At 46.9% G+C, this 69,958-nt stretch overlaps 5 protein-coding genes across 5 annotated transcripts in view; 1 reads left to right on the forward strand and 4 right to left on the reverse strand.

Moving 5' to 3' along the window:
• Positions 1 to 16,951: 16,951 nt before the first annotated feature.
• PCSK1N (proprotein convertase subtilisin/kexin type 1 inhibitor) lies at positions 16,952 to 21,799 on the forward strand. The gene is made up of 3 exons (XM_054566369.1): positions 16,952 to 17,084; positions 20,576 to 21,048; positions 21,383 to 21,799. The coding sequence occupies exons 1-3, from the start codon at positions 16,971 to 16,973 to the stop codon at positions 21,573 to 21,575; spliced, it is 780 nt and encodes a 259-aa protein (XP_054422344.1). The 5' UTR covers positions 16,952 to 16,970; the 3' UTR covers positions 21,576 to 21,799.
• A 1,147-nt stretch (positions 21,800 to 22,946) lies between these two features.
• ERAS (ES cell expressed Ras) lies at positions 22,947 to 23,639 on the reverse strand. Its single transcript, XM_054566370.1, has one exon. The coding sequence runs from the start codon at positions 23,637 to 23,639 to the stop codon at positions 22,947 to 22,949; it is 693 nt and encodes a 230-aa protein (XP_054422345.1).
• A 4,085-nt stretch (positions 23,640 to 27,724) lies between these two features.
• Positions 27,725 to 46,378, reverse strand: HDAC6 (histone deacetylase 6). Its single transcript, XM_054566464.1, has 29 exons — positions 46,306 to 46,378; positions 45,159 to 45,281; positions 44,946 to 45,074; positions 44,723 to 44,811; positions 42,202 to 42,286; positions 42,065 to 42,105; positions 41,244 to 41,340; positions 41,002 to 41,099; positions 39,934 to 40,038; positions 39,743 to 39,811; positions 36,113 to 36,239; positions 35,935 to 36,000; positions 35,782 to 35,841; positions 35,616 to 35,705; positions 35,175 to 35,281; positions 35,018 to 35,085; positions 34,609 to 34,774; positions 34,391 to 34,519; positions 34,091 to 34,259; positions 33,662 to 33,795; positions 33,099 to 33,167; positions 32,793 to 32,985; positions 31,200 to 31,349; positions 29,610 to 29,784; positions 28,998 to 29,512; positions 28,810 to 28,914; positions 28,533 to 28,679; positions 28,308 to 28,436; positions 27,725 to 28,101 (listed from the first exon to the last, which is right to left on the reverse strand). The coding sequence occupies exons 2-29, from the start codon at positions 45,249 to 45,251 to the stop codon at positions 28,033 to 28,035; spliced, it is 3,474 nt and encodes a 1,157-aa protein (XP_054422439.1). The 5' UTR covers positions 45,252 to 45,281; positions 46,306 to 46,378; the 3' UTR covers positions 27,725 to 28,032.
• Positions 46,379 to 51,999: 5,621 nt separating this feature from the next.
• On the reverse strand, positions 52,000 to 54,860 carry GATA1 (GATA binding protein 1). Its single transcript, XM_054566371.1, has 5 exons — positions 54,641 to 54,860; positions 53,765 to 54,142; positions 53,510 to 53,655; positions 52,867 to 52,992; positions 52,000 to 52,371 (listed from the first exon to the last, which is right to left on the reverse strand). The coding sequence occupies exons 1-5, from the start codon at positions 54,858 to 54,860 to the stop codon at positions 52,000 to 52,002; spliced, it is 1,242 nt and encodes a 413-aa protein (XP_054422346.1).
• Positions 54,861 to 66,802: 11,942 nt separating this feature from the next.
• The window catches only part of GLOD5 (glyoxalase domain containing 5), a 7,480-nt gene continuing 4,324 nt past the window's right edge, over positions 66,803 to 69,958 (reverse strand). The window contains exons 3-4 of the mRNA XM_054566372.1: positions 68,362 to 68,517; positions 66,803 to 67,113 (exon numbers count right to left, since the gene is read on the reverse strand). Of these exons, the coding sequence (XP_054422347.1) occupies positions 66,988 to 67,113; positions 68,362 to 68,517 (282 nt within the window). The 3' untranslated portion in view covers positions 66,803 to 66,987. The remainder of the gene's footprint in view (positions 67,114 to 68,361; positions 68,518 to 69,958) is intronic.

The raw sequence follows: 69,958 nt of genomic DNA on the forward strand, positions 1-69,958 counted from the left end.
TGGTACCATCTCCAGGTATATACCTAACAGAAATGTGTACAAATATTAACCAAAGACATGCACAAGACTGTTTATAGCAGCTTTATTCATAATAGCCCCAAACTGGAAACTACCAACATGCATATTAACCAAAGAATGGATAAATAAATTGTGGCGTATTCACAATACTGTAGAGCAGTGTGTTGGAGACAAGTCTCTATGTATATCTTATGTTCCCGTGTGGCCTGGGCCTTCTGAGCAAAAGGGCATATTTCAAAAGCAGTTTTGAAAATTAGAGATAGTGTATCCCTCTGGAGAGAATTAGAGACAATTTAGGATGATAAACCTAGAAATACCTCTCCTACCCCCAACCAGAAGATTGTTTATATTCCAGGGTAACAAGTAATCTCCATCTATGGAGAGGAGGACAGCCCAATGGGTCAGCAACTTCATAAAAAGCTCAGTCTTCTAAGCTCAAGTTCCTCTCCTGCAGTGCAACCTACTGCATAGGAGGGAAACATCTGGCCTCATGCAAACTGGACCATGAGAGACCAATACAAAGTATTGTTCTGGCTACTGCTTTTTGCTGTAAATAATAAACGATCTATTTTTATGGGACACGTGTGTGTGTGTAAAACTGCAGCAGGCTAACTTCTTAGCTTGCACATGGGATAAAACCTCAGGTTCTGACTCACCATGAATATAAACAATTGCCCTGACTGGTGTGTCTCAGTGGGTTGGGCATCATCCCACAAACTGAAGGGCCACAAGTGTGGTTCCCGGTTGGGGCACGTGCCTGGGTTGCGGGCCAGGTCCCCGGTTGAGTGCGTGTGAGAGGCAACAGATCAATGTTTCTCTCCCTTTCTTTCTACTTCCCTTCTCCTCTCTCTACAAATAAATAAATAAAATCTTTTAAAAAATTTAAAAAGAAAAACAACAAGTATAATTCTATATGTGTAACATGGACAAATCTCCCAATGTTGAGCAAAAGAAGCTGCTAGACATAAAAGAATGCCCACCATATGATTGTCTTTATACAAAGTTTAAGGATCAGGCTAAATTCAACCATGCTATTATAAGCCAGGCTCATGGGTACCGTGTGGAGGTCAGTGACTGGAAGTGGGCAAGAGGTAGGCACATGAGGTGAGGTACTGGTCATGTTCTGTTTCTTTATCTGGTTGCCAGTTACATGTATATTCAGTTTGTGGAATTTTATCAGACTGTACCCTTCTGACATGCACTTTTCTGTGTGTATAACATATCTCACTAAAGAGTTAAAAAAATATGTACTAGAGCCAAGTGTATCAACATGGATAATTCTCAAACCTACAATGTTAAGACAGAAGAAAGTTGAAGACTGCTATATATAATATAATATTTGTTTTAAACAGGTTTTTTAAAAACATGCAAATAACCTATGCTGTTTATGGATCCCTAATTACATAATAAAATAATAAAAAGATGCAAGGGAATGATAGATAATAAATTCAAATGCAGTTACCTCAGAGGAAGGTGGGAGAGATACAGAATTGGATAGGGAAACCTGTTGGGTAAATTTCAGCTAGAGCTGAAATACTTTGTTTCTTAAAGAAAAAGGCTTGAGGCAAATTACAAAATGTTGAGATCTGTTGGGAGAAGAGCTCCCAGGTGTTCATTATATTACTCTCTTCCACAGACTATTGTGCGTTTGAAATATTTCATAATTTAGAAGATTAAAATGAATCCTGCTGGTGTTAAGTTGATTTCATAGGTTAAATTGGGGACACATTTATCCAATGTTGATTCTTCATGTCCAGAACATTATATGTCCCCCCATTTATCCAGGTCACTTTTTATTTTATTGTACTTTTTTTGCCCAATGTATTCACAGGAAATTGATGGATTTTGTTATCATGATGAACAATATCTTTCTATTATGTTTTCTAAATTTACATCTAAAAGGAAAGCTATTCAATTTCTTTTTTGACCTTATTTCTGGTCACCTTGCTCACTTGCTTCTTTTATTATTAGATTTAATCATTTTTTCTTTTTAAAAAGATTTTATTTATAGTTTTTCATATAATTTTCTAAGCAGATAACATCAGTGGGCTTCAGCCTAAGGTCAGCTGGTGAATGAAGTAGGGTTTATCAACTTATCACAACAAGGAAGAAAGCACATCATGGAGCACTCTGGGGCATCTCAGTAAGAGGGAGTTCAGAAAAGACGCGATAGGACGTGGGTTTGTGTTAGATGATCTCAGGGAGGGTTAAAGAAGCAGAACTTTGCTCTGGATTTGGCTGCCATCAGGAAGTAGGGATAATTCTGCCCTGGCTGACGTGGCTCAGTCGGTTGAGCATCATTTGGCAAAGCAAAAGGTCGCCGGTTAGATTTCCCATCAGGGCACATGCCTGGTTTGTGGCCTGGTCCCTGGTTGGGGTGCATATGGGAGGCAGCCCATTGATGTTTCTCTCACACGTCAACGCTTCTCTCCCTCTCTTTCTCCCTCCCTTCCCCTCTCTCTAAAAATAAATAAATAAAATCTTTTAAAAAATTAGGAGTAATTCTATGATGGAGTTTCTCAGTAATCCATATCTAGAAGCAAAAAGAATGAAGCAATAACTAGTAATGAAACAGCAGTCACTCATATTAGACAGAGTGATGTTTGGTCATTTTGTGTCTTGGACAATGTACATGTTCTTGTCTGTGCCCAGAGCTGATTACAGAACGGTCTGTTTTTTGTCTTGATCCATTACGGTCACAGAATGACCTTGACTGATGTTGGTATTTTGTGGACTTGTTCATGTTCAACAGAACACGAGGCCTAGATATGAGTGCCAAGCCAGCCCCTCCTAACCCCACGACCTAGGTGATACCATCAGGCCAGCACCTGTATGTCAGGGGCTGCATTTCTCTTTTTCAGTATCCCTTTTGCCCAAGTTAGTGCTGCGGTCACCCTGCGGAGGCAGGATGGACATCCCCACACGCACCCAAAATTTACTTTGGATATTAAGCCTGATGATGCCACAGAGGCACCAAGAAGATATGAAAAGGTTTATTACTCACATAATGAGACTCTCTGGAGAGAGCGGAGAAGGGAGACTAGTTTGGGATTTTATTGTGGTTAGTGGGTGGGGCCAGGGCGAGGGGTCCCACACACAGCTGGAGCTTTGGGTGGTTTGAACTTTCTGCCAGTGTCAAAGAAATGAGCACCCAGAGTTTCTTTTTCTTTTTTTTTTAGTGTTTTAACCCTCACCCAAAGATATTTCTATTGATTTTTAGAGAGAGAGGAAGGGGAAGAGTGAGATATCAATCAGTTGCCTCTTGTACACGCCCTGACTAGGGACCAAACCTGCAACTAGGTATGCAACCTGACCAGGAATTAAACCTGAAACCTTTCGGTGTATGGGATGACGCTCCAAGCAACTGAGCCACACTGATTGGAGATCTTAAAAAAAAGAAAAAAATTATTTATTTAGTCCTGGCCAGCTGGCTCAGTTGGTTGGAGCAACGTCCCGTAAGTACACCAGAAGGCTGGGGATTCGATTCCTGGTCAGGGCACATGCCTGGGTTGCAGGTTCAATCCCCAGTCGGAGAGCATGTGGGAGGCTGCCGATCGATGTTTCTCTCTCACATGAATGTTTCTCTCTCTCTCCCTTCCTCTCTTTAAAATCAATAAACTTATTTTTTAAAAATATTTATTTAGCCCTGGTTGGTGTGGCTCAGTGGATTGAGCTCTGGCCTGCTAGCCAAAGGGTCGCCGGTTCAATTCCCAGTCAGGACACATACCTGGGTTTTGGGCCAGGTCCCCAGTGCAGGGCGCATGAGAAGCAACCACACACTGATGTTCCTCTCCCTTTCTTTCTCCTTCCCTTCTCCTCTCTCTAAGAATAAATAAATAAAATCTTTAAAAAATATTTTATTTATTTATTCTTAGAGAAGGAGGAAGGGAGGGAGGAAGAGAGGGAGAGAAACATGTATGTATGAGAGACACATCAATCAGTTGCCTCTCACATGCACCCAACTGGGGACCTGGCCCGAAATCCAGGCATGTGCCCTGACTGGGAATTGAATCAGTGATCTTTCAGTTTGCAGGATAATGCCTAACCCTCTGAGCCACACCAGTCAGGGGAAGAGGGGCATATTTCTTGAATGAATTTAAAGAGTAGCAGCAAAACAAGTTGGAGTGTCTCTGAAAAGAACAATCTGGCCTAGTGTTAGCTCCCATTTCTGAAAGGCTAGGTCATGCTGATTTAGGTGTGCTGATCTTAGCAGAAATAGTCTGTGAGGCGAATGGCCAATTTTTATGAGATCAAAGTTTGAGATTAAATTTTGAGGGAAATGTTAAGTACCAGGAGGGACCTATAGAAAGAATGCTCCCTTCTGAGGTATTCAAAAGGACAGTTATAACCCTGGCTGGGTGGCTCACTTGGTTGGAGCATCGTCCCTGTACACCAAAGGGTTGTGGGTTCAATTCCCGGTCAGGGCACATGCCTAGGTTGTGGGGTCGAGCCCCGGTTTGGGGCGCATACAAGAGGCAGCCTGATCGATGTATGTTTCTCTGGCTCTCTCTCCCTTCCTCTCTCTCTAAAATCAATGAACATATCCTCAGATGAGGATTTTAAAATAATAATAAATAAAAGAACAGCTATATTAAAATTTTTGTCAGTTTCAGGTTTGAGAGAGAGAGAGAGAGAGAGAGAGAGAGAGAGAGAGAGAGAGAGATTGATTTAGCAATCAAATTCAGAGTTGTAGCCAGTCTGAGAAAACACACAGGAAGAGTTTTGGTCTTTGTCTTAAGTGACAGAGGAGACTATAGGAGATCAAAGGTAGAGAATAAGGGAGATGATACTGAAAGATACTTTATTTGGTTACTAGAGAGTATCAAGGTACAATAAGTTAAAATTAATAGTGTAATCAACAAAGAAAAAAGTGCTGAAGAATCACAAAATTAATTTTTTGAAATTTATTTTCTAATTACAGTTAATATACAATATTATATAGTTTCAGGTGTACAACACCGCAATTAGACACTTATATACCTTATAAAGGGACCACCTAGATAAGTCTAGTTACCTATCTGACAACATACACAGTTATTTCAATACTATTGGCTACATCAGAAAATTAATCCTGTTCGGTGGTCTTGGACAAAAGCTGTCCACTTCTGCAGTCATCAGCTTCTGGATAATTCCTAACAATCCTCAGTTTGAAGCCTATTAGTAAGGTTTTTTCCATTGCTTTTCCAGGGTGGTTTTCCCTTTGATCACGCAGGCAGGCTTTGTTTAGATGGATACATCAGAAATGCAAACAACTGGAGGCAGTCATCCGAGTCTCAAGTAGAATTAAATCACATTGTCCTGTAACAGGGTGGACTCTATGGTTCCAAGTGAAATTACAAAACACTACAGGGAGTCTGTTATTAACTCAGAAGTAACTAACTAGAGGTGGTCTCCAGAGGGATTAGGTCTAATTGCTATGAAGGCTAATGACAATGCTTTAGTCTCTGTAAATTTCAGAGATTATGGATGATAATGGCTATAGAATTTCTGATGGTTAAAACTATACAAAGTTTTTAGCTTTGGCGAGGTGGCTTAGCTGGCCAGAGCATCGCCCCCTGCACCAAAGTGTCCTGGGGTCAACCCTGGTCTGAGTATGTATGGGAAGCAACAGATTGATGTTTTTCTCTCCCTCTCTCTCTCTCTCTCTTTCTCTCTCTCTCTAAAAACATTAATAAACATATCCTCGGGTGAGGGTTTTTGTTTTTAAACTACACAACAGATTTTTAAATAACAGAGTTATTTAAATAAATGCAACGCGTGTCTTCGTTACTGGAAAAATCAGTTGATATACCCCTAGTCAGAAACAGAAAAGCAAGCAATTTCCCCTACTATTTCAGGAGAAGCTCAACTCACCTGGAAAAGAAACCCCAATAAGAACATGCTCATGGCCCCTTTGGAAATGTTCAAAAGTGTCTCGAGGCTTTGGTTCCTTTCCATGTCCTGCCTTTACAGTCTTCTCCATGATTATGTATTTATCTCTGCTATCGTGGCTAACATCATGAAGCAGTTTTGCTAACCTCCATTCTTATCATGGCTATCTCAAGCCATGGCAAGCTATATGGAAATTCCTTAATTTGTTGTCCATTTTGATAAAGACTCCTATAGTGGCTTCAGATGAATATGAAATTATCACTGTAAAAGTCTAGTTATGTTTCCTCCGAAAAGAGAGGGGAAGACTTGTGGCTGCAGGACAACACAATTTGACATAAACATACTCAAAAGAGATCTATTACAGCTGACTTAAATAGTAATTCAGGCCCTCAGCAATTTCATCAAGGCATGCTATTAAAGCGTCAGCTCTGCCCTGGCTCGCGTGGCTCGGTGGGTTGAGCAGCAGCCTGCAAAACAAAAGGTTGCTGGTTTGGTCCCCAGTCAGGGCACATACCTAAGGTTGCGGGCCAGGTCCCCAGTTGAGGGTGTGCAGGAGGCAAATGATCCATGTGTGAACATCAATGTTTCTCTCCCTCCTTTCCCCTCTCTCTAAAGAATAAAAATAAAAAAAATTTTAAAGTCAGCACTTCTTAATCCCCAAAAACAGCGATGAAGAGAAAGAAGTCTCCTTTGTTAAACAAAATGATCTCTCTGTTTTAAATAGATAAAACAGGCAATTTGTTACAAACTCAAGGGGTTAACCCCTCGGGGTGTTCTATTCAAGAAGAAGATGTGGTTTTCATTAGGTCGTTTTATTTACTTGCAGCAAGTAAAGGAGATAGAAGATTCACAACCAAAGCTGTCTCTCCAAAGGGAGGCTTAGCCAATGCTTATATACACTGATTAATTATATTTTCTTTTCTTCTTTGCGGTGAGTTACACGTATCCCATTGGGTTCCTGGTCAAGCTCATCCTGCTGTTACAGCTCATCCTGTTACCAAATACTGTGCTACACTGTACCATTTAGCAAGAATAACCTTTAGTAAGAACGATCTAGACTTTGAAAACCCTTCTAACATCTTCATGTGGATTTCCGCCCTTTTTGTTCTAAGGCATCTCTCAAATGAACCATCTTGTTCTTGGCAAAAGTATTCCAAAGAGGTTACTTCAATTCCAGAATTTCCCTGATGAAATTATACCAGTTAGAGAGATAAACATATGGGTAGACATTACAGTGAGAAAACATGAAGGAAGCAGGCACTTGGCCTGCAAGAGGCACAGTTTTAGACTGAGAGAATCCCATGAGTATTGCAGTGTTCCCTAAAGGTGATGCTTGTGTAACTGCATTACCAGATTTTGGCCAAAGACTAACTTTCACCAATCATGGGCCAGGAATAAAAACCCTCCTGGTGCTGGCCCGGGCCCTGGCCCTGGCCAATGTGGCTCAGTTGGCTGGAGCATCGTCCCATAAACCAAAAGGGCTCAGGTTTGATTACTCGTCAGGGCACAAGCCTGGGTTGCAGGTTTGGTTTCTGGTCCAGGCATATAAGGTGGCAACTGATCCATGTTTCTCTCTCACATTGATGTTTCTCTCCTTCCCTTCCCCTCTCTCTAAAATCAATAAGCACGTCCTCTGGTGAAGATTTAAAAAAAAAAAACCCTCCTGATTTTGGGCACATGATATAAAACATAGCAATTCTCAGGGACACAAAGACAAGACTGAAGAAGAAATCCACATAAAACTTTTTTCCCTATTTATTTTTATTGTGGTGAAATACACATAACATAAAATTTACCAACTTAGCCATTTGTAAATGTACAGTTCAGTGGTATTAAATACATTCCTAATACACCAACATGCATAATTCTTTTCATCTTGTAAAACAAACTCCGTATTCATTTAACAGCTCCCCATCCTCCCCTCCCTCCAGACCCTGGCACCTACCATTCTACTTTCTAGCTCTTTGAATTTGACTACTCTAAGTACCTCATATAAATGGACTAATACAGTACAGTTGACCTTAAACAACAGGAAGATTAGCAGAACTGATCCCCCCACACACTTGAACATCTGCCTGTAACTTTTGACTCCCCCAAAACTTAACTACTAATAGCCTGCTTTTGACCCTCACTGTTAACATAGTCAATTTAACAAATATTTTGTATGTTATATGTATTATATACTGTATTATTATATTAAAGTAAGCTAGAGAAAATAAAATTATAAGGAAGAAAATATATTTATAGTATTGTACATATTTATTGAAAAACATCTGCATCTAAGTGGTCCTGCACAGTATAAATACATGCTATTCAAGGGCCAACTCTTTATTTCTTTTTGTAACTTGTTTATTCCACTTTGTATAGGTTTCAAAGTTTATTCATGATGTGGCATGTGTCAGAATTTCCTTCCTTTTAAAGCTGAATAATATTTCATTGTATATATACATCACATTTTGCTTATCCGTCATCCACTGATGGGCACTTGGATTGCTTCCACATTATAATTCCTGTAACCAATGCTGCTATCAGCACAGTGTACAAATATTTCTTTGAGATCCTGGTTTCAAATAAGATTTTCTAATAGTGATCCAAGGTGTGTTTGCCCAAACGACCTGTCTGAGGGGAACTTGTGAACTCTTCAGCCCCCAGGGCCAGGTCCTAACAGAGGTATCCTGCTCTCCCTATAGCTTTTTCTTTTTGTTGCAAAATAACACTCAACTTTGTAACTAAATACAAAGGTGGGCAAAAGTAGGCTTACAGTTGTGAGTATTCGAATCAGGTCTTTTGTTGTTGTTGTTGTTACATAAATTAACCCATTTATTATCCGCAATGCTTCAAATTGTGGAGCTTCTACTAGTCTTTTAATTCCTTCAGTCTTCTGATAGCTGACTTTACTGTGAAAGCGTAAGTGGTGTTGTAGGCCCAGGCACCACCAGCGACCGTTTTCATGCAGGAGCCACAGTGCCAGATCTCCACCGCTCGCCTCTTCATCTTGGTTTTGCCACAGAAGGAGCAAGTGTACTTGGCGTGCTGGCTGATCTCAATTTTCTTCACTCTTTTCCTGAGGGAGGCGCTATAATGGGTGGTGTATTTACCAATGATTGAGACTTTCTTGATGCGCCTAGCCATTTTGCCGCAAAGTAGGTCGGACCCCAAGAGGTCATTAGTTGTTTTTTTTTTTTTAATGTGGAAGATCTATCTATCTATCTATCTATCTATCTATCTATCTAGATACAAAATCGTCATTCCAGGTAATGTTTTTAAATTTTTTTTAATTGTTCAATTACAGTTGTCCCCGTTCTCCCCCCCCCCTTTACTCTCCCCTGCCCTACCCTCCAGGTAATGTTTTTATTGCTGAGAGAGAGAAATGTTGATTGGTTGCCTCCTGTACGTGTCCCATTTGTACCCTGACTAGGATTCGAACCCACAACCTTTTGGCTTTTGGTGTACTGGATGATGACACTCCAACCAACTAAGCTACCAGAACAGAGCAAACTATACATATCTTATCAGATGACCAAAGTCCAGGGGATCCTTATTCCCAGGAAAACAAACAAAACAAATAAATCCAATGCAGAAGGGCCTCAGTGAAATGTCTACATTCAATTCACTGTGAAATTACTCCCAGGCATGGGCAGGGAAGAGACTCAATTATCTGGAGACACAAGGGGTTTCAGACATGTACACTATTACTGAGTTGAAGGTTACATCCAGGGCTTCAGCTGAATCTCAAGAAAACCTCCATTTGTATTAATGCCTATTAGTCAAAGACCCTCAGGAACGCAGCTGTAGTCAAACTAGGTTGGGTTTATTGGCCTGCTGCAGTGACCTATAGCACCTCTGAAAAAGGAGTGCTAGAAAGAAGTTACTATTGGATTTGAGCTCATGTTAGGTGGTTTTGTAGTTTTCAGTGTACAACTCTTGTACTTATTAAACTTATTTGTGCCATGGCTGGTGTGGCTCTGGATTGAGTATCGGCCTGCAAACCAAAGAGTCACTGGTTTGATTCCCAGTCAGGGCATGTGCCTGGGTTGCAGGCCAGGTCCCCAGTAGGGGGCAGACGAGAGGCAACCACACACTGATGTTTCTCTCCCTCCCTTTCCCTCTCTCTAAAAATTAATAAATTAAATCTTAAAAAAAACTTCTTTGTAATGTTTTTATTCTTTTTGATGCTATTGCAAATGGAATATTTTCTTAATTTCATTTTTGGGCTATTCATTACTACTGTATAAAAATATAATTGAATTTTGTAATGTTGTTTTTGTCTCCTGAAACTTTGTTGGTCTCATTAGTTATAATGGTTTTGTTGTGGATTCTTTAAGGTTATCCATGTACAAGATCATGTCATTTGCATATTGAAATAATTTCACTCTGTCTTTCCACTATGTATACCTTTGTTTCTTGCCTAATTGCCCTGGCTAGAACATTCCATACAATGTTGCATAGAAGTGGTGAGAGGGGGCATTCTTGTCTTGTCCTTGATCCTTGGGGGAAAAGCTTTCAGTCTTTTACCATTAAGCATGATGTTAGCTGTGGGGTTTTTGTCCTTTATCAGGTTAAAGAAGTTCTCTTCTATTCCTAGTTCTTTGAGGATATGTTGATTCATGATAAAAAACATATGAAGGGGTCAAATTTTTTCAAATGCTTTTTATGCGTCTATTGAGATGATCATGTGGTTCTTGTCCTTTGTTCTACTGATATGGTCCATTACATTAATAGATTTCAGATGTTAAGCCAGCCTTACCTTCCCAGGATAAATCTCACTTGGTCACGGTGCATAATCCTTTTTATATGTTGCTGGGTTTGGTTTGCTAGGATTTTATAGAGGATTTTTGAGTCTATATTCATAAGAGACATTGGTCTATTTTTCTAGTGATGCCTTTGTCCGGTTTTGCTTTTGGCCTCATAGAACTGGAAAACAGAGTTAGAAAATGTTCTCTTCAATTTTTTGAAAGAGTTTGTGAAGCATTGTTATTAATTCTTTAAATCCTTGGTAGAATTCATCAGTGAAGCCATCTCATCCTGGGCCTCTCTGTGGGAAGTTTTTAAATGAATAAATAAATAAATAAATGATAATTATGAATTAATTTCAGCAGTTTACAGAAACTGCTCCAATATAGGTCTGTTGCTTCTCTCCTCCTTTGTCTTATTATTGTCAGGAAAATCATATCTTTATACACTATAAGTCCATCAACACAGTTTTGTAGCTATTGCTTCATGCAACTGTCTTTTAAATCAGAAAAATGAAGAGTTACAGAATATGTTTTTATACTGTTTTATATGTATGTATGTAGTTACCTTTACCAGCATTCTTTATTTCTTCATGTGGATTTGAGTTACCATCTACTCTCCTTTCAATTCAGTTTGAAAGACTCCCTTTAGCATTTTTAATTTATTTCATAAAAAAATTTATTTATTTTTTAGAGAGAGGGGAAGGGAAGGGAAAGAGAGGAAGAGAAACATCGAAACAGGGGAGAAATTATTGGCTGCCTAAGCACCCCAACCTGGACTGAACTGGCAACCCAGGCAGGTGCCCTTACCAGGAATCAAACTGGCAACCTTTTGCTTTGTGGAACAAAGCCCAGCTGAGCGACACTAGTCAGGGCACACTTCAGGATTTCTTGTGGGTCAAGTCTGTTGGTGATGTTTCTGATTTCCTGGGAATGTCTTTAATTCTCCCTCATTACAATTTTTTAAAAATTTTACTTGAGGTAAAATACACATAACAAAATTTCTCCTACTTTTTTCAAGGATGTTTTTGCTGCATTAGAATTTGTAATTGACATTTTTTTAAAACACTTTGTATATGCCATCTCTTTGCCTCCTGGCCTCTGTGTTTTTTTTCCACAAGTCAGCTGTTAATCTTGTGGTGGTATCCCTTGTACATAGTACGTAATTTTTCTTATGTTACTTCCAATATTTTCTCTTTGTCTTTAGATTTCAAAAGACTGACTATGATGTGTATAGGTATACGTCTCCTGTAGCTTATTCTACCTGGCATTTGTTGAACTGCTGGATGTGTCGATTACTGTTTTTCACCAAATTTGGGAAGGATCTTTATTTTTGCCCTCATACTTGAATACAAGGTTGATTGAATACAGAGTTTTAGCTTAAAAATTCCCCCTCATAGCTTTTAAGGCATTACATCATTGTGTTCTAGTATCTGGGTTGACCAAGAAAACTCTGATGCTCCTTTATTTTTTAAAAGATTTTATTTATTTATTTTTAGAGAGAGGGGAATGGAGGGAGAAAGAGAGGGAGAGAAACATCGATGTATGACAGAAACATCAATCAGCTGCCTCTCATACTCACCCAACCAGGGACTGGACTCGCAACCTAGGCACGTGCCCTGACCAGAATCAAACTGGTGGCGCTTCACTTCATGGGATGACATGCAACCAACTGAGCCACACCAAGTCGGGGCTGGGTGGTAGATCTTCTTAACCGCTGTGTACTTGACAACTCTGGTGTAAGGTTTACTGGTTAACTACTGCTAAGTAACTGTCCAGAACGGCTGTTCAAGCCCAGACCCTCATCCACAGTACATGAGGGTTCCTATTATCTCCACATACCCACCAATGCTTGGTGTGATTCAGTTTTCTAATTATTGCCTATATGATAGGCGTAAAGTAATATTTCACTGTTTAAAATTTTTTTTAACTTCTCTAATCATTAACAAAATTGAGCATGTCTTAAGATGTCTGATAACCTCATGGATTTCCTCTTCTGTGACTTGTCTGTTTCTTTTCTGTGTCCATTGAGGGGAGGTCCTCTTTTTCCTAATTTCCTAAAGTCCCCTTTGTATTCTGGATGTTCCACATCTCATCATTTCAGGCATGGCAAATATTTCCCAGCTTGTCATCTCTGTTAACTTTGTGGATGTGATCTTTCATTAAATAGAAATTGTATGTTTTGATGTGTACATTGTCATCAACATTCTTCCTTGTGGCTTGTGCTTTTGAAGTCTTGTCCAAGAAGTCTTTCTGCATCCTTAGGTCACATAGTATATTTTATCCTGTAAATTTACATGATTTCCTTTTACATTAAGGTCTTTAACCTGCTTGGAATTATTTATATATGGTGTGAGGTAGGGCTCCAGCTTATTTTCCTCCTGTTTTCCTAACACCATTTACCTTTTGGGCCTTATAACACAACCTAATATCTGGCAGGTAAAGTCCATCTTCTTAACTCCACTTCTACAGAATTTTTTTAGCTGTTTATATTCTTTTTAATTTTATTTTTTGATTATATTTGCCATTCAATGTTATATTATGCATAGTTTCAAGTTTACTACATAATGATTAGGCATTTATATAACTTACAAAGTGATCCCTCTAATAAATCTAGCACCCACCTGGCACCACGTATAGTTATTACAATATTATTGACTATATTCCCTATGCTGTACATCCCTGTGAATATTTTGTAACTGCCTATTTGTACTTCTTAATCATTTCACCCCCTTCACCCAGCCTCCCAAACTCCCTCCTATCCAGCAACCATCATTTTTCTATCTATGAGAATGTTTCTATTTTGTTTGTTCACTTATTTTGTTTTGTAGATCCCACAAATATATGGTATTTGTTTTTCTCTGTCTGACTTCCATCACTTGACATAATATCCTCTAGGTCCAACCATGTTGTCTCAAATGGTAACATTTCATTCTTTTTATGGCTGAATAATAGTCCACTGTTTATATGTACCACATCTTCTTTATCCAGTCTATTGATGAACATTTAGGTTGCTTCCATATCTTGGTTATTGTAAATAATGCTGCAATAAACATAGGGATGAACATATGTTTTCAAATTAGTGTTTTGGATCTCTTTCGATAAATACACAGAAGTGGAATTGCTAGGTCTTAAGGTAATTTTACTTTTAATTTTTTCAATAATCTCCATACTGTTTTCCAGAGTGGCTGTACCAATCTGCATTCCCACCAACAGTGTACGAGGGTTCCTTTTTCTTCACATCCTCATCAACAGTTGTTTGTTGATTTATTGATTATAGTTATTCTGACAGCTGTGATGTGATATTTCCCCCTCTGAAGAATTGATTTAGCTATTCACAGACCTTTATTCTTTTATAGAGATGTTTATTTATGGAGATATAATTGACATTCTATAAAGTTTATCATTTTTTAAAAGATTTTATTTATTTTTAGAGAGAAGGGAAGGGAGGGAGAAAGAGAGGGAGAGAACTACCGATGTGAGAGAGATACACTGATCAGTTGCCTCTTGCACACCCCGCAACTGGGGAGCCAGCCCGCAACCCAGGCCTGTGCCCTGACTGGGAATCAAACCGGCAGGCAACCTTTTGGTTCACAGGCTGGCACCCAATCCACTGAGCCACACCAGCTAGAGCAAAGTTTAGCATTTTTTAAAAAGATTTTATTCATTTATTTTTAGAGAGAGGGGTTAGGAAGGAGAAAGAGAGGGTGAGAAACATCGATGTGAGAGAAAAACATAGATTGGTTGCCTCTTGCACGGCCCCCCGCTAGGTACCAGGCCCTCAACCCAGGCATGTGCCCTGACCAGAAATCAAACCAGCAGGCAACCTTTCGCATTGCCGGAGGACACTCAACCAACTGAGCTACACTAGTCAGGGCTAAAGTTCACCATTTTAAAGTGAACAATTCAACGGTTTTTAGTATGTTTGCTAAGTTGTACAACCATCACCACTATTTTAATACCAGAACATTTTCATTTCCTCAAAGAGAAACCCTGTACCCATTAGCAATCACTGCCCTTCTCCCTCAAGGGTCTGGCAACCATTCAATCAGCTTTCTATTGTTATGGATTTGCCTAGTCTGAACATTTCACATGCAGTATGTGGCTTTTGGTGTCTCGCTTCTTGCACTTAGCGTATTTTCAAGTTTAATTCATATTACAGCATGTATCAGTACTACATTTCTTTTTATAGATGAGTAACGTTCCATTGTATGGATATATGCCTCATTTTGTCTATCCATTTATCAGTTGATGGACATTTGGGTTGTTTCTACTTAATGGTTACTATGAAAAATGTTGCTTTTAACATTCATGTCCAAGTTTTTGTGTAGACTCTTTATACACATTTTAAAAAGTTTTATTGATTTTCCTTAACATATTCAGCTGAGATTTAAATTGACATTATATTGACATCATATATTAATTTGGATATCATTGAAATCTTTAGAATATGACATCGTCTCATCCAAGAGCATAAAATGTGTCTTCATTTACTCAGATCATCTTTTGTACCTTTTAATGAAGTTTTAACATTTTCTCTGTAGAGGTCTTATGTAGCTCACTTATACTAATTTTCTACTGCAGTGTAACAATATTACCACAAACTTGTCAGCTTAAAACAACATAGAACAACATTGTCTTACTGTTTCTGTTGGTCAGGAGTCACAGTGTTGCTTAACTGGGTTGGTTCTCTGGGTCTCACAAAACTGAAATGAAGGTGTTGTTTAGGGCTTCAGTTTCACCTGAGGTCTGAATAGGGAAGGAAAGATCTGCTTCCAAGCTCAGGTTGTGGGAGGAATTTAGGTTTTGTGGTTGTAGGACTGAGGGCTTCAATTTCTTGCTGGCTGTCCACCCTTTGTTCCTTGCTGCATGAGGTTCCACAAAGTGGCCACTTGCTTCATCAAAGCCAGCAAGGGAGTGAAAGTCTCTTTCTTTGAAATGACAAAATATTTGTCTCAAATTCATTTTTAACAGAATTACATTCATGTATTCATGTATCTCTGGTCACTTTTAGTTATGCACGCACTTAAGGATATGAATGCCAGAAGGCAAGGATCATGGGAGTCACTTTACACATGTGTCCATCACACTATCCTTGGTTATATAATCTTCACGTCCATAAGGGATGCATATAAGGATTTTCATTATAAAGTTGTTTGTAATACTCAGGAGATGGAGGCAGTTTGAGTCAGTGGATTAGATACACTCACAGCAATATAAATGGATCTCTTTTTTCTTCATTTTAATTTATGCCATGTTACCGTACTTCATTTTAACTCCAAAATAAAAATATCTTTATTTTTATCTGATACAATAGTAATACATACTCATTGCAACATTTTTTCAGACAACAAAGAAAGTGTAAAGGAGAAAGTGACAAATCATTAGTTATCTCCCCACCCATGCATAACCACTAACATTTCCTTCCCAACGTTTTTTTGCCCCTATGGATACACAAATTTTACCAGTTTTTTCCCCTTTAATGTATCATTTTAAGTTGCTTGAAATCATTTCTGGAACAATGTGTGGGTAAAACCTACCTATCTATGTATCTGTGGAAAAGCAAGTAGATACAAACAGTAAAATAAGGACAGGGATAGTAGGAGGGTTGTAGAGATAAAGGGAGAGAAAGAGTCAGAGGCAGGGAGAGAGGGATGGGAGAGGAAGACAGAGAGTTGTGGGCACAGGACAAAGAACCACGGAGAGTCATGGAGAGATGAAGATACTAGCAAAGAGACAAGGGCAGGATGAAAAGGAGCATTTATTGAGCTCCTACTGAATGCCATTCTTATTAAACCTCCAAAGTCAGGATGAGAGGCAGTTACTAGTAACCCCTTTATGCAGGTGAGGAGCTGAGCCTCTAGAATGGTGAACTGACCTGTCCATGGTCACATCACCTGAATTGAACCCATGGACCTGTAAATGGCCTATTCCATAGAGTGACCGGAAACTGTTTATCCAGTGAGCAAAGTCATTTATCTATTCCTCAAGGCAGAAGAGGTAGGCACCAGATCCCCATTTCACTCAGCTGAGTCAATTCGTCCTGTCTGCGAAGGCGACAGCAAGGTCTGTTGCCCGGACAACTGCCCTCCAAGTGCCATGGCAACCGCCACCACAGTCTCCAGCTCTCCACCTTGCCCCTTGGGCATCTCCAGGGCGACCGGCAGAATTAAGGGCAGCGGGAGCTCCTAGGATGCGCCTGCGTCGAGTGGCGGGAGGGGGTGGGCAAGGGATGACAGGGGGCCCGGGCGTGCGCAGCCGCAGAGCACCGCAGCCTGGTCCACTAGCCCAGGCTCTGCGCATTTGCCAGCCAGTCCGCCTGTCCGGAGCCCGGCTCGCTGGGGCAGCATGGCGGGGTCGCCGCTGCTCGGCGGGCCGCGGGCCGGGGGCGTCGGCCTTTTGGTGCTGCTCCTGTTGGGCTTACTTCGGCCGCCCGCTGCTGTCTGCGCACGGCCGGTAAAGGTGCGACCCCGGTAGGGCAAGAGGTGGGGGGCGGCGGGGAGGATGCCACTTCAGCCTCGCCTGCCCCAGCTCCCCGGAGGTGAGGAGACTTTGGCTAGGATGACCCGGGACCCAGCCGCCAGTCCGCGCCCAGGCCATGCCAGCGCCCCCGGGGCTGGGCTGGGTCTCTGGATGTGCTGGTGGTGGTATCTTGGGCTTGGCCAAAAACCGCGCCCTGCTCATTCCTACCGCCCCGTGCCCGCGGAGCTGTCCATGGGACTAACGCGAATTAAGGCAGGGGGTACGCGCATCGATTTGTGTGTGGGCATGATGTGATGCCGACGTGGGGGAGAAGGTGTGGTGTCCTTGTAAATGTGTGTCCTTTGATGTGAGCGCTTCCGAGCGTCCGTCCATACAAAACTGCCATTATAGGTCTGGGTGTCCAGTGTGGGTGATGCTAGGGTTGCTTCCGTGTGTCTTTTCTCAGTAACACCGTGTGCATGTTTGTGAATTCTATAGCGATGACGTGACCTTTGGGTGTGTCTGTGTTTGTGTGTGTGTACACGCGTGCGCGTGTGATTTAATTTTTGTTTGGGAGGGCGTGATCTTTGCATCCTTGTGTGCACATCCCATTTTGGTTCTGTTGAACTGAGTGACTAGGATTTTTTACGTGTGTTCATGAGGCTATTTCTTATTCTCCCTGTTTCTTTGTGGAGCTATGTCATTGTGCGAAGAGGAGCCATGATATTTCTGTGCTGCATTGTGTCTTTAAGAGGTGGTACATGTCCTTGCATCTGGATAGCTTGGCAATTGTAACTGCATGAGCAGCCGTGCGTGAACGTGTGCACTGATCGGTTGCCTGTGTGCGCTGATCGGTTGCCTATGTGACATCTCAAGGCCTGTCAATCCATGTCAGTGTGTGTGTGAGGCTGTGATTGCTGGTGAGTGTGATTCCATGAGGGCTGAGGGGTGGTGTGTGCCAAGGGCACTTGGAGCACATCCTCCTCAACTCTTCAGAGTTGGAGGATTTAAAAAATTATTAAATATTATATATGACATAATATAATTAACATACATGTGCAATAATGATAAAATAATCCCCATAGGTATCTACCACTCCGTTTAAGAAACAGAACATGACCAATATTTAGGAGCCCATGGTGCCCCTCCCCACATGAGCCCTTCTCCTCCATAATCATTATCCTGTATTTTCTGTTCATTGATCCTTTATTTTTGTTTGTACATTATGACATATACAATACCTTGTTTAGTTTTTCCCCATAGAAATGGAATCATATTGGTGTCTGGCCTCTGGTCGTCACTAGGGGTCACTAGGAAGTCATCAGGTGACTGTTAGTCGCAGGCAGTCTGCAGTGGAATTCTGCAACCTGCTTTTCTTTTCTTTTTCCTCTCTATGCTGGTTGTAAGATACCTCAACATTGAAAAGGTGTGTGGCTATAATTCATTTTATATTGCTGCACAATATTTTATCCTATGAGTATATCATTAGTATAGAGTATATCATGGTTTATGGATGCACCCTCAATATGTCGGTAGACATTTGGGTTGTTTCCAGGCTTTTCTTTCTCTTTTTATTTTCTTCCTCCACTTTTACACTATTACAAAGAGTGCTGCTTTACACAAATAGTGTAAATTTTAATGAACTTGTGTCCAGCACCATATGCACAAAAGCTACACTGGACAGTAACACCCCAGGAATGGGTCATAGGAGATGTGAATTTTTTTAGACATTGCTAAAATGTCCTTCAAATTTATTTTGCGATTGATTGCCAACCAGCAATGTGTAAGCATTTCCATTTTTTTCCATATCCATGTAAACATTGAGCATTATTAGTGTTTTTAATTTTTTAGCAATCTTTTGGCTACATTATGCATAGCATCTCACTGACATTTTAATTAGTATTTTCCCGATTACTAATGAGGTTCACTATGTATCATATATTTAGTAACTGCTTTTGTTTTCTTTTTGTGAAATATTTGATCATGAATTTTGCCTGTTTTATTGCTTTTTAGACATTCTTTGCGTATTGGATACTAATTCTTTATTGATGGTGTGTAATGCAGGCATCTTCCCTCACTCTGGTTTACTTTTCATACTTTTTATGGTGTCTTCAGACAAAAATAAATTCTTAATTTTAATGTCACTTTTTAAAAAACAATCCTCACCTGAGGATATAGTTTTATTGATTTTAGAGAGAGAGGAAGGGGGGGAGAGGGAGAGAGAGAGAGAGAGAGAGAGAGAGAGACATCAATGTGATAGAGAAACATTGATCGGTTGCCTCCCATATGTGCCCAGACTGGGGATTGAATCTGCAGCCCAGGTATGTGCCCTAACCTGGAATCGAATCCGCAACCTTTTGGTGTACGGACCATGCTCCAACCTACTGAGCAACACGGCCAGGGCTAATGTAGTTAAATTTATTTGTCTTTTCTTTTTCATTTTCTCAAATTTGGATCAGTTGTTCCTGCATGATTTATTGAAGGAGTTCAACTTGTCCCCATTGCTCTGCAGTGCCACATCCGTCATGTAGCAAGTGTCAGTATGTGTGGATATGTTTCTAACCTTTGTTCAATCCTGTTCTTTCCTGTGCTGTGTCTAATCTTCTGTTTAACTTGCCCTTTTAGTTTTTAATTGGATTTAAAATATATCTCTAAATATTTCTTTTTCAAATCTTCATTCATGGTCAGTTTTATGTCCTGGCTCATACTTTGGATACCCACTTTTATTTATTTAAACTTATTGAAATTGTTTCAAATTGAAACTGAGCTTCAAATTAGTTATTGGGTAATTTATTCTACAGATAGACTTGCATGCCAAATGATATATAACATCGTTATTCATTCTAACATTATTTATAAGATAGCAAAAGATTAGAAACATCTTAAATGTTCATCAGTTGAAGACTGGTTAAATAACTCTTGTACATCCACACAAAATGGATTCAATGCAGAAGAAAGACTAAAGAAAAAGAGAAAAAAAGAAAGTTGGCTTTTTAGGAACTGGTGTAGCTATAGATTCCAACAAGCAAGGTGCGAACAGTCTGGTACCTTTTAGGTAAAACAAGTGGACGATAGGCACCTATAAAATGCATATATATATATATATATATATATATATATATAGTATATGTATACACACAAACACACATATATGTATATATATGTATACATAGTCCTATTGCCCACAATATTACCATAGAAAAATTTATACTTGACATATCTACCACTGCCGCTGCTATAAAGAAACCTGATCTCCAGAAGCTCTGGGGCAAGTTCTGAGTCACGAGGAAATTGTGTGTGTGGTGGAGCTGGGCCGGGAGGGATGGGGATCTTTCGTGGTCTTAAGTGTGTCTGGAGATATTTGGGGGTCTCCAGTGGCCTTAAGGGTGCCTGGGTATATTTGAGGGGCCACAGTGCCTTTGGAGACCCCCGGGTTGGGGGAGTCCCTGGCCTGACTGGAGCTGTCTTCCCCTCACTTTGTCTTTCCACAGGAGCCCCGCAACCTGAGTGCAGCCTCGCCGCCCTTGGGCGAGGCTGGTGCTCCCCGCCGCTTTCGGCGGGCAGCGGCCAGGGGCGAGGCAGTGGAGGTTGTGCAGGAGCTGGCGCGGGCGCTGGCGCACCTGCTGGAGGCTGAAAGGCAGGAGCGGGCGCGGGCCGAGGCGCAGGAGGCCGAGGATCAGCAGGCACGAGTCCTGGCGCAGCTCTTGCGCGTCTGGGGCGCTCCTCGCACCACCGACCCGGCCCCGGGCCTGGAGGACGATCCTGACGCGCCTGCGGCGCAGTTGGCCCGCGCCCTGCTCCGTACCCGCCTGGATCCTGCGGCCCTCGCAGCGCAGCTAGTCCCTGCCCCTGCTCCCGCCACTGCACTCCGACCCAGACCCCCAATATATGACGATGGTCCAGTGGGCTCCGAGGCCGAGGACGCCGGTGAAGACACACCAGATGTGGACCCCGAATTGCTGAGGTAGTTGGCACGGGGTGGAATGGGCGGGCGCCTGCATGCCAGGGTGGAGGTGAGAACACCTCTGTTGTAAGGCAGTTAGGCCCCGGACCCAGGGTGTGGGTGTAGAGATGCCTGGGTGCTGGGATATTGGAGAAAGTGCACTCACGGGCCCAGGCATAGGGACTCCCAAGCCCGGTTTCTGGGCAGGACCGGGAGGCGGGGACATTTTCTCAAAGCCGTGGGCTAGGAAAGGCGGGTCCCCAGACAATATGGGGTTGTAGGGCCACCTGGGTCCTAGGCCCCGGGCGTTAACAGACCCATATATCCTCATTGCATCGGTTCTGCTCCCCTGTAGGTACTTGTTGGGGCGGATCCTCGCGGGAAGCGCGGATTCTGAGGCCGTGGTTGCCCAGCGTCGCCGCCTCCGCCGCGCCGCTGACCAGGATCTAGGCCCTGATATACCCCCTGAGGGTGTGCTGGGGGCCTTGCTGCGCGTAAAACGCCTGGAGACCCCCGCACCCCCAGCACGCCGCCTCCTGCCTCCCTGAGCACGTCCAGGATCCTGGGCGCCCTTGGGTCCAGAGCCGCCCCTTCCCCGACATCCCGGCTGCTCCTCGCCGGCATGGCTGTTCCCCGCGCCGGCGAGGGCCCATTGCTGCCCCTCTCCTGACACCCCTGCTGCTCTCGGCCGGCAAATCCCCATCAGCCTCGGTTGCTGCCCTCGGAACTCCCCAAGGTCCTCACCCCTGGCCCCACAATAAACACGTTCTGAAGCAGCTATGCACTTGACTGTGAGTGGCAGTTTCTATGGGGCCGGTGGGCTTGATGGTGATGGCAGTCCTTAAAACTAGGAAGAGTAGCCCCTGACCTCGGTCCAGCTCTTTAGAGACCACTCCGTAGTCTGTGCCTCAGTGGCAGTGCCCACCCAGGTCCTGTACCCCCACTTCTAGGCTTCACTCAGGTATGGGGAGCCCCATTCAAGGGCCTGCAGCAGCGTCTTCCAGGGTTCACCTTCCTGAGGACCAAGAGGTAGCTGTTAATGAAGTGTGAATAGAGCCTGCCACTTCCACCTGCACCAGAGCACCTTCTTATAGGGGGAGGGGCTACCAGGGTGAGAAAGGGAGTGGACTGCAAAGCCAGGTATCAGCCTTCCCAACCCACTCACATCCTGGCATGAAACCCTGAGTAACTCCAGGTTCAGAAATTAGAAACTCGGCCTCCAGGTCATTAAGAGAATAAAGTATTATTTGTCAAGGCAGGAGACTACACCATATCTTTCTTTACACTTGTTAGCGTGATTTGTACATTTAAATATTTATTTCTATTGTATAGAGGACACTCTATCTGTACTCCTACATAGTCCTGAAGATATTGGAAGTTGAAGTGTTGGTAGCTGGTTTGTGGTCAGTCTTTGCACTTGCTATTTGCAAGTTTTTGCTCAAATGCTGCCTACTCAATAAGGCTTCCCTTCACCCACCTTTAATACATAGTCTTATGTCCTATGTACAAGTGTAGGGATTTTCTTGTTTGTCTTGTGTGACCCTACATCCTTTGCACCCAAAGCAGGACCTGGCATATTACAGGCTTCCCCACATTTCTTGAATGAAAGAGTTCTCACAATTCAAGTAACATTCTCACCAGTTTCACACCCACCCACATAATGCTGGGCTCGGAGGCAGCTTTGAAACCTGAGAACATTTATTTTGTTTTGCACAAAATCTCTGAACCTGACAGAACATAATCAACAGTATGTTCCACATTAACAAAAAAGCCCATCACCGAATGAAAACCTCCCCAGAAGAGGGGTCCATCTATCCCAAGTACACCCAGTGTCTCACACAGCTAGTTGCTCAGGGTTGTCATATCAAGGAAGCATCACCCTGGCCTGGGGGATGGTCCACGTTTCTTTACCAAGACCTTCAGGCCACAGAGCAGCCACAGTGGCACATGGTCTTCTGGTGCCGGGACTTAGCCCCACCTGCAGCGGCTGCTGCCTCAGCCTCCCGGACCCTTTGGATCTCATGGATGAGCAGGGAAAAGGCCTCCTCTACACCTTGCCGTGTTTTAGCTGAGGTCTCCACGAAAGGGGCCCCCCAGCTCTTCGCGAGGGCTATAGCAGCAGCATGAGCATCTCCGTTGGTGGTCACAAGGTCGCACTTGTTGCCCACAAGGACGAGGGGCCGGGTATAGTGAGGGCCCCACGTGGCCCGCATCTGCTGCAGCTGGGTTAGAGATGAGGGGTCATCGAGGGCAAAGACACCCAGCACACCATCCCCAACAGCCAAGCACTGGTCACGCAGGGCCTTATGAGTGGCCTGGCCAGCCGTATCCAGCACATTCAGGATGCAGCCTCCTTGGTCCAGGGTCACCTCCTTCCAGTAGGAATCCTGGATCGTGGGGTCATGGTCTTCCACAAAGCACTCATGGTTCAGCTGGATGGTGAGCGCGCTCTTTCCCACACCACTTGCACCGACAACCACCGCCTTGTACTCTGGCAGCTGCTTGCCAACACCTCTGGAAGGTGCCTGGGCACTGTGGCTCTCCTCTTGGGCACTTGCATTCCATGTACCCAGGCCCAGATCAAACACATTTGACTTTTTTGGTGGTGCCATGCTCAAGGAAGAGATGTGGACAGCAGGCCCTGCCAAGTGGGAAGAGAAGAAAGACGATGGCCGGGGGAAGGGAGGCAGTAGGTTCAGCTAGGCGAGGGGACTGCGTGGGCAAGGGGGCAGCTGGTGGCATGGAGCCAACATCTCCTGAGTGACCAGTGTATGCTAATCGCCTTCTAATATGCTATATACGTTATTTGTGTTGTTAATTCTCTTTCCTTCTCTCATTCCCTTGTACGACATAAACTCTGTGAAGGCAGGAAGTTTAAAAACAGCTTTGATAACATACCATAAAGTTAACCTAGTTCAAGTGTACAATTCAATGACTTTTAGTATATTAACAGAGTTGTGCAACCACCACCATAATCTAATTTGAGTATATTTTCTTCACCTCAAAAAGGAACCCCCTACCCATTATCTCTCCCGCCCCATTCTGGAGGGATGGCACAGATTTTATCAGTAACCCCAGTCCAGTACAATGCCTACCATACAGTAAATGCTAAGCAAATTCCTGCCCCCAGGGAGTATATATTCTAAAAGGTGGGGACAATGAACCAAATAAATAAGCGAATTATGAGGTCTGTGAGCCATTATCTAAAAGTCAATCTTTATTACTTATTCAACATACTGCTGCAGGGAACCTACTGTGTGGCAAGGTGGGTGAAAATAGAAAACCCTGGCTCTCAAGAATGTGCCGATGCAGTCAGGAAGACTGACAACAAAGATATTTCAGCAACAGGTGATAAGCATGCAGAAGATGCTTGGTTAATGTTAGCATTTTCATTATGATTTAATTTTCATTCATTACTTCAAGAAGCTTCCGGTATGCCAGGCATTGTGATGGTTGTGGGAATAGGGGGTTGGGAGGGGTGGGGGTGGGGATGTGGCAGTAAACAAAATAAAGTCCCTGCCCTTGGGAGAATTAGATTCTACAAGTGAGAAAGAGACAATAAACAAGATAAGCAAGTAAATCACCAAGCAATTAGAAGAGGATGGGCACACAGCAGGCGCTCAATGAGTGTTAAGCTATTAATAGCAAGTCACCATTAACTCATTCAATACACATCTTGATCTTACTTCAGTGTGTGGCCTCAGGAAATGCATCTTAATGGCTGCTACCAGTCTCCCTGGAAACCTGGGGGCAATGGCAGTTTGGGGGTAGATGGTGGGGGTTCAGGTGTCCCTGTGGATTTCTGTTGAGTTTGGGACCTGGAGGTCAGAATGGAGGGGGACAAGGTCCAGTTGTGAGGTCCTCAGCCCAGAGAGATTCCTGAAAACAGTTATTGGACGTGCTTGTTTAGAAAGAAGGGGGCCATGATAAGGAAAGAGGTAAAAAGGACAGAGTTCTGGGGGCCCCCAATATTGAGAAGACAGAAAGAGAGAGATCTAGCTATGGGAACAAACTGAGAGGAGGGGGGTGAGGGCGGAAGCAGTGAGGAGACCGCTGCAGTAGTTAAGGCGAGCTACAGCGGTGGATGTGGAAAGGGTAGGTCAGATTCTGGAATATCCTGAAGGTAGAATTAGCTGGCAGGATTTACTGAGAGTTTAAGAGGTAGGAGAGGAGGTCAAGGATGACTCCAGTTTGGGTCTGGGCAGATGGAAATCTGAGGGTGCCATTATCTGAGGGTGGGGACTTGTAAGATGGGCTCTTCCCTCTTGGCAAACCGCTGTACCTGTGACTACGATCCTAAAAGCACTAGGTATTATTTACAGAGAACTTAGCTCATGCCAGGTGACTCTCCTGCCATGCTCACACTCAGTCCCCCTAACACTCTGGTGGACTGAGTATGGACTATCATCACCACAGCCACTCTATCAATGAGGAACAGCTAGCAAGATTCAGAGAACTGAGGGGACGGCCACTGGCCTGAGGTCCGGCAGTCCATGAGAGACCAACAGGAGAGAGGTCTCACCCGTCGCAAGTAACATAGAACCACTCGTTGTGCCAAGTGCTACCGGAGTGTCATTAAGAGGTCCTTAGGACCCCGAGACGCCCCTCTTTACCTCAAGCCACTGCATGCCATCCCCATCCCAATCCCTGCTGCTTGGACCACATCCATTGTGTGTCCTTTGTGTTAGCGTAACTACCTGAGGGGGCAGGGGGAGCGGTTGGAGGTGGCACAGCTTCAGGGAGAGTGGAGAGACCAGCCTAATGTGAACCTTCACAACCCCCCTTTCAGGGCTAGCCCAGGACGACCTCAACTACGTTTCCCGCAACTAAGTCAGGTGCTGTGGAAAGGTTGGGGCAGGGAGGAGCGACCCCCAAATCTCACCCTAAAACCCTTACCCTATGGTCAGTCTGAACCATTTCGGCCAGTTTTTCTTTAGCGGGGACTGTGTAAGGGCGTGGGAAGGGACCCCCGACCAGAAGGCTGGGTCCGCGCGTCCGCAGTCCCGCTTCCGGCCCAGCACGGCCCCTGGCCCAGCTCGGTCTCCACAAAGCCGGCAACCGAAGGGGCCGGCATGTGGTGGCTGGCCCCCCAAAGAAAAGTGGCAAAAGGAGAAAGGTACCCGCAAACCCCACCATGGTCGTGCCCTTATAGCCCCAGGTGGAGAGCCCTCCCAGGCCAGGGCTGGTCTGAGGGCCCCTCCGTCTGGCTCACCTCAGCCGCGGGAGAGAAGGTTGCGCTGAGACCCGAACTCACCGAAGTTCTGACAGGGCCGACAGGGGGAGAGGTGCACCAGCCCCAGAGGAGGGGGCGGGGGCTAGGGCGGGGGTACGCATGCGCTAGTGGTCGCCCTAAGGCCCCTCCACTGGCACACCTCCTCCCCTCGTCCCCCACCCCCTCCCGTCCCACGGTGAGCGCGGGTCTCATCCCTGCCTGCTGGTGGCGCCAAGGAAGTCTGACTGGGGCGCTGATTGCGGCCAGACCTCTCGGCAAGCCTTTTGTATCCTGCGGCACCTTGCCCTTACCTTGCCCCAACCAGGTCTGTGGTTTTGGGTTTTTTAGTGTGTGTGGGGTGTCGTACTTTTGACCTCAGTGGCCAGACTTTGGGAAATGTTTTGAAAGGGCCTCTTTGAAGCCATGAAGTCAATGCTGCCTCAAGCAGGCTTTTTGGTAGCTCGGGAGAGGGTTGTGTCTGTTCCTGCAGGGAAAGCAGTGCCAGAGAAGAGGGTTTTGTCTGTACTGGAGGGAAAGAGGTGCCAGAGAGCGTTGTGTCGGTTCCTGGAGGGAAAGAGTAGCAGAGGAGTGGTTATCTTGTCAGGGCAAAAGGAACCTGTTCCGACGTGGACATGTGTCAAGGCTAAAACATTTCTCAGACTCCCTTGCAGCTATGACAATCATGTGACAGTGCTGACCAATGAGATGTAAGCAGGGATGGGGCACCCAGAATGCTCCTGGAAAGAAGGATGGACTGGGACTGAGCTGGCCACAGCTCCCTTACCCTTCTTGACTGGGTGGGGCTCTGGTGGTCATCTTGGGATCATAATGTGGCCATGAAGAAAAGTCCAGGGAACCTCAGCCCTGGACTCCTTTGAGTTGCCTAATTAATTCTCAGAAATAAATTAGTAAGTAAATTGATTCTAAGAAAACCCCCACATTATCATAAATAAATAAATTAGTAAATAAATTAATCCTAAGAAATAAAACCCGCAAGTTATCCTCTCCAATTCTCCACCCCTGGTCCATAATAAGCACTCCTTCCCCCAAGAAGCTACCCCTGCCTGCCAAATTTAAGTATATTAAACCTGGACACCCGCCTCCTCCAAATCAGGACAAAAAGACAGATGGGGAGACTGACACCTAGTAAGGACACTTCCTAATAGTCCTCTTGCCTTCTCAGCCCAGGACTGGCTGTGAGGTTCCTATTTCGAAGGCACTAATTTTTTCACAGATTCCACCATTTAATCCATACTGCAACCAGTCAAGCTGTTTCCTCTATTTCCAGTCAGATTTTTGGGTACTGGCTGGGCAGGTGACTGACCTGACAAAGACCCATGCCCTCACTTCTTCTATACTCACTGGCCCTGTCGATCAGGAGTGCGGGGTTCTCCACCTACTTAAGATTAAAAAGGCTTTATCCAACTTTTGTTAACAGTTTGTACTTTATTACATATGCAACCCCACCCCACCTTTCAGTTGGCGCCCCCTCCCTCCAAAGTATCGTCTTCTTGATATGACTTCCCTCTTGGGGCCACTGAGCTATCCTCCTTTCTTTTGGGGCACAGGAGATGGATTCCCTCAAGCAAGCAGTGGGCAGGGGGAGAGCTACAATTCATCATCATAGTCCTCTTACAGGTATTTAAACTTAAATCAGCACCCTTGGGGGAGTTGTAAAAAGAGTCTTCAGGAGGGATGGAGTGAAGCTGCCCCTCATCCAAGGAACAGGTTGGAATGAACTAAGGCTGGTCTATCTTGGGCCTTAGAAGGTGAAGAGGAGCATGTTCTAGGAGTTAGTGTGAGTAGGGCATGTCTTCCCCAAACTTGTTCTGGTGGGCGATGTTCTTCACATCTAGGAGAGCCTGAGGAGGAGGAAAGACAGGGTAGGTAAGAGATAGGACCCCCTCTACTTCAGCCAGGAGCCTGCCCCCACTCCATCCTTCAACCACCCTGTCTCTTGGACTATCCCTCATGCAGTAGGGTCTTCATTCTCCCCTATCAAGTCACAGAAGGTATGTGTGTGAGGGGAGTCAGTGTGTACACATTAGAGGGTCTGCCCAGCACCTACCTGATGGTGAACATAGGCCTGACATTGGTAACACCAGGTAGACAGGTCAACGTAGCTGAGGACCAGTGGATGTCCTGAGTCTTCGTGGTGCTGGAGCATATGGGCATTGATGTAACGACTGCAGTAGACCTGAGGTTAGGGAAGGAATGTTAGGCAGGGATCAGCAACCACCTGTGGTTTGTTCCTGGGCCAACCTCAGCCCCATCCCCTTCCTCTGTTGCATACCTCGTAGCAAGACAGACATGCCCAGTTCTCCTGAAGTGCTCCACACTCCTGACAAGGTTGGGTCACATCCAGGCCTCCTTCAGGAATGGGGCATACTGCCACCAAATGGGGACACCAGAGCAATGGTGTCACAGCATAAAACATAGCCTGGGTGGGTGAAACTGAGTAAGCTAGGGATTTATCTCGCCATTACATGTTCCTGAATCACATGCTCCTACCTGGAGGCACAAATGGGCAAAAGAAGGAAGCCACAGTTCCATCCACTCCCTGCGCTCACCTGGTCAGTGTCCCCAAACGCCTGCACTGAATCATCCGTGTCCTGACCTCCAGCTGTCTCTCCTCGTAGCCTCTCCTCTTCTGCGATATGAGACTCTGGGGCCTCCTGGACACACAGGGCAAGAGATGTATCCGAGGCCTGATTCTTGTCCCTTCCTCCCTCCACCTGGGTGTGGTGATGGGCCTTACCTGAGCCTTGTTGCCTAGTTCTAAGGTCCTGAGATTCCCAGTCAGCGGACTGAGGGATATCTGGGGTGTGGCTCCTTGCACAGGTGAGGTTGGAGGATTCTGGCTGTCAGCGCATGAGACTTGAGGGGTCTGAATCAGCTCAGCTCCTCCCACAGGCTCCTCTGAGGTGGTCTGGTCCAGCGTGGCTCCCTCTGAGGTAGTCTGGTCCAGCGTGGCTGCCTTTGAGGTAGTCTGGTCCAGCGTGGCTGCCTCTGAGGTGGTCTGGTCCAGCGTGGCTCGCCCTGTGGCTGCCTCTGAAGACCGGTCCTGAGTGAGCTGTACCGCAGCTGTCTCTGAGTTAGTCTGGGCTGGAGTGAACTCTTGCACAGATGGTGCTGAGGCAGCCTTCCCCGTGCCTGCATCCAGAGTGTACCCTTCTACCGTGGTCAGCCTCTTGGTTGATTCAAGATTGGCTGGTTGGGTTGCCTCCTTGGTGACTGACTTAGAACTGAAGGGTCCTTCCTTGTCTTCAACCTCTGGAACCATGGGAGGGAGATCTTTGAGTATGGGCACTATGCCCACTTCTGCCTCTAATCCCTGCCCTCCCGAGCTTCCCATTGCATGCCCACTCACTTGTGGCCCGCAAGCTGCGCCAGTATCTGCGATGGACTTGGATGGTCTCAGTGATTGAGGCCAGGGCCCCTGGTAGTGGGGGCCGTGACAGGGTCAGCAGGGGTGGCGGATCCCCAAGGAGGGTGCGGGTACAGGCAGCCATGGACTCTGAGATGGATGTCAGGTTATAGCCACCCTTTTTAAGGAAAAGAAGAGTGAAAGGTATGATGGAATGTCTTCAGGCAATTTGGGAGGCAAGATGTCCTGCTTCCCAATCCCCCATCAGGGTCCTACAAGTCTGGAGGGTGGCAACTGGGGACAAGTGAATAGAATCCACATCTGTCAGTCCCACTGGTTATTGAGGGGGATAAACTGCGATGTAAAGTGAAAGAGAATAATAATCGCAATGACAATGATACTGATGGCAACATGAGTAATAGCTGCTGCCCATTAAGTGCTTGCTGTATACTAGGCCCTATTCTAAGGACCTCAATACGCATTAAAAGGCAAAAGATTTATACAATCTTAAGAGGAACCAGAGTATTGCATATTAAATCAATCCTTAAACCACACGTGCTTAATCTGTGCAGGAACCTGTCTTCACAGTATAGGAAACCCTAGCTGCACCTACATGGAAGCCCCTGCGCCAACTAGTAGAGGAACGAAGGTTGTACTCTCCACACAAATCCCTGTCCTGACCTGGTACGGGAACCCCCTTTTCTCACACTCTCTGGGAAACCCAGCCTCTGCTCTTTTTACGAATAAAGGGACTGAGGCTCAGAGTGGTTAGATGGTTTGTCTGAGGTTGTAACAGTTGGGAAAAGGCAGCACTGGGCTTGGGACTTGTGTTATCTGATGAAAGTCCATGTTCTTAACTGCCACCCTGCCCTGCCACAAGAAGTCTGGGCGCACCCTGAGACTTTCTGCTAGCCAATTAACCTCTCTGTGACTTACTGTCCTCATTTGTAAAGTAGTGAAAACAAGCACATGAGATTACCGACAGGATTAAACTAGCGCATGAACAGGGCATAATAATAAGTTGCAGTGCTTAACATATGCCGAGCACTCTTCCATGATTAGCCAGCCCCATCTTACAGAGGAGGAAACTGAGGCCCAGGGGGCAGGGACACTGAGTACTTTATAGAAGGTCAGCGAATGTACTTTGTCTCAGGAACTTGATAGAGGCAGTTCAAGTAGTGGTAAAAAGCACAGGCTCTGGAGTCAGCTTCTTGGATTCAAGCCCTGGCTCTGCCATTATTAAATGTGTGGCCTCTGGCTAGTCACTGTATCTCGCTGTGCCTCCGTTTCCCTCACTTAGAGAGAGGAAAATGATGAGGTCAGCAGACCCCGCCTCAGAAGGCCGCTTTGTCAATGAATTAATAATACATATAAAGTGTCACAAGAATGTCTTGCACATAGTGAGTGCTCAATGAAAGTTGTTAATGCTGGTGTTGTTACTATGCCCAGTATATGCCAATAATTCCAGGTGGGGACACTCAAAGGAGATTTTAGAAAATCACCCCCAGTGTTGTAGCCGGCCAGCAGAAAGGGCAGGACTCCCAAGTCTTCCAAACCACCCCTCACCGTGGAAAGAGGGACTGAGAAAGTTACCTCTAGGATTAGGATAATGCGACCACCAGCAAGGCCCATCAGCAGGTGGGTGAGGTGGGCGTAGCCCTCAGGTGACAGCTGGCAGCCCCCCAGAGGGTCTCCCCATGCAGCATCAAAGCCAGCTGAGACCAGCACCAGTTCTGGGTTAAACTGAGGCAGAAAGAGAAGAAATGCATGGGCATGAGGGTGGGGGCTTGGGCAGCTGGTAGGTGAGGTAGACACTGAGACAAGGGCACATGAAGACATGAAGACGCAAGTCAGAGAGATGGAGGCATGAGACTTGGAGGCTGGGAGACACAAGGGAAGACCAGGGCCCTGAAACTAGGAAGGGGAGGACGTGGAGACACAAGACAGAGAGACAAGAAGGGTGGACAATCACGGACACATCACACACAGATTTAGAGACACGAAACACTAGAAAAGGACAGATGGGGACATGAGGCAGAGTCCTGAGACGTGGAGACTCAGCCATCAAGAGATGGTGATATGAGACACAGAGAGACAGAGATATGTCCTCACACACATGCCCAAGGGCGAAATCAAGAGGTACTTGCTCCCCTCCCTGGGTCAAACATGCGACACATGTGCACAAGACAAAGTTTTATACACATGGTGCCAAAGAGAGGTGCATGCATACTCCCATTACAGAAAATGACAATTCAAGTACCACACACAGAAGATGGTCACATACAGCCCCATAAACCCACATACAACCAGAGAGCCCTATACAGACTGAACTACACATCATACTAGTCATATACACAGTTTCTCACAGGAGGGACAGTAATCCAGTCAGCCCTGCACAGACACAATCATACATGTGCCATCACTACCTAGTCACTACAGTCTGCAACTGCTGCCCCCACAGGCAGTCACACACACAAGATTTCAGTCACGCATGTAAGGTAGTCACAGCCACTGTGCATCATCATACACATATAACCACCTGAACATGCACAGCTGCACAGAGGTCAGAGATGGCACTTTTATCCGTCTTCTGAGTTAGTCATACACACGCAATCTGCCACAGACATACACAGTTTACACAAGGAGAAGGAGGTTACCTACAGCCACTCATGCAGTCAGGCAAATATATACAGGCCACCTCTAGTCAGTCAGAGAGATACAGCGGACAGCTATAGCAGAGAGACAGAAAGAGGACTGTCACACACAGCCTCCCACACGCAGAAAGTCACACACCGGCTGTCACAGAAAGTGCTCCCATCACACAGAGAAATAGGAGTAGAAATGGTAGAAATAGCCACCTGTGCAGTCTCACACACATACTGAAAACCCTCCCCACCTTGTACGTAGTTCCATAGAGATGGCAGTCCCATGGGGCCACCAGCATATACAGACACTGGTGACGGTATACACACAGGACGTATACAGCCAGGAACACAAAGACAACCCTTGCACACCTAGAAGTCTCTCACAGTCGCACACAGAGAAGGCAGTCACTTATGTAAGGGTCGTCACAGAGTCGCTCCCCGCCGCACTGCTGTCTGTCTCACAGCATCAATCACCCAGAAGCCAGACACATGTGCCCTCACTGCTACCACACAGTTGTGTCACATACATCCTGAAGCGTACCTCATAGGCAATGGGAAGCACCAGACGATGCCAAGCAGCCAGGTACTCGGAGTCACCCATGCGAGGCCCATTCCACGCCACATTGACGGTAAAGCCCGTGCCTGCGGACCGGCCCACCTGGTTGCTGGCGCCCTCGTCCCCCATGGGAAAGAAGGTGCCGTGATCATAGCGGTGTAGGGAAAGGTAGAGCACACTGCCAGAGACAGGGTGGGGCAGGGGGCCATGCCTGGTTAGTAGCCTGGCACCCCCGAGGCATGGCCCACCCATCTCCCTGGCCGCATGCTGGCCCGTGCCCCAGCCCCTCACCTGGGGTCCTCTTCAAATATGTGCTGAGTTCCATTACCATGATGGACATCCCAGTCCACAATCAGGATCCTGGGGAGGGACAGCTTCTGTTACCCAGGACACTGGCCCCCTGGAAAAAGGCAGGGGCTAGACCCCTTGGGGCTGTCTGCTATTGTGGGTGGCCACATCTTGGGTCCCTAGGGATAGGGTTGGGCGGCAAACTTGTGGGTCCTATGACAGTAAGGATGATAGCCGACCCTGGGTCCTGAACAAGCACTTACGGAGGGCCAGCCCCGGGCCCCGTGAGGGTAAGCACTGGGGGCTTGGACCCTGAGTTCTATTGGGATAGGCATCAGGGGCCAAACTGCTCGGGGGGGGAGGACCCTAGATTCTGTGTCATAAGCACCTGGGTACCACAATCTTGGGGGTTCCCTCCAAGATAGCACTGAGAGGCTAGACCCTCAGTCCTTTTCTGGAAAGTACTGGGCAACTGGATACTTGGGTATTTCTGGGTAAGCCCTGGGGGGCTGCACCATGAGGCCTGCTGAGTAAGCATTGAGCTGGGGGGGGCAGGGAGCCCTCACCGCAGTGCATGCCCACTGACGGACTGGGCATGGCGAGCTGCCACAGCCACAGAGTTAAAAAAGCAGAAACCGCAAGCAGCATCCTGCTCTGCGTGGTGTCCAGGAGGACGCACCACGGCAACACCATTCAAAACCTAGGGGAGGAATGAGGAGCCAAGATCAAACCACCGCCTTCACTGCCTTCCTTCTCCTCGTCCCCTTCCATCTCCTGTTCTCTTTCCCACCCTTCCACGACCAGCTGCTAGGGGAGCCCAGCCCTGCAGCCCCCATCCCCATGGCTGCACTTTCCTGTGAGCAAGGCTTCTGGTGAGCAGGGGTCTCCTCCCTGCTCCCCTTTCCTCAGGCCCTGCCCCATTTTCTCAGAGTAGCCCCTCACCATCCCCCAGGACTGCCTCTCTAAGCCAGAGCCCCACTCCAAAACAGCCATACCTCTCCCGCCAGCACAGCCTCCACAAGACAGCACGTGGCACCAGTGGCTAGCTGTGCACAGGCAAAGGTGCTGGGACAGATGTAGATGGACTCAAAGTTGGCGCTCTCCCGGTGCAGCTCCCGGGTTTTCATTTTCTCTGTGGCCCGCAGACGACTCACGTACTCAGCACTGGAGGCACAGAGGGGGCACCAGGGATAGTCAGGTGGTTCTGCCCCATGTTTGGTCCCTCCCATGACGCCCAGCAGCTCCGTGAACCCAGGCTCCAGCTCCCACCGCACCCCCAGGCATGAGAGTCTGACCTGTGGCAGGTGAGTAGCTCAGCATCTGTGGCAGGACGTGCAGGCAGGGTAAGACAGCGCTCAGCAAGGCCCAGCTCCTCCAGACGGCACATGATCCGTGAGACACGCTGGGGTATCTCGGGGTGGTGGCTGGGAGGTAGGGGACACAGAAGCAGAGCTTAGCGCTTGGGGTGGGGGAAGAACCCCTGCCCACTGAGCCCAGCTCTCCAATCACACACTTGTCCCAAAAGTTGTAGTGATCCATCATCCTCTGGTCATAGACCAGCCCTGTGCGAGCCTGCAACACTGGCCACATCAGGGTCGGGAGCGCAGGGGGTGGCCATGGTCCCTCCTCCTCCTCCTCTGCGTTGTCCCCCTCCACATTGTCCCCGTCCAGGGTGTCACCTGTAAGGGGAAACCACGTTCACCCTACTCTCCCACCCTGGATCACTGTAATACTCAGAAGCTCAGTTTACCCAAACATAAAAAGAGGTAGGAGGCCTGAAACCAGGGCCCAGTGAGAGAGAGGGTCTGACCATCCCCAAGCAAGGCAGCCCAGGAAAATCGGAGTGGGTTCTAGAAGAGATTCTCCCCCCCCGGGGTTCATTCCATGCCTGACCTCCACTAAGCCCACTCCCTGCCCCCTACCTGATCTCACAAGGATCTCCCAGAAGGGCTCCAAGGCTTCCAGAGTGCAGGACAGCGACGACAGGGCGCTGAACAGCAGCGGAGGGGAGAGTGTGAGCGAAGAGCCCCAAGACGGGCAGTGAGGGTCCCACTTTCCCTCTGCACCATCGGGGCTCACCTTGTGCAGGGGGCACCAGGGGACTCTAGCATGGGACAAGGGTCACCGAGAAGGGTGTGGAGTGAGGCGCTGACACCCTCAGCCAGGGAGTGAAGGTTGTAGCCACCCTGGAAGAATAGGGTGAGGGGGGTTAGGAAAGAACCAGATGTTACCAGGGAAGAGAAGAAGTAATACTAGCACTGGGGTGCTGACTGCATGTCAAATAACAAGAAACTTAGAGGATGACTTCATTTCGCTCACTAAACAGTGCTATGACACGATTACTACTAGCATTATGCCCAATTTGCATAAAGAAAAGCAGAGGTACAAGGAAGGAAAGTGACGTAGGTGAGGTTGCCCAGTTAGCAAGTGGAAATGCTGGGACAGGAACTCCTGCTGGACTTGAAAGCTTTGTTTTTATGCCCTCTAGGATTCAGCGCTGAGACAAAGTGGGTCACTCACCTCCAAAGATAGGATCAGCCTGCCTCCTGCCAGACCCATGAGCAGGTGGGTTAGATGGGCAAACCCTGCGGGAGTGGCAGCCATCTCGCCCTAGGGGGACATGGAGGGTCAGCCTGGCTCCATTTACCCTCTTCCGCCTGCCTGTCATCCCAGAGGGCCACCTTACCTTGGGGTCTCCTTGGAGGGCGTCAAATCCAGCAGCCACCAGGACCAGCTGGGGCTGGAACTGAGGGGGGGAAAGGACTACATGAGGCCACCTGTCCTCATGGCCCACCCCTCACTGTCACCCCTGCCCCAATGTATCCCAGATCCCCAGGACCTCAAGGGCGACAGGCAGCAGGACTCGCAGGAAGGCAGCGATGTAGTCGGCATCTCGCATCCCCACCTGCAGACAGAGGCCCACAATGGTGAGATGGGGACATTCTGCCCTCTGCCTCAAACCACTGAAGGGCATGGGTGAGCTTCGCTGTGGGGGCAAAGGGTGGGCAGACACTGACCTGGTTCCAAGGCACATTTATGGTATATCCCTGGCCTTGGCCAAAACCTGTGGTGGACCAGTTAGAGGCCTTCAGGTGGGGCCAGAACCGACCCTGCTCATAGCGGTGGATGGAAAAATAGAGCACACTGGGGGCAGAGGGAAAAAAAAAAGAGATCGGGGCCGTGGGGGCCTGTTGAGGAGCCAATCCCGCAGATACTCCCAACAGATAGTTACCAGTCTCCTCAACCACTCATTCATCTTCTCATTATGAAATCTTTAATTTTCATACGTTCATTCTTGCATTTTTTTTTTACCCATTATTTCACCCACTCATTTATTTCATTTCTTACTGGAACTCCTCCCTTCGCAAACATTGCCCTCTCAGTGCCCACCCAGTCTAGCTCTGAGACCCTGAGACTTAGTGGGTCTATCTTGGCCCGCAAGGACTCTGGACTCTGTGGGGACTCTAGGTCATGCCCACCTGCCCACCTGCCCCTGCGACCAAGGTGGGAACAGCAGGACAAACCCTGTGACTCTGGGACGCCCACAGGGAATGCGGGGCTTATAAGATGGTGGAAGCCATCTAAGGCTGCTGAGAGCAGTAGGCCAGACTAGGGAGTTTAGTATTTCTCCCGAAGGAAGTGGGAGACTCAGAAGTTAGGGTTAGGCGCTGGTTCTGTGCGCAGAACTGGAGTGGGGGTGCTGGCTGGGGCTCCATGAGGCCAGTGAGGGGGCAATTCTTTCTTTCCAATACCTCATAGGCCGCCTCTGCTACTTCTTTTATTCTTTAGGTTATAGGTGGTGAGAAACCGAGCACTCAGAGCAGGGAGGGTAACTGACAGAACAGATACTGAAGACACAATGGTCCAGGGAGCTCAGCAGTGGGGTGTGGGAGAGCTTAATCCTGATTGAGGCAATCCAAATGAATGCTCTCTCATTTATCCATCCATCAGTTCATCGCTGCCTGCCTTACTCCGGGAAGGATTTAAGGTAGTTTTTTCCTTTTTTTATTTTAGGGAAATGCATAGCAATGAAATCTAGTGATAAGCAATGAATCTTGACAAACTCGACAGTCCTGTTTTAATAAATGTTACTAATGAGGTTGTAAAATTTAATACAATTGGTATTAAAAAGAGTCTTGAAATTGAAGAAAAATATCTTCGAATTGGGGAATGAAACTCATATGAAAGCTCTGGTATGCAGTACGTGAGGGATGATTGTTGTTTTTTTGTTAACTGTGATATATAAATAACAGTTCTAAACTTTTTTTTCCCTAAGTTATCCATTAAAGGAAGAAAAATATATCATAGAACATAAGTGTTATTATCAGGGGGAAGAAAGAACTAAGGAAAAGATTTGAAGAAAGCCAACCCCACAGGAGATGCACCAGAATCAACAGAATACCCAGGAAACTAAACTTATAAAGCAAACAAAAGGAGATTTTAAAATAAGTTCAACTGACTTCCAGTGAAGGAATGGTGGACTGATAGCATAGGTTTACCTCCTCCGTTTCCTATAATCCTAGTCAAATGACATTAAAGGAATGTTAAACAAGGATCCACCCAGAAAAACAGAAGGGGGGCAGAGGGAAGATTCAGAAAATAAGAGACTTCAACAAATCCCTGGAAAGTACTTGGAGGCTCCAGGGGCCTAAGGGGGATGACCTGGGGTTTCCCTTCTGGAGAAATCAAGCACAGTTCCAGGTCACTGCATACAAAATCAGTCCTGAATAAGCAACTCACCTAATGACCAATTCACTAAACCTACTTGTTTCTTTTAACTACTTAGCTTTAATTTTCCTGTCTTCCTTGTCTTCATAATAGTCTTTTAAGGACTGTCCAACTTGTCTCCACCCCAGGACTTCGCTGTTGGAGTTAAGAGACTGAGATGCAGGGAGATTGAAGGGCAGGGCTAAATTCTTTATCATTTTATACAAAATAGATTACACAGAAAGGACAGAAAATCAGGCTGACACCAGACATCTGTCAGCAACACTGAGTACTAGAAAATAATAAAGCAATGTCTAGAGAACACCAACCTAGGTTAGAAGACGGGCATGGGAGCTCGGGATCTATGCAAAGAAACAGATTCTCCTCAGTCTGTTTGATAGATGGCTGGATAAATAATAACTACTTAATAGTGTCCCTTACTGAGAAGGATTAGCTCAATCATTTTCTGCTGGAAGGGTAAGCTGGTGTCCTTTCTGGAGGAAAACTGGGCAGTAGGTCCCAGACTTTAAAGCACACCAACCCTCTGACTCAGTAACTCATGACTAGAAATTCATCCTATAATATACTAGAAGTGTAAAATTACATATTTACTAGACTATTCACTGTAGAATTTTGTCTGTAAAAGCAAAAACTGGGAAGCACTGTAAGTGTCCTGGAGTTAAATGACCACAGGGACAGCCATACAATGGAACACTGGATAGCCCTTACAAAGAAGGAGGCATTTATTCATTTATTTATATTATTTTTCCCCATTATCAGTCATCCCTCGTATACCCTCTTCCACCTCCCCTCACCCTGCCTCCCCCAAAGGAGGTACTTTTTAGAAGCACTAATATGTAGCAGTGTCCACCACATGCTGTTAAATGCAAAAAAGCAAGTTGCCAAAAATCATGTAGAAGATTATCCCTTTAGAAGGGGGGTTAATAATAATGATAATGAATATTCATATATCTATAGGAAAAATTCTATAAGGTTATAACCTAAACTATCAACAGATACTTAATTTTTTAAAAATCCTCACCCGAGGACATATTCATTTATTTGTGGGGGGTAGGGGGATAAAGATAGAGAGAGAGAGAGAGAGAGAAAGAGAGAGAGAGAGAGAGAGAGAGAGAGAGAGAGAGAGATGAGAGATGAGAGATGAGAGAAACATCAACGAGTTGCCTCCTGTAGGTGTCCCGACCGGGGATTGAATCCGCAACCTAGGCGTTTGCCCTGACCAGGTATTAAACCCGCAACCTTTTGGTGTACGGGAACAATGCTCCAACCATGGAGCCACATCTACCAGGGCTCAACAGGTATTTTTAAAAATATTTATTTATTTTTAGACAGAGGGGAAGGGAGGGAGAGAAACATCGATCAGTTGCCTCTCAAACTCCCCCAACCGGGAACCTGGCCCGCAATCCAAGCATGTGCCCTGACCCAGAATCAAACCGGCGACTTTTTGGTTCGCATGACGATGCCCAACCCACTGAGCCACGCCAGTCAGGGCTCAACAGTTATTTCTGAGGTAATGGGAATTACAGGGGATTCACTGCTATAGATATTTCTGTATTATTTAATTTTTAAATAAGTAGTTTATAGTAATCATAATTGGAAAAAAATAAAGTAGTAATTTGAGGTTCACTCCAGCTCCAGGGTAAATTGGCGAACAAGATCTCCAAATATTTGCAGGCGCAAATCTCATCTCTTCCCATTCTTCTCTGTGTGATTTTGTAACCTATAAGCATCAGTTCCCCCATCTGAAAAATGAGGAACTCAACAGTCCCTGCCTCAGAATGAAATTAAGACAGCAAACTCGCAGAGAGCAGCACAGAACCTGGTCCCAGGGCAGGCCCAATGAATGTGAATGCCTTCCCTCCCCTCCTGGGCCCCTTCTGGCTGGGCCTCTAGCATCTGCAATGACACTTGGGGAATACCTGGGGTCCTGGTCAAAGGTGAATTGTGTTCCTTGACCATGGTGCACATCCCAATCCACAATAAGGACCCTGTGAGGGGAAGAGAAGGGGGGGCACTGTACAAGAGGATCCAGGTGCATCTGGGAGAAGTGACCAGGCTACACCACCCTGTGCCCCCCTCCATCAAAGCTGCCCTGCTGCTTGCTGCTGACCTCTGAATGCCATGCTTCTCTTGAGCGTAGCGAGCGGCCACAGCCACATGGTTGAACATGCAATATCCATCCATGAGACTATGCTGGGCATGGTGTCCAGGAGGCCTGGCAGGGGAAAGCCACAGATTGCGGGTTCTTCGTCTGCAGAGACAACTCTCCCTTGCTCTCTAATCCTGGTCCACCAACTCCCCCAGTGCTGATGCGTGCCAGTCTGTCAGGAACTGAATAACTGGGCCCTCAGGCTCTCAACCCCAGTCTACTGCTCTCTCTTTGAAGGAAACTTCATGACGCTGCTTAAAATTATCAATGCATACACCCTAACACCCAGTCATTATGCTCCTGGGGACTTAGCCCACAGCCTATATAACAAAAAGGGTAAAATAACATGTTTATAAATGGACAACAATATTTGCTGTGGCATTTTTTTGGAAACAGTAAATGACTGGGGAGAACCGAAATGCCCAACAGTAGGGAGTTGGTTAACTTACTGCACACTTGCACAATGGTGTTGTACATGGTTCTAAGCTATACACTGTTGGAGAAAAGCTTTCCAAGAGAAGTAAGTGGAAAATGCATGGGATGGAAGGGAAGGGAGCTTCTTCAGTGCTGGAGTGCTCCCCTAAAATAGGGCAGGGAGAAGAAAGGCCCTATCTTCTGCGCTTCATCAGTTCTGGGATGCCAACAGTGATGAGATGTATTGTGATTTTACATGCCAACAACAAAGCAGAAAATGCTTCCAACTGAATTCTGAGATGTCACTGTTTATAAGATGTATCTGAATTTCAAGATGTTACTGATATGAAAAATATGCATTTTAGAAACAACAAAATATGGTTATTTACTCCATGAACAGGCACAGACTATTTCTGGAGGACACATGAGCTACTGGTCAGTGACCACCTCCAGGAGAAGAAGCAGGTGTCTGGGGGACAGGCGTGGTAGAGAGACTTTTGCTTGTACCCTCTTTTGTACCTTAAGCACATAAATACACTACCCATAACCAATACATTTTACACTTGAGCGACGAAATTTTTTTACATGTGGAAGCCAAATGCTGGCGGGTCCTACCTGATGATGGCCATGCCATTCTGGATCTCGGCCCCCAGGACCGCATCCACCAGCCTGAGGACAGAGCCTGAAGCCAGGCAGGCACAAGTGTATGAGTTCTGGAGAGACAGTGGGGAGCCAGAGAGGGAGTGAGGGAGAGAGCAGTCCTGTCCACTCAGCTGCTTCCCCAGGGTGGGGTAGGTGTGGGGATGGCCATCCCCAGGATCGCTACCACCCTCTGCCCTCACAGTTCTCATCCATACCGGATGCAGATAAACTGAGTCATAGGTGTCTGCTAGGATGCGGAGTTCTCCCTCATTCATGTATTGGGTCGACTCCATCAGATCAATGTATTCTAGGCTGGGGACATAGACGGAGGATGAGATTCAGGGGGCTGCCTCCCTTCTTGGTCCTGAGCCAGGCCCCTGGCTCCTCCCCCGCTAAGCCTTCCAAGTACGACACCCCTGGACAAGTCAGACCTCCTCAATTGTGAGTCTGGGAGAACACTGAGATATAGGCCACATTTCCTGCTTCTTCCCTAGCCCACCTCATTTCCACTAATATCCCTTGCCTTCTGCTATAGCCACACCAAATGCTTTTGCCAGGCCTTTGGGCAGAATGTTCCAGCTATCGGTACCTCCCCTCCCTCCGTCCTCCTCTTCATCTGACTCACTTTTCTCTTTTAAAGTTCAGCTCAGATACCCCTTCTGCCAAGCTAGTTTACCGGGGCCACACCACGCCAGGCCCCTCACTCTGGATTCCTACAGCACCCTGGGGAACACCCTGATCACTTCCTCCACACATCCACAAGCTGTTTGCATACCACACTATAATAACAACAACAGTTCAGCAAGCTGATGATATGTCAGGCACCATTCTAAGCCCTCAATATATATCAAACCCTCCTACCCTCCTGAGGAACATTTATTTACTAGTCACTGTTTCAGATGATGACAGATCAAAGAGACTCAGCAATCTGCCAAAGGCCACAGAGCCCCTGACATTCCATCCCAAAGCATCCAGACTGCCCTGGTGGGCCCAAGGTGGCCTCCTCCCCATCCCCAGTAGGTTACCAAGCCTTTACCTGTGAACCAACATCAGCTCCTCCTTCTCAGCAAACCGGGCCTAGGGAGACACAAGGAACAAAGGGCTAAGGTGCTGGCTACACCAAGGCTCTGTCAGCTTCTGCCCTCTACCCAAGGTGCCAGCCGAGGAACTCACCTGAAAGGACACACAGCGGCCCACGAGGCCCTCCCGGATCAGCTGCTCCTTGATGGCATGGAGCCGCTCTGGGCCTTCAGGGAAGCTGGGTTGATGAAAGATATAGTCAAGTGCACACAGAGATACGTACAGGGACACTGGTGAGCAGCACATCTGGGCCTGCACATCTCCATTCACCCTTGCACAGCTGCTCACGCCAGAAGCTTCGAAGTCACCCCTGATGCCTATTGGTTTGGTTCTCACAATACATTCAGGCCTGACCCCTCTCCTCATCACCTCCCCTACTGCTACCATAACCTACCACCTGGGCTACTACAGTCACCTCTTCACTAGCCTTCCAACTTCCGCTCTCATTCCCCCAACAGTCTTTTTTTCGCACAGTAGCCAGGCATTGGTTAAACTCCAAACCTGGCTGGTGTGGCTCAGTGGATTGAGCACTGTCCTGTGAACCAAAAGGTCACTGGTTCAATTCCCAGTCAGGGCACATGCCTGGGTTGTGGGCCAGGTACCCAGTAGGGGGCATGAGAGAGGCAACCACACATTGATGTTTTTCTCCCTCTCTTCCCTTCTGTCTAAAAATAATTAATTAATTGATTTTTAAAAATTCCAAATCAGGCCCTGATTGGTGTGGCTCAGTTGGTTGGGCACCATCCTGTAAAACAAAAGAGTTGCTGGTTTGATTCCCTGTCGAGGCACATGCCCGGACTGTGGGTTTGGTCCTGGTTGGGGCATGTGTGAGAGGCAACCAATTGACGTTTCTCTCCCTCTCTTTCTCTCCAAAAATAAATAAATAAAATCTTTTTTAAAAATCCAAATCAAATCACGCCCCCCTTAACTCAAAACCTTCACATGACTCTCATCTCATCAAACCAAGTACTTTCGCTAGTTCTCCTTCTGCCTAGGACACTCTGCTCCCTGTATCTTCATGGCTCACTCCATCACCTCCTGCAGATGCCTGCTCAAGTGTCAGCAAGGCCTTCCCGGACCATCCTATTCAAAATGCCACTGTTCTTTCTGCTATTCTTCACCACTCCCCTGCTTCAGTGTTTCTCTGCAGCACTTCTGTTTCTCACACACTGTGTCATTTACTTTTTGTTTGTTTACTGTCTATTTTCCCCCTTGAAAATGTAATCTCCATGAAGACAGCCCATGTTTTGGACTGCCTTTTTGTTTTGTCTACTACTATATCCCTAGCTCCTTAAGAGATGGTAGATCTATATTCAGTAATGAAATCTTTTGTCATTCTGAGTCTTCCACTGGGACAGGGGAGATAGATTCTGAACTGGTAAACATGTAAGTATAATAACGAGCAAACAATGACATGGGCTAGGAAAACTTCAAATATCAGGTGTGGGAGAGAGGGGAGTAGCCAGGCACAGCCCTCTCTGAGAAAGTCTCCTTGAGATGTGAATGTTAACTGGGAGAAGAGAAGGTGGAAACAAATCTCTGGAAGAGGAATCAGCCAGGGCAAAGGCTGGAAGGGAGTATCTGGAATGTCAGAAGCACAGCAAAAGAACCAGTGTGGGTGAAGTGAAGCGAAGCGAATGAGGGGGAGGACTGGCTGATGAGGTCACCAAGATGATGTGCGGCCAGATCACATGGAGCTAAGAGGCTAAGATGAAGAATTTGAACTTTACCTTGAGGGCAGTGGTGCCCTTGAAAGATTTTAAGAAAGAGAGCATTATCTCGTACACGGTTTTAGGCTGCTCTGTAGAAAACAGACAGCAAGGGTAAGAGTGAGAACAGGGGACAAGAGAGGGTGCCTCTGCAAGTGTAGGTGAGTGATGACGGTTGTGGCACATGCCCGGACTGTGGGTTTGGTCCTGGTTGGGGCATGTGTGAGAGGCAACCAATTGACGTTTCTCTCCCTCTCTTTCTCTCCAAAAATAAATAAATAAAATCTTTTTTAAAAATCCAAATCAAATCACGCCCCCCTTAACTCAAAACCTTCACATGACTTCTGCAAGAAGGTGCCTCTGCAAGTATAGGTGAGTGATGACGGTTGTGGCCGCGAAGGCCAGAATAGGTCAGATATGGAGTACATTTCAAATAGAGCCAAAAGAATTTGCTGATGGATTACAGCATGTGTAAGCATGGTGCAATTCATCCGTTTCAGCACAAATGTCCCTTCATCAAGGATATTTCTGGGAACACTGGATGCTAGTCCAGGGTCCTCTATTAAATGCTCTTAAAGCCACTGGTCTTAAGTCCTCCTACGTTGAACACTTCACACTGCTGTTGGCTATTCAATGATCTGCTGTCCTACTCACCTATCACCTCCTTGAGAAGGAACCCTGTCTGTCTTGTCCAACACATTTGTATCACCAACTCCTGTCACACAGTGGGCATTCAATAAACATTTTCTGGCTAAATGATAAGAACCCCTTCAAGCTGAGCCCCACCTTCTTAAGTTTTCTGCTTTCAGTCTCTAGGCTAGTACAAGAAAGGATTCATTCTTGCGAATGGCTCTAAGTGTGCATATTTGTGTGGTTCAGGGAGAGCCTGGAGGAGTCAGCCTCACCTGTCATCCCAGAGGCAGTGGAATTCATTTAGCTGCTCATCAAACACCAAGCCAGTACTAGGCAGTGTCTTGGCCTCAAGGTTCAGATCCTGCAGGGGGAAAAAAAGGGAGACAATGATGCATTTAGGGCCTGAGTCTGCGGCAACATCCCATATTGTCCAGGATGGAGAACCTCAGGTTTTTCATTGTCACAGGAGGCTAAATGTGGCCAGGTCTCTCTCACCAGCCCTTGCAGCCCCACAATTAGGTCTTGCTCTGCTGCTTGGCTGAGCTTCTTCATTCTTCCTTTCTTCTTTACCTCCGCTAGTTTGGGGCTGGAGCGGAGTCCAGCACCCTTTTTAACACCTGGCTTCTGCCAAACAGAGAGAAAGGTCAGAGTCCACTGCACGGCCCATTGCTCCCCCTCCTCCTCATCTGGATAGGTCTGGGGCCTCACCGAGATGATGCTGGAGTCAAGGGGGGGCGACTGGGGGTTGTGCCTACTCCTTCGCTGCCTGGTTGTGGTGCAATCCTGGCCGGTGGAGGTCATGGCCGGGGAGACTTCACCCCTGACGCGGTTCTGGGGGGTTCGGTGGAGGTGACTGAAGGGGCTAGGTTGCCCTAAGGACCCCACATCCCAGCCTCTTTCCAGGCCTCGCCCTTTATGCTATCCTACATCCTACCGCCTTCTAAACTCCGTCTTTCTCAAGGCCCTCTCCCTCCACTGGAGTGTCCATTCCACCTGGTCCCGCCCATTCCACTCGACTCCTTTCAAAGAGCAATGCAATTACTCCTCCCGCCCAGACTCCAATCCATTTTAGGGCCTGCTCTTTCCAGCAAATCACCGCCCCTTCCGTTCTACCAAGCCCCATCCCCAGATCCTTTCATTCCTCTCAGCCTCGCCCAGACCCCACCTCTTCACAGACTTGCCCTTTCAACCCGATCTCCCGGACATTCACCCACCCTTTCACTCAGCCAGCCCCAGCCCCTGGCCCCGGCCCGACTCCACCCTTAACGATCCACTTAACTCCACCCCTAATCCGCGGGACCGGCACCTTCCACTTGGCCAGATTCCGCCCCTAACGTTTCAACAAGCACCGCTCCTCAGGGCACGGCCCCTTTCCTTCCACCAAACCCCACCCCCTGCCCCAACACCACCCCCGACGCTTCCCCTAGCCCCGAAAGTCAGTTTCTAGGCGCCTCCCGCCAGCTCCCGCCCCCTCTGTCGGCGCCAACCAATCCGTTCAGCTCCACTCACTGAGCGCAGTGCAGACCTTTTCTCAAACTCCGCCCAGGGCTAGCACCGCTCAATTTTCGGCGACCTGTGGGGCTACTGGTGCCGAGGTCCGCTTTTCGATTGGGCCAGTTCTCTCTACTGACCGCCCAGATCCCGCCCACACCGGGGATCTTGCCGCAGGGCCGCGATCCTCTTAAGAGCTAACGTCCGGTTGTACGTATTTACGTGATGCGGCCGTGCGGCGCCTGCGCGAAGTCCACGCCAGCAATCCAACGCTGTGCTTAGGCTCACGCTTGCCCCTCCCCCAACCGCCGATGCTTTCGTTCTGGCTGCCCTCGCTTCAGTCTCTCAGTCCTTGTCCAGTCACCTTAGGAGCCCTCCAGATCCACGGCACCTGTGCCTTGCAGTGAGTCAAGAGAGCAAGCAAGCAAGCAAGCAAATGAGGGTGCTAGGAAAAGGAGTCTTCACGCCTTCCCGCGGCTTCCCGCGGCTTCCCGCGTGGCGCGCGGTGATGACGTAGCGCGGGTGGGTTGGAGCCCGGTTAAACTGGAAAATGGCTGGTGGCGGCCAAATGGTAGTACTAATGATGTTAAACGTGGTGAAGATTTTTCTGAGTTAATGTTCACGAAGGTGTGTCGTGAGAAAGGGAGTATCCCACAATAAAGTAATCACACAATATCACATCCCTAATAAGTAAGCTAATAGGTTTACACGCAGGTTGCATGCTGAAAGGAGGAGCTTAGGCAATAGAGCAATAGAGTGAGCTGAGCAAGCGTCTGACAAGCCCCAATCACTTACGGGCTCCGCGATAGAGAGGCGCAGGTTGGTCTCAAGCCAGGCGGCTACAGTGGCGGCACAGATCTGGGGGGACAGAAGTCCTATTGGGCTCAGAGCATGACCGTGGTACAGCCAAGCTGGAACATGGAATGGTGGAAGCTTTGAGTCCTTAGAGCCCGCAATGGGCGGCGGTCCTCATATCGGTGTCCAGATGGAGTTTTTATCAGACTTACAGTTTTGCGGTCCCATCCCAAGGGCATTCCATTGCACCCCATTACCTCAGTCTTGGGCATTCTGCCACTTGACAGTATCTGTCATGGCTGACAGTCACTCCATATTGGATTGTCAAATGTTACTCAAAAAGTCCACTCTGCTCTTGCTGTATGCAAGGTGGCACACAGGGAGCACTCACCAAGTGTTACCTATTAATATTCTGTCGTGAAAATGGATGTTGAGGCAAAAGGAGTCTTAATAGGGGCAAATAATTGTAATGGTAGCAAGTATTATGATATGTCAGCCATTGTTGTAAGCCACAATTCTGTGAGGTAGTTCCCATTATTAAGGCTGCTTTGCAGATAAGGAACTGAGGTTACATGACTTAGCCATGTGACCTTGGGCAAGTTACTGAACATCTACATGCTTCAGTTTCCTCATCTGAAAGATTGTGATAAAAGAGTGCCCAGGGCTAGAACGGACTTGGGGAGGGGAGTTTTTCTTGAGCGGCAGTTCTCTCTGTCAGCCTCCACTGAGTAACCTCTGTTTCTAAGTGTGTGCATGCGGGAAAGGGGGAGTTTCCCCCATAGCGGGGGACTCCCTCCCACCCCACGTCTAAATAGCCCCACGGGAGGCGGGTTTGTCCTCCTAATCTCCCTTTCTCATTCTTCACCATTTCCTACAGGGCTGTAGGCTGGGACCGGAAAGATAAGCGGTCTGGGGTTCAGCATCGCTGACTAACAAACAGATTGACAGCCCCACCACCCACTAGCTGGGCCCTCTGACCCTCTTGAAAACCCTAGTATCAGCCTTCTCTTCCCTTCCACTCTTTTCCTGCAACAAGTCTTTGTCCGGGTGGAAGAGCGTTGCAGCCCTAAGACCTTTAAACCTCCACATACACCAAAGAAAACATAATGATACACACTGAGGAACATTCTGGGGTTATGATGCCTGCAAAGTAATAGAGTGGGGGGGGGGGTCTTGGAAGAGTCAAGGCCCATTTTTCTGTATAGTCAGAAGAAAGCAGAGGTCAGCAAAACTTTCTATGAAGGACCAGATAGTAAATATTTTAGGCTTCATAGGCCACATACAGCTTCTTGGATGTTCTTCTTTCTTTTCTTCCCTCCAAAACTGTAAAACAGGCTGCAGCCTGTCTTTGGCCTGAAGGCCGTAGTTTGCTGATCCCTGCGATAGAGTGTCAGTCTTTGGTTTCTTATAGCTGGCTGGGATCCTTTTACAGGATAAATGCAGAAGTTCCATGTTTCCTGAGGAGAGGTATATTCCTTTTGTGTGAGGCATGAGGACAGATTCATGGACAGGGTCTGTTCGCTTCTGGTGTTTTTCTACTGGGTCAAGCAAATGTCCCTGTACAGAATGAGAATAGGGATTCCTATAGTTTCTATAGTGTTGTTCTTCCACTGAACCAAGCAAGGGTTTCTATACAGGACAAGACAGTTATTGTTAGAGAGCTCCAGACCAGGGGTTTCCATACAAGTTCAGGATGGGGCTTCTTAGGCCGCATTATGACAGGTTCCTACAAAGAGATCAGATGGTCCAGTTCAGGGTCAGCACAGCTGTTTCTGTACAGGTTTAGAGCTGTGTTCATATAGATAGAAGGATCAGGTATTCATATCCAGATTCAGTCAAAAGATTATTATTGAGCCAGATCAGGCTAGCTGTTTTAACTAACAAACCTAGAATCTTAGGGGCTTAACAAATAAATGTTTATTTCTTGCTCATAAAAAATCCAATGTGAATATTTACAACTGCTTATTCATGGACCAACTTCCATTTTGTGACTCTGCTCTCCTCTGAGTTCTTGGAGCTCTCACTATGCAGCTGATAGATGGGGAAAGAGAGAGGGAGGATTCCATGAGAGGTTTTCCATGGGCCAGGCCTGGAAGTCATGTATGTTACTCTGCACATACTCCATTGATCAGAACTCTGTCACATGTCCACATCTAATTGTAAGGGAGGCTGAAACAGTGAGAGAGCTCGGGGAGAAAGGGAACAGGTTGGAAAAGCCTATAGCAGTGCCTGCTACAGGATTCTGCAGACTCCACAGAGCTATGCCATTTAATGTGATAGTCACTAGCCACAGTCAGGACAGTGATTCCTGTAAAGGTGAGGGCAGGGCTTCCGGAACAATGCTAGGGCAAGGGCTATCAGAGAGAGTCACATCAGGGCTTCCTATACAGGGTCAGGAGAGTGTTTCCAGAGGGCAAGGTTAGGAGTTTCTGTAAAGGATCAAGTCAGAGATTCCTGAAAACTAGTCAGATTAAGGATTTCTGTTGAAAGTCAGGAAAAGGTTTTCTGCAGAGTCTGGTTATATGTTCCGTTACCGTTATAGGCAAGACTTCCTATAGAGGACCAGGGCCATGGAACCAACACAGGGTGAGAACAGGAGACCGTGTATAGTGTCTGGACAGGGGGTCCTGTGCCAGGTGAGACTGTAGGTGCCTGTATACAATGAGGGTCAGGACAGGCACCCCGCCACATGTTCAAGAAAGGATTTTCCATGTAAGTTCAAGACCAAGGTTCACGTTGAGAGTTGGACTGCAGGTTTCTGTGGACTCCGTGGGGTAGGGTGTGAGATAGGGATTGTTGTGCAGTGATGTCAGGGGTCATTGTCGGCAATGAAAGCAAGGCTCCTGAACTCAATCAGGGCTCCTAAAGAGGTTGCAGATAGAGATTTCTACAGTCAGGCCAGTGGTTCAGAACTAGATTTTATTGTCAGTGAAGTATTTCTAAAATGCTACCTGGAAGGCAGGGCCCTAGTACAGTGTGAGGACAGAGGTGTCCTATCCAAAGTCAAGGTGGGATTCCTACAGAGAGGTGGAGGCCCATGAAGAGGATTAGGACAGGCATTTTTATGAGGGGTGGTAGAGGTGCTTCCTTACAGTGTGGGTTCAGAGATTCCTAACTGGGCTAAGGCAGGGGCTCCTGTGCCATGGCAGGACAGGGGTACCTCCTGTACAAGGCAAGCACTGGTGTTCCTGTCCGGGGTCACGATGGGTTTTCTGCTGATAATTAAAGATAGGGTTCCCTTAGAGTTCCAGGACGAGGCTCCTGCACAAGGTGGGTCCAGACACATTTCCAGCAAAGGTTCTGAAAGGAGTTTCTGTTCAAGACAAGGACAGGGGCTCCTACAGAGCGAGAGGGCTGGAGTTCTGTGGAGCAGCCAGGGTAGTTCTGAGCAATCCCTGTAATGAGCACGGACTACTGTGATTCTGCAGTAGGTTAGTGTGGTGACTAGCTGAAGGGATGCTGTCCTGCTGAGGACGGCTGCTTACCCACACTATGTTGAGGATACATGGTCCCACAGTCCTCATCTCTGGGGCTCAATGGGGGAAGCAATAAAGAGCAGCAGCTCAAAAGCAAATCCAGATTTGAGCAAATTGAGGAGTGAATGATTTTTAAAAGAGAGAAAAGCAGCCCAAGTAAATGTGAACAAGAATCACTTTGCGGGGTGGGGGTGGGGAGATGCCCACACCCTAAATTCACTCCTTAAACTCAGTGTGGTCAGGGCAAGTTACTCTTCCATTCTGAACCTCACCTTTTCATTAATAAAATGAGTATGCATGTACTTGGAGTACTTTTTTTCAGGGGTTCATGAACTAAAGCAACTGAGGCCTTCCAGCCATTGTTGAGCACAGTGAGCACTCAGTAATATTTACCGCTTGCTGTTAGGGGCCTCTGGGTAGCGTGGAGGCTAGGCCGTGGAGCCTGGCTCAGCCCCGTGCCACCAACTGTGTGTCCTTGAGACAGCCACTTGACCTGTCTGGCTTAGGATGTAACTTGACTCAGTGCAAGTTCCTATGTGAGGGTTTGTTCAGTGGAAGAACGGATTCCACTTTAGAGGGAGCAATTCACTAGGTGAGCAGGAGGTATGTTGGGGAGGGAGTTGGCGCCATGGGGAGCTCCCCCACCTACGGGGTCTAAAAATCTCCCCTCAGACGCTATTTTGTCCTCCTAATCTCTGTCTCTCCTTCTCTACCATGTCCCACAGGGGCTGCAGGCCGAGCAGGGCTAAGAGACATAAGAGATGGGTGACAGGAAGACCCGTGGACAACCCCAAGGTCCTGGATTGGCCTTCTGACCTTCTTGCTGGCTACCATTCCAGCCCCTCTTTCCTCCCATTTCTGTCCTAAATGTGTCTTCTGTCCCTTGGAAGGGGGTCCCTGACATACACCAACTGAAACTGCATATATATATTGCTATCTCCACAAACAAGTGTACAGAGAGCTGCTCACATGTCAGCCACTCAGAGACACCGTGACATGGCACATGATATGTGATACGCTCAGAGACACAGACTTGCACAGAAGTACTGCTGTTACCAGACCCACAAAGACGTCCTGACACGTAGTACCTCATGGTCACTCTGTTATGTCTCCGCACACCGTCATACACAGTCCTTGTTCAACATTCCAGAAATGTTTATTGATCAAATTCTGTGCCCAGCACACATGCCGTCACACTACCTCAAAACCAGCCTGCGTGGTGCACAATCACACAAGCACAACCTCATACATTTCTTCAACACACCCTGTCACATACTTACTTCCATACCCTCTCATACAGTCACCTGTGCCATTTCTCGCAGTCACCTGGTGTCATGCACACCATCTCTCACAACCTCACACCATGATCGCCACCTCACAGAGCAGTCAAGCAGCCGCACATTGTCTCTCCCCAACATGTGTGGATACACACGCCATGTCATACAACCCGGATGCTGTCACATGCGTTTTCACATACACTGTTATAACTGCACATAACCCACTCTCCCGAAGGGTCACATGCGCCGGGTCACACATGCTATCTCACAGAGTCTCATACCATCAGCAAAGAATTGCAGGCCCTCTTACACACCCCACCTACCGCAGCTCTTTACTTGGTCCCACACAGACTCACACCTCCAATTTCAGGACTTTGGTGGTTTTATTTTACAAAAGCTTTGAGGGTCCAGACCAAGGAGGGTCTGGGGCCCAGAGGGTTGGGTTGTAGAGACTGCTGGCTACAAGAGGAGAGAGACTGCCCCCCTGTGCTCCGAGGCCATGCTCTGTCCTCATGAGCTGAGTGGCGCCACCACGGTGGTGGTGGTGGTGGGAGGCATGGGGCCTGTGGGGAAGGAGCCTGTAGGCGAACCCAACAGGGGCCCCGGGAAAGGCATGAGGTGACTAACAGGCCCTGACAGCACCACGGGGCCCAGGCCTTGGTAGAGATGGGCAGTACCAGGCGGCCCCAATGTCAAGCCTGAGGCAACTTCCCCACAGTTCCCACTACCACCACCCCCAGCCACCACCATGAAGCCACCGGTTGGTCCTTCTGCTGCTCCTGTACCGCCCAGACTTGACCCCCGTTTCTTTTTTCCTTTTCCAGATGCCTTGCGGTTTCTAGTCTGAATACCGTCCTTCCGCATGGTCAATGGTCGGTTCACCTGACAAAAGGAAGGCCGTGAGTGTTTCCCAACTCCAGACATTTGCCTCTGTGTCTCCTCCAGGGATACCCTTTCCACCTTACTCCTTAAGAATAGGGAACTGGGTCAAGGACTAAGAGAGCAGACCCCTGCTGTGACACAGATGTTGTCCTAAGGAATCAGGAGCTTGTGAGGCCCTAAGCTGGGAAAGGCTGGGAGAGGACTCCAGCCATAGGACTAGCTGATGGCTGGAGGGGAGGAGGGAGGAGGAAGGAGATGAGAAAAGGAGGAATGAGAAGGGAGCCGGGAGGAATGGAAGGGAGGAAGGAGGTGAGGGTGAAGAGAGGGATGAGGGGGAAGGAAGAGGGAGAAGAATAACAGGGATAAGAGAGGAAGGGAGTGAAGAAGAGAGGAAAGGGGAGAGAGGAAGAATACTGAAAAAGAAAAGGAGGAGAAGGAAGGGAGGGTGAGCAGGACGGGGAGGCGATGGGGGAGGCTCCAAGAGGCAGGGCACACCTGGTGTAGCTTGTAGTAGAGGCCGCAGGCATTGCACACAGGGTCCCCACTGGCATTTCTCCGCCACAGTGTTGTGGTGGTTGTCTGGCAATTGGTGCACTGGGTACCTGCCCGTTTGCTGACAATCTGGGAGAAGCAAGAATGTGAGGATCAGTGCCCGGGGGGTGGAAGACACAGCAGGTGAGGGTCAGGGTGAAGGCAGGGCTTCCCGTACATGGCGAGGACCGTGGGTTCTCTACGGGATGGGGACATGGCCTCCTGTCCCAGGGCTTTCCATATTGTGTGTGGGACCACATCAGTAGTTCTTATCTTCGGGGGACATTGGAATCACTTGGGGAGTTAAAAACAATCCTGATGCCCAGGCAGCACCCCAGACCAATAAAATCAACACACCTAGGGGAGGGCCCCAAGGTGATCCCAGTGTGTATCCAAGTGTGAAAACTGCTGTGGAGGGAGGGGACGGGATTCCTGCCTGCAGCCTGACGGTAGGTTGACAACAGGCACTTCTGTACAAAGCTGGGTCCCTGTATGGATAGGGAAGGGATGGGGGATGCGGATTCTTGCAGAGTGTGAGGGCAGGGATTCCCTGCACGGGATGAGAACAGCGGTACCTGGGTGAGGGGAGGCAGGCCTGGGGTCTTACCAGGCGCTTCTTGGGCCGAATGAGGGGCCTGTTTTGGCCATTCATCTTGTGATAGAGGCCACAGGCGTTGCACAGGTAGTGGCCTGTCCTGTCCCGCCGCCACAGGGGAGTGGCTGTTGCTCCACAGTTCACACATTCCCTGGCCTCTGGTGAAGTGGACAGAGGGGAAGAGGGAGCCAGGCTCAGCCCAACTTGGCCTTGTGTGTTCCCCCCCGCCCCCACCTCTACCTCCCTGTCCCTTTTTGGGAACCTTACCACAGGTGGCCAGGGGCAGGGTTCCACGAAGCTTGGGGGATGAATAGGCTGCTGGGTTGAGAGGGCTTCCGGTGGGAGAAAAGAAGTTACTGGGAAAGTCAGGGCCCCCATAGGCACTGCTGGGGACAGGGATTGACGAAGGCAGTGCAGGCCCCAGTGTCAAGAGGTCTGGACTCAGCCGTTCTGTCTTTAAGGTCTCCAGGAAACTGCTGCTGCCTTTCCCGTCAGGATCTTCTGGGGCCTGGGGAGGGGAGTCCTCGCGAGTGGGGCACACAGTTGAGGGAGAGTAGAGGCCAGTCTTGCCATAGGCCCAGCTGGCATATGGTGAGCTCCCTGGGATCCCCTCCATACAGTTGAGCAATGGGTACACCTGAAAGACTGTTGCAGGAGTGGGTATGGGAAGGAAGAAAGAAGAGGACAGAACAGTCTAAAGCCACCCTGCTTTCAGGGTGCAGTGGTGCCCGACAGCCCCAACATGGTGGCCAGTTCTCCAGCGCCTCCATAGGGCGCCAGAACAGCTGCTGGCCATTGAATGATCTGGGGATCCTGAGCCCCACTGGTCGCTCTGGCAACTGCGGTAACCTCGAGCCGTTTTCAAATGGGTTCTGAGGATAACTTGTGATTTGAAGTCCCATGGATCACTCGACAACTAGGACTACCACCACCTACTTCCCGCATTGCTTCCCAATGTGGCAAGTTGAGGAGCATGGGCTTCCCAGGTCGGACTTAACCAGAGAAAGTAGTCAGCACAGCCACGTGAAGGCTTCTGGCCATTTTCAGGATGACCTCTCTGCAGGATTCTGCCCTAGCTAAGGATCTCCATGGCACCCCCAAAAGCATGGAACCTGTCCCAGGAAAGCCACCCAAAGCAGTTACCTGGGGAGTGTCTGTAGGCCTCAGCATCCCTGTAGTAGGCCAGTGCAGCAGCTGTAGCTGAGGCGGTGCTCGGAGCAGTGGAGGAGGCTGCTGCATCCAAGCCCTCAGGCCCAGAGGGGAAGAAGACCCCTGACTCTGGTAGTGAGGACACCAGGGCAGGATCCACAAACTGGGGTAGGGGTTCAGAGGTCCCCAGAGCCCCCAGGCCAGGGAACTCCATGGGGCCTTTGCGGTTTGACCTGTGGGGACAGGAGGGGTCCCCTTCACCCTGACCCTCACCTGTGGGGACAGGAGGGGACAGACATAGAAATCCTCCCCCTTCCCTCTATAACCCCTCTTCCCTCCCTTCACTCTCCTCCCACTCTATTCCCTCAATCTCTATATCCCTCCTTTCCTTCTCCCTAGGTCCCTTCTCTCCACGCCCCTCCTCTCTTTCCTCCCTTGCCACTCCTCCCTCATCTTTCCGTAGTCTTCCACTCTCTTCCCCATCCTCTCCTCCTTTCCTAGTCTCTTCCCCTTCTTTCCCCATTTTCCCCCTCTCCTCCCTCCCTTTTCCTCTTCCTCCTACATCCTCTTCCCTTCCTTTCCCTCCTCTTCCTCCCTCCCTTTCCTTCTCTTCTTCCTCCTCCTCCCTTCTCTCTCTTTCCTCGCCTTCCCTCTACCCCCCCATCTCTTCTTTTCCCTTCTCTCACTCGGCTTCCCTTCTTCCGCCTCTCCTCTTTCCACTCCTCCTTCTTCTTCCTCTCCTTCCCCCCTTCCCCTCTTCTTCTCTCTTGTCCCCTCATCCTCTCTCTCTCTCTGTCCCCTCCTCTTCTCTTCCACTGTCTCTTCCTTCTCTCCCCTCCTCCCCCTCAGCCACCTTCTCTCCCTCTTTCCACTTCTACATCTCTTCCACTTCTCTTTCCTCCCCTCTTCTATTCTCTTCTCCTCCTGTCCCTTCCCCATTCTCCTCCCCTCCTTTTTCTTCATCCTCCTCTCCTCTACTCATCTTTTTCTTCCTCTCCTGATTTTCTCCTCCCCTCCTCCTCCACTTCCTCTTCTCCCCCTGCTCCCATCTTCCCTCCCCTCCCCCTCTAGAGCAGTCTAGGTGGGGTGGGCTGGGGTACAGAATAAGGGTCCCATGAACCCCTTGGTCACCCCCTGGGACCAGGGGGCTCACCCTCTTGTGATCCCCAATTTCATCCCTATCTACTGCATCTTGCCTTCTGACTTTCTCAGAAACCCCAAGGTTTCCGGCTTGACTCCCCCTCCCCCACCTCAGTTGGGTCTGCAGATAGAGTTCCTCCCTGCTCCATGGGGGGGGGTCAGTATCCCCCACTGCTTATCTCTGCCATCCCCACCCAACTTTTGAAATCACCCCAAGGCCACTGGCTTCCTCTGAGCAGGGGGACAGGTGGGAGGTGTTCCCTTTACCATTACCCACTCCCCTGGGGAGGCTGCCCATAGTTCTGCTTTCTGTTTCCTTCAGTCCCAACCATCCCTAGGCCTCAGTTTCCCCATTTTCCAGATAGGAGTTAGTAACAGGGCCAACCTAAGATCCGTGAGAGGGCAGCTCCATCCCTGCTCCTTTGCCGATATGCTTCCCTGTGTGTGTGTGTGTGTCTGTCTGTCTGTCTCCCTGGGTCTCTTTCTCCGACACTTTGTTTCTTCTTAAGTCTGGCTCTCTGCATTCCTTTCTATTTCTCTATGTTACCATTATATATATTGCTCTATATCTGTGCTTTTATAAATGTCCAATATTTTTCTCTTCCTTTCTCTGTCTTTCCACATCTCTATGATTGTTTCTTTCCATCTTTACTCCTCTGTCTTTATCCCTTGTTTCTCTTAGCTCTCTTTATTTCTTTTTTCGTTTCTCCCTCTGCACTCATATATACATCTCTCCCACTCTTTCCCTTCCTGTTTGTTTGTCTGTCCCTGCTTTCTCTCTCTCTGGGCCCTATGGCCTTATTTCCATATTTGTTTCACTGTTGCCATATCCCTGACCACACCCCACTGCACACAGCCCCAGATGAGAATCTAGAAAACCTACCCCTGACCCTGACTTGTCTTATGGAACTGGAGACCCCAGTTTCCCTGTGTGTAGGATGGAGTGATAGACATAGAATGAAAGGGCATCTTCAAATCCCCTGCCTATGTAACTCATTGTGTAGACAGGCTAAGGGTTAGGCTCACGGTTGGGGGTTATGCTGGGAAAGAGGTGGACTGCGGATGTGTCCACAACCAACCTAACCCCAGCGTCTCTCCCGTGGGAGGGTGTCTTGGCTTCTCATCTCAGCCTCCTTCTCATTCTTGTCTGTCTCTCCGCGATTCACAATTCTACTTGAGACTCCCCCCGCCCTCGCCCAGCCCACCTCACTTTCTCTCCTTGTGTTCTTGTCTCACTCTTCGTTTCCATCCCTGGGCCTGCTCTCCTGCTGTCTCTCTTTCTCTCTTATTCTGTCCAAATCTCTCTCTGTTTCTCCTTTCTCTTCCTGCATGTCTCTTGTTCTTTTTCCATTTCTTTTCCTTCCATCTCTCTGTTTCTCCCTCCCTTCTCTCTCTGTCTCCCTATGTGTCTCCTGCTTTTTGTCTATGGCCACTGTTCCTTTATCCCCTCATCCTCCCCTCACCTCCCATAATCTCCCTCCAGCACTCCCCTGCCCCCTGCACCTGGCACCTTGGTGGGTCCAGGGCTGCCCACCCCTCTCCTGGCAGGGGCCCAGCCCCCCTCCACCCAGTTATCACTCTCCAGACAGAGATAAAGTTTATCTCGAGGCTGGGGGATATGAAAGCTCCTTATCAGCTGCCCCACTAGAGTAAGTGCTGCCCCAACTGGCAGCAGGCAGCAGGCCGGCACCCTCAACTCTCCCTCGGCCCAGCCCCTCGCCCAGCCCCTCACCCCAGGTAATGTCCCTATTCCAGCCCTCAAGGGAGGGTCCCTCAGGACTAAAGGGAACAGAGATGGGGTCTGAGGACAGATGTGTCTTAGGAGAGTTTGATGGTCAGATAGGGATTAAGGAGTCAGAGAGGTTTGGGGTATAACTATGAGGTTTTGGAAAGCAGATACAGGGGGTTGAGGAGCAGAGACAACCTTGAAATGTCACATTTTAGGATGAGAAATAGGCTGTGAAAGCAGAGACAAGGTTAAGGATCAGGGGTAGAGTTTGAGAGTGGGAGAAAAAGTTGAGAAGCTGGAGATGTAGATTGAGGGTCAGAGATGGATTCTGAGGGCCATGGGAAAGCGTGGGGGTCCAAGGGTTTTACTGGAGCAGAGATGAAGTTTGGGGTTCAAAGATTCATTTGGAGTGGCAAAATGTGTCTGATGATTAGAGGTGGGTTATGGGAGCACAGGAGGAGTTTGAGAGCAGAGAGAGAGTTGGACTAGAGAAAGATTTTGGGCCAGAGAGATCTGGCGGGCAAAGACATTTTGGAGCTGAGATGGCGTTTAGGGAAGGCAGACAAAAGGGTTCATGTGGCAGACAGATTTGGAGGAGTACACTTGGTGTTTGGGGTGGCAAAGATATTTTGATGCACAGGCAAGGGGTTGGGGGTAAGAAATGGTTTTGGGGGATCAGAGAGAAGTCACAGGGAACACACACAAGGTTTGGGAGGCAGAGATGGGAATAAGAAGATGGAACTAGGGTTGGCAGGCCAGAGATAGGTCAGGGGGTCAAAGGGATAAATTATGACAGAGGTAAGGATGTTAGCAGACCGGGCTTGGGGAGCAGAAATAGTTGGGGAGGGAGAGTGAGTTTTAGGGGAGAATCCAGAGACAGAGAGAAGTTCAGGTGAGTGAAAACCAGATTTGGGGCAAAAATAGGATTTGGAGGATAAAGGCATGTTTTAGGGGGCAGAGATGGGGTACAGGGAGAGTTAAGAGACCAGGGAAATATAGTTATTTTGGAAGGTGTAGATGGGGGTCAGGGCAGAGAGAGGGGGAAGGGGGATAGGTTTGCGGTAGGGATAGAGGTTGGAAAGCCAAAGGTAGTCTGGAGAAGTTGTCAAGGGATTCAGGGGTGGTAGACACTTTGGGGGCCAATGCTAGGTTGGGGAACCTGAAGCAGGCTGGAGGAATAGCCTTGAGGTAAGGGGCAGCAGGCCTGGAGTTTGCCTTGCTGGGGACTCTTGGGGGGCTGAGACTGACCTGGGCTGGTTGGTGCAGAGGGTTCAGCTGCTTTGGGGATGTGGCGAGCTCAGTGTGATCCCAGGGGATGTCCTGGCTGGCCTTGGCCTTTGAGGCTCCCTTCCTCCTTCCCTCCCTCCCTCCCTCCCTCCCCTCTCCTTCCTCCCTCCTCCCCAGGGAGTGGCTGGTACACCAGTGGGTGGGGCGGACCAGGGGAGGGGGCGGATCCCCTGCTGGTGGGGCACCTCCTGGGCAGTGGGGATCTTCTTCCACCCCGCCTGCCCACCCCATGGATTCTTGGACCCTGTTTGACTTGGTCTCCCATGGACTTCAGTGTCCAACCAAACAATATGGGCTGAAGCCAAGATAAAACAAAAATAGCAGATATGGTTTCATGACTCTGCTGGGCTTTTCGGTGAGTGTCCGTAAAGGCCCTACTGTGTGTTGGGCCAAGTGTGGGCTAGGCACTTATGTATGTGAGTCTTCATAGCCATAAGGAAAGGAGGGATGTGACTGTACCCATTTTGCAGACGAGAAGAACGAGGCTCAGAGAGGTTCAGTGGGCTTTGAACCAGAACCCTTGGGACATCAGGACAACCCAGCCCAAGCTTCCCAGGGGCCAGACCAGAGCTGGTGGGAGGCAGAGGCACACTCACTCAGCACCCCGCTGGGGCTTACGCCAGCTCTGGCCTGCCCTGGGGCAGCAGATAAGTCTTATCAGATGGAGGCCACAGTGGCTGTTGGCTCCGCGGTAACAGGCTGTCTTGGGATGGGGGGCGGGGTGGGGGGCACCCAGGGACAGTGGCCTCAACTTCTTGCCCGCCATGCTGTTCTGGAGGCGGGAAATAGGTGGGAACAAGGGTTGGTTCCTCCGCAGGTCCTTGAGGAGTGGGATAGGGTAGGGGAAGGGAAGGAAAATTGAAGGGAAAAAGAAGAGTGAGACAGCAACAGAGAGAGATGGAAATCCGGAGACACAGAGCGATAAACAGAGAAAAAAAGTACAGAGCTGGAAGGAAGAAGAGGGCACAGAGAGAAAGGAGAGAACAAGAGAGGGAGAGAGATGCACAGAGGGAGCCAGAGACAATTAGAGATAGCTATGCAGTGAGAAGGAGAGACAGAGACAGACAGAAGGGACAGATAAAGCCTGAAAATGACAGAGGCCAACAACACAGGTGGAGAAAAAGCCAATGCTATAGAGAGGGGGCACAGAGACAGAGAGATATTCAGAGACAGAGCGTTTAAGAGGATGTCCATGAAATCCCACGTGGCAGCCTGATTAGACCCTGGGCAGGTGGTACTGGGGTTGGTGGGACAAAGGAATATAGATTGATGTGGACCCATGTGGCCTGTGGTTCTGTCCTCCACCTGCAGAGAGGGACCCTCAAAGGGTCTCTGGGCTTCTGCACCTCAGTCCCCACCTTCCTGCTCTGTTCTGCCTCCCCGAAACAGTAACAACAGTGACAACAACCAGTGTCTCATGTTATCATAGACCCATGCCTGGCCTGTTCTGAGCACTTTATCCATATGAAATCATTGGACACATGCACACAGTGCACAAAGTAAGTGTCCAACTTGGATCGCCTTAGGGAAGAGGGTAAGACTACAAAGTCATGGCCCCAGAACTCCATGGGACAGGGTGTTCTCCAGACTACCTATTCTACAGATGGGGAGACTGAGACCCATGGAGGGAAGAGGGCAAGGAAGGAGCCCTGGATCAGTGGGGTTTGCTTACCCATGGCCCACCCCAGAGGGAGTTCCCCATCCTCATCTTTTCTCTCTGGCCTCGGTGTTGTCATGTGCAAAATGGGAGTTTTGAGGAGGAAAGAGAGCAAGGCCACAACTTGGAATTTATTGAGCTATTGCTATGTGCCATGCCCATGCCTAGCCCTCATCGGTAAGAATGAGGAAAAAAGACCCCAATGACTTAAGTGAAGATGATTTCAGGACATGTACTGTGGAGCCAGCCCACTCTCACTTCTAGAGCACCCTACCACCAACTCGCTGTGTTGCCTTGAGCGAGTTGCTATCTTGCTCTGGACCTCAGTTCCTCATCTGTAAAGATCATGTAATAATAATAGTGGTTACTCCATAGGGTGATGGAGCCACTAAACAAGATTTAATCCATTAAGTGATTTTAACTCAGTTGAATCTGAAATCTCAATAACTTAAGTATTCTTATTTATTAATTGAGTACCTACTGTACATGAGGAATAGTACTTGGACCTTTTTCACTAGAACTAGTACTAATTCTAAAATGAATGCTAATAATATGCTGACACAAATACCAATTCTAATCACTAATACTAATATTAATTCTAATATTAATACTAGCACTAATACTAATTTTAATAATGACAGCAATACTAATGTTAATTCCAATCTAACATCAATGCTATTGTTAATACTGATCCTATTGCTAAAACTAATCATTGTTATTCATCCTAATTCTGTCGACAACAATAATTATAATAATACTGATTCTGATACTGATACTTTTCTTAGTATTAATATAATAACAACAGCAACAATGCTTGCCAAGCCACCCCGGGCATGGTGCTACGTGCTTTCCGTGCATCATTTTATCCCATTCTCACCAGGTCCTTTAGGTGTAAGTGCATATAATTGCCCCCATCTTCCAGACTGGGAGTAGGCACAGAAAAATGAAGATGTTCCTCCAAGGCCCTGGGTTCTTGTCTCAGCTCTGACACTGATTTGCTGCATGATTCCTGGGCAAGCCATCCTGTGAGCCCAGTTCCTTCACCTGCAAAATGGGTACAATCATAGAACCTACATCAAAGGTTGTTGAGATGCCACTCAACACAAAGACTGCCTGGCACACCATAAACAGTGAGCTCTGTAAAGGTAACTCCCCAAAATGTTATTATTACAGGAAGCAGCAGTTGCGGTGTAGGGAAAGAGGTAGGGAAATCTGTCCTTCTGGGGAAGGGCAGGCTGGTGGCATGTCTCACACAGGGTTTGGCCGCTAGACTCATGGCCCATTTCTTCATAACTGGAGGGAGAAAGGGCTTAGGAAGGGAAGTGAAGGGTGGGGACTGGGGGCCTCAGAGCCCTGCCTCCATCAAGAGCCAGAAACCTTAAGGCTCTAAGGCCAAGCCCTATTCCCTCCCCCATCCCGTGGAGGGGGCACAGGCCCAGAAGTCTGCGGCTGCAGTCCAGCCAGCAGGGAGGCAGCTGGGAGTGGGCAGATAAGGGAATCAGTGGGGCCAGGCCAGGCTTTGGGGAGACCCACGAGGGCGGGAGGTGGGGGTGAGGGTGGGGGTGGAGTGTCCCAGCCAGGCATCCTCTCTGTCATACCTCCATTTGAGACTCAGCCCCATCATCCTCTCTTTCCTGAAGTCTTCCCTGACTGGTTCCCTCCCTCCTGGCATCTTCTGGGCTCTAAAGCTTGGTGCCAGCCCATGGCATTTGGACTATTCAGGCCTCTGCCAGACTGTGGAGTTCGCTGAAATGAGGACAGAAACCTGCCTTATTTATTTCAGATCCTTTTAAAAAGAAATAACATTACACATGCAGTTAAAGTCCTTGCACCAATTCCATTTCCCTTTTTCCTTCCAGTGCCTTGAGTTTGGTGTTTGTCTTCCTCATTACTATTTTTTAAAAGCTTTTTAAAGATTTTATTTATTTATTTATTTAGTTAGTTAGTTAGTTATTTTAGAGAGACTAGATAAAGGACTAGAGAAAGAGAGGGAGCGAAACATTGATGTGCAAGAGAAACGTAGGTTGGTTGCCTATCTCACACCCCGAACTGGGGACCTGGCCCGCAACCCTGGCATATGCCCTGACTGGGAATTGAACTGGCGACCCTTTGGTTTTGCAGGCTGGCATTCAATCCACTGAGCCACACCAGCCAGGGCCCTCATGACTATGTTTATTCTAATTAGTACATATGTACGTACCCTTAAATAACATAGGATACTGGGGGTTTGGGGCCTGTTTTTGAACTTGAAATAAATGGAATCATACAGTATATACTTCTTTTGCTCAGCATAACATCTGTACGTCCATCCAGATTGTTGTGTGTGTCAACAGTTCAATCTTTTTTATTAAAATGTAATTCATGTACCATAAAATTCACCCTTTTAAAGTACGCATTTCAGTGATTAGGCTATTCACACAGTTGTACAATTATCAACACTATCTAATTCTAGAAAGTTTTCATCGCCCCCAGAAGAAGCTCTGTACCCATTCGTAGTTATTTCCCATTGTATTTCTGCTTCCCTCAAGCCCCTCACAACCACTAATTTAATTTCTGTCTCATGGATTTGCCTGTTTTGGACATTTCATATGAGTGGAATCATTCAGCATGAGGAATAGGATTACAGGGCCTTATGGTAATTCTATTTAACTTTTTGAGGAACTGAGAAGTATTCTCCACAGCAGTGGTTTGAGGGTTCCAATTTATTCACATTCTTTCCTACAATTATTTGTCCTGCTTTTTAATTCTAGCCATCTTGATGGGTGTAATGTGGTTTTGATTTGCATTTTCCTAATGACTTATGATGTTGAGCATTTTTTCATGTGTTTACTGACCCATTTGCACATCTTTAGAAAAATGTCTATTCAAATTTCTTGCCCATTTTTAATTGGGTTATTTGTCCCTTTATTGTTGAGTTGTAGGAGTTCTATATGTGTTCTGGATGCTAGACTATTACAGATAGGTGATTGGCAAATATTTTTTCCTATTTGTGAGTTGTCCTTTCATTTTTTTGAGAGTGTCTTTTGAAGTTCAAAGCTTTTAGTTTTGACAAAGTCCACTTTATCTATTTTTTCTTTGGTTGTTTATGCTTTGGGTATCATATGTCATATCTGAAAAACCATCGCCTAATGAAAGGTCATGAAGATTCACTCTTCTGTTTTCTTTTAATAGTTTTAGCTGTTACATTTAGGTCTTTGGTTCATTTTGAGTTGATTTTTGTATCTGCTGTGAGATAGGTCCAACTTCATTTTTGCATATGGATGTTCAGCTGCCCCAGTACCATCTGTTCAAGAGACTCTTCTTTCTCCATTGACTTGTCTTGACACACTTGTGAAAAATCAATTACCCATAATTTATTATTTCTGGATTCTATTCCACTGATCTATGTATCTATTTTTATGCCAGTACCACACACTCTTGATTACTGTAGCTATGTAGTACATTTTTAAATTAGGAAGTGTGAGTCTTCCAGCTGTGTTTTTTTTTTTTTTCAAGATTGTTATAACCATTCTGGGTCCCTAGCATTTCCAAATGAATTTTAGGATCAGTTTGTCAATTTTTGCCAATAAGCAAAGTGGGATGCTGATAGGAATTACATAAAATCTGTAGACCAATTTGGGGAGTATTGCCATCTTAACACTATAAAGTCTTTTATCTGTAAACATGTGATGTCTTCCCATTTATTTGGTTCTCCTTTAATTTCTGTCAACAGTGTTTTACAGTTTTCAGTGTACAAGTCTTCCCATATTTTGTTAAATTTATTAGTATTTTACTGTTTTTGATGCTATTGTAAATGAAATTGTTTTCTTAATTTCACTTTTTTATTGTTCACTGTTAGTATATAGAAATATGATTAATTTTGTGTGATCTTATATCCTGTAACCTTGCTGAGCTCGTGTGTGTATGTGTGCGTGCGCGTGTATGGTATATATAATGGTTTTGCTGTGGGTTCCTTAAGATTTTCTGAGTAAAAACCACATCATCTGCAAATAGAGATAGTTTAACTTCTTTTTTCAATATGAATGACTTTTATTTCTTTTCTTACCTAATTGTCTCAACTAGAACCTCCAGTAAGTGTTGAATAGAAGGAGTGAGAGGAAACATCCTTGACTCGTTCCTGATCTTCAGGAGAAAGTTTTATGTATTTCACCCTTTAGTATAATGTTAATTGTAGGTTTTTTGTAAATACCCTTTAGCAGGTTGAGGAAGTTCTGTTCTATTCCTAGTTGTTGAGGATTTTTATCACAAAAGAGTGTTGAATTTTGTCAAATGCTTTTTTCTGCATCTATGAAATTATGTAATTTTTATACTTTATTCTATTAATCTGGTGCATTTGCACTGATTGATTTCATATGTTGAACCAATTTTTCATTCTGAAATAAATCCCACTTGGTTATGTTAGATTATATATACAATGTTATATAATCCTTTTGTATGTTGCTGAATTCCATTTACTAGTATTTTGTAGAAGATTTTTGCATTTATATTAATGAGATATTATTGGTCTGTAGTTTTCTTATTATGTCTTTGTCTGGCTTTGATATAAGGTTGATGCTAGGCTCATAAACTTATTCCCTTTTATTACTGAGTAGTAGTCCATAGAATGGAAAAACCATGGTTTGTTTAACCATTCATCTGCTGATGGACATTTGGGTTGTTTCTAGTGTTTTTCCCCTATTACAGCAAATTTGTAATTTATGAACTCATGTTCTTCTTTCTGAGCACAAACATGTGAAAGTTCCTCCAGGGGCGAGGGATATTAGTCCATCTACCCATCCATCTACCTATCCATTTATCCATCCATCCACATCTATCCATCCATCTACCCACGTAACCATTCATTCATCCACCCTTCTGCTGCCCTCATTCCCTTTCTACCCTCCCTCCCTATCTCCCTCTTTCTCTCCTCCCTCCCTCCCTTCCTCCCTCCCTTCCTTCCTCCCTTCCTTCAATAAATCATCTATCTCTAGGCATATAATATCTGGATCCAAAGCAAGCTGTCTTTTAAAAATAGGTAGGAAAACTGCTGCAGCTTTCGGCAAAGCCTTTCATGTGCTAAAACACATCCATACATATTCTCTCTCACCAGAATTTTTGGGGCTCCCTGGGGGTTCACTCAGAAGATCTGACTGAATTACTATCTGGGTGGAGACTGTTCAGAGACCAGAGTACACAAGACTAGGGAGTCCCTCACCTCAAGACACTCTCATACATGCTCCTTCATCCATCATTCATTCATTCAGGAAGCCGTATTCTTCCTTTCCCTCTATGCCTACCTCATCTGCTGGTTCCTCGCTTTGTTTCAAAACTCTAAATGTCTTTGGGCCTCTTCTCTAGTTGACATTTTCTCTCTTGGTGAACTAACTCATCCAGTCTCTGTCACTCACTGCTCCCTCTTTCTTCTCACTGGTTTCCTGCTGTTCCTCACACACACTAAGCATATTCATGATTTCGGGCCTTTCACTGGCTTTTCCCTCTGCCTGGTATGCTCTTCCTTCAGCGATCAGTGCGTCTTCCCCCTTATCTCTGCAGGTCTGTGCTCCAATGTCTCCTTCTCAGTGAGGTTTCCCTGACCATCCTATTACACATTGGAAACTGCCTTACTGGTCTTTATGTGTTCCCTCTTTTCTGTTTTCTTTTTCTCCAAAGCATTTATCATCCTCTAACATACTTAGTATTTTCCTTACTTAATTTTATTTATTTTGTATCTCTCCCACTAGAATGGTAGCTCCACAAATAAACATGCCTACTTCTGCTGTTCAATGCTGTCTCTCCAAAGCCTGGAACAGGGCCAAGCACACAGTAGATGCTCAATATATGTTTATTAATTGAGTGGTGTGGTGGTGGGGGGAGGTACAGAAACAGAGGTAATTTGTCCTTGTCCCATCTATTCTGTCAGGATCTGAGCATCAATTGCTATGAGTCTGGACTTACCAGATCCAAAGGTAGAAAGTGCCACATCCCCTGAGGGTGAGACCAGATAAGGCACACCAAGAGGAGGTAGTGTCATATGGGCTGGTCCTTGAAGATCTCATGGGAATCATAGAGATCTTGGGGTTCATTGAGGCCTCTGAGGTGGAGGGAACAGCAGGCAGCACCTGGAAGAGGTGAGATGAGTCTAAAAGCATAAAAAAGGATGGGTTCATGGACAAGGAGAAATCTGTTAGAGACCTTGAATCCCAAGGGCCTGCCCCTGGATTTGGTCCTCAGATATGTCATCCCTAGTTCCTGACCCCCCCAAAGGGTTCAAACATCTCATGTGCTAGACAAACACCCATTTATAACGCCCAGACAATAATAATGAGGAACTCATATTAATTGAAAGTTTATTAATTTATTGGGGCAGCTTAGAAGCAGAACATTCAGTCTTGTAGATTTGGTCCCAAACACATCTCCCCAGCAGGATGTGGGAAGTACTTAAGTTGTCAGTTCTTGGAGGTCTCTGGGTCTGGGTGAGAGTCTTGAAGGAAGGAAGGAAGGAAGGAAGAGGACAACAATGCAGGGAACGAAATGGAGCGCCAGCTTCAATCACAAGGAAATATAGTTGGACACCTCAATCAGGTTTCTGTCAGGGTCTCGGAAGTAGATGGACATAATGGGCCCTTTTGCCCCAGTTCTGGGGACTGGACCCTCCTCAATGGGAACATTACAAGCCTGAAGTAGAAGACAAAAGTCATTCATCACATTCTATGTGTGAGACCAAAATTTAATTCCTTATATAGTGGCCTAGAAGACCCCTGTATCTTTCTGACCTCATCTACCATTCTCCCCTCCCTCCATCCCTCTGCTCCAGCCACATACAAGCTGTGTGGCCTCGGGCAGATAACTGCCCTGTACCTCAGTTTCCTCTGTAAAATGGGGATGATGACAATAGTGTCTAGTGCTATTTAGTAAGTGGCAGAGTCAGAATTCAAACCCAGGCAGTCTAGGCCAAAGTCTATACTCTTAACCCCTAAGCTTTGCCCACTTTACTTCCAAACAAGACTTTTTCACTGATGCTTTCCAAAAAAGGAGTCTAGGATATTTGCACAGAATATATTCAAGACCCTGATCTGTATTCCCCAACAGAAGAACCAATGCCCCCTTTACATGAAATGATTTTAAGTGTTACAGGAACACCAACGTTAAATAATAGCAAGTTAGGAATTATTCCCTCTTCAATTTACTTTCAGTCCTTCTGTTTATGCCAAGAAGAAAGACTCTGGTGTATGCTAACAAGTCCTTAGCACCTCCTTAACCACCTGCTGAATCTCCATTTGGAATGTCAGGCTCAGAGAGTTCACAGAATGGAAATAGCTAGAATTGAATAACATTATGATGCTTTTATAGCTGTTTGTTTTTACAGTTGCCTTCCCTTTGTGGCAAGATATAATGGGTTTTTTATTTACTGGGTTCAATATTTTATTTTCTTTTTACATAAATGTATTTATGTAAAGAGAATTTACTGGTAGGTGATTGTTTTACAAGGGTAATGTAAAGTTTTTCCTTTATTTTTATTTTTATTGTTTTTATAGAAAGGGGAAGGGAGGGAAACAGAAAGGGAGAGAAACATCAATGCAAGAGGGAAACATTGATCCGCTGCCTTCCACAAGTGCCTGGGAATGGAACACAGAGCCAGCAGCCCAGGCATGCACCCCGACTGGGAATCAAACCGGCGACCCCTCTGTTTGCAGAATGAGGCCCAATCAACTCAGCAACACTGGCCAGTCCTAAAGTTTCCTTTTAAAATACATTTGATTATGTGAAAAAAAATGATGTCAATAAAGATAATGAACGAGTAAATAATGGTAGATTCGAGGAAACCTCTTATGCCTGAAGTTTGAGGAAGACCTCTCTGGGTCATGCTTCTGTTTTCACTGCATGTGCAGCAGATTTCTCAAAAAGAATGGAAGTCTGACTCACCTTGAGGTGCTGGACCATTTCCTCCAAAGGTACCTCTGTGATCAGACATATGTCCAGGGAGCCAGGAACTGGGTGAGCTGCTTTGGGTTCAAATTCCTTTCCCACTTCATGAAGGTTAAATTTCTGGTTTCCAAAACACAATGCTTTCCTATCTCCCTGTTTGGAGAGAGAAAACAACCTAGAGTTAAACCTCCAAGATGAGTGTGAGGCCAAATTCTCCCTAACTATCCCAACAAGATTTTTTAAAAAAGTATAACAGGGGTTTTAACGGAAAAACAACAACAACAACAACAGTCCTGTGCCCCACCTAAGTCTCATTCCTTAGGGGCAATTGCCTTTTTTTTTTTTCATCCTCACCCAAGGACACTTTTTCATTACCTTTTAGAGAGAGAGAAACATAGCTGCAAAGCATCAGTTGGTTGCTGCCCACATACGCCCAGACTAGGGTGTGTGCCCTGACCAGGAATCAACCCTCAACTTCTTGGGTTATGGAACGACACTCCAACTAAGTGAGCCATACCAACCAGAGCCAGAAGCAACTTTTAACGTGTGTGTTTATTTCTTCTGGAACTTATTTCCCTATCTCCAAAAAAGATGTTGATACTACGCATGGCAGAAACAGCAATTTGTCTACTTAATATACGTTTCTCCTTCTTTACTTATAAACACAACCCAAATGATATCAGCAGACAATGTGGGTGGGGCTTCAGGGAATCTCCCCACCTCACTGAGCTAACACTATTTGTTGGTTCACTTCCTCCTTTTTCCCAGCCACGGCCTGCCTCTCCACTAAACGTTGAATAAGAGAAAAAGAAAATTCTATATTCTTTGCCTACTGTTACTTGGGTTTTCTCCTATGTGTCTCCAGACACAGTTCCTAAATGATGTGCCACTATTTCTTGATTTAATAACTTCAGACATCTCTATCCTCTCCCTGCTATTATAAATGAGAATTTAACTCATCCACGTTACTACCTCTCCCAATAGAATTCTATCATCATTTGTAGTTCCTCTTTTGGTTCTTTTATAATTTGTTTTATTTTATTTATTTATTTTTAGAGAGAGGGGAAGGCAGGACGAAAGAGAAGGAGAGAAACATCAGTGCATGAGAGAAACACTGATCACTTGCCTCGTGCATGCACCCGGATAGGGGATCGAACGCTCAACCCAGGCATGTGCCCTCACCAGGAATTGAACCAGTGACTTTTTGCTTTGCAAGACAACGCCCAACCAACTAAGCCATACTAGTCAGGACGGTTCCTTTATAATTTTTAAAGAATCCACTTGTATCTATGTTGATAGATGAATTACAGTTAGTATCTCATTGGCCCTACTATCTTTCTCTTCATGTCTCCTCCCTCTCCTGTGCCTCCCAATCTCTGCCATTTCTTGTATCATTTTTATATTTCTTTCTTTTATATCATCATGATTGATACCATATCCACTCTATCAGAAAATGACTTTATTTCAGTTTTACACTTGAACGATAGTTCGGTTGAGTATAGAATTTGAAGTTGCAAGTTATTTTCCCACATCCTTTTACATATGTGGCATTGTTGTCTTCCTGAATCTGGTGTTGCTGATAAGAAGTCTGATA

This window comes from Pteronotus mesoamericanus, unplaced genomic scaffold, assembly GCF_021234165.1.
Source record: "Pteronotus mesoamericanus isolate MK-2021 breed Mesoamerican mustached bat unplaced genomic scaffold, CSHL_Meso_final contig_173, whole genome shotgun sequence".
Lineage (NCBI taxonomy): Eukaryota > Metazoa > Chordata > Mammalia > Chiroptera > Mormoopidae > Pteronotus > Pteronotus mesoamericanus.

Coding starts and splice junctions, on each gene's coding strand:
- GATA1 (XM_054566371.1), bottom strand. CDS start 54,860: ATGGAGTTCCCTGGCCTGGGGGCTCTGGGGACCTCTGAACCCCTACCC. Junction 54,143..54,640: donor GGCCTACAGACACTCCCCAG/GTAACTGCTTTG, acceptor CTCCTGCAACAG/TCTTTCAGGTGTACCCATTG. Junction 53,656..53,764: donor CCTGCCCCTGGCCACCTGTG/GTAAGGTTCCCA, acceptor CCACTTCACCAG/AGGCCAGGGAATGTGTGAAC.
- PCSK1N (XM_054566369.1), top strand. CDS start 16,971: ATGGCGGGGTCGCCGCTGCTCGGCGGGCCGCGGGCCGGGGGCGTCGGC. Junction 17,085..20,575: donor TCTGCGCACGGCCGGTAAAG/GTGCGACCCCGG, acceptor GTCTTTCCACAG/GAGCCCCGCAACCTGAGTGC. Junction 21,049..21,382: donor GTGGACCCCGAATTGCTGAG/GTAGTTGGCACG, acceptor GCTCCCCTGTAG/GTACTTGTTGGGGCGGATCC.
- ERAS (XM_054566370.1), bottom strand. CDS start 23,639: ATGGCACCACCAAAAAAGTCAAATGTGTTTGATCTGGGCCTGGGTACA.
- HDAC6 (XM_054566464.1), bottom strand. CDS start 45,251: ATGACCTCCACCGGCCAGGATTGCACCACAACCAGGCAGCGAAGGAGT. Junction 35,706..35,781: donor CCCTCCAAGGAGACCCCAAG/GTAAGGTGGCCC, acceptor ATGTCCCCCTAG/GGCGAGATGGCTGCCACTCC. Junction 35,282..35,615: donor GGCTGATCCTATCTTTGGAG/GTGAGTGACCCA, acceptor CTATTCTTCCAG/GGTGGCTACAACCTTCACTC.